This window comes from Pogona vitticeps, chromosome 4 (genome assembly GCF_051106095.1).
Source record: "Pogona vitticeps strain Pit_001003342236 chromosome 4, PviZW2.1, whole genome shotgun sequence".
NCBI classification, from domain to species: Eukaryota; Metazoa; Chordata; class Lepidosauria; order Squamata; family Agamidae; genus Pogona; species Pogona vitticeps.
Window position 1 is genome coordinate 146,498,251 of NC_135786.1, and position 72,089 is coordinate 146,570,339.

Below are 72,089 nucleotides of genomic sequence, written 5' to 3' on the forward strand. Positions count from 1 at the left end.
CTTATGAAATGCCCTGAGTCTTTGATGTAGGATGAGGTTTGTCCAATGTGGGTCTGTAGAAGGGTTGCTAGGTGTTTGGCTAATTCATATGTTGGGGAGCCAATGGCACTTACAATGGGCCTGAGTGGGGTAGAATCCTTGTGGATTTTGGGGAGTCCGTCTAGTCTAGGTGGGAGAGCTTCTGTCTTGCAAATTTGTTGGAGGACGTTGTGGTGCAGGGAGGAACTCCTGATCAGCATGTTGTTGTTTTTATCGTGATTTTGTTAGTTGGGTCTCGTTTCAGTTTTTTGTAGGTGATGGGCTCTAGATGTTCTCTGTTTTTGTTCCTGTATTATTCTGTTTCCATGATTACTGTAGCATTGCCTTTGTCTGCTGGTAGGATGATGATGTTCGGGTCTGAGTTCTACCCAACCACAAGGTCAAGGGGATCACTACCATCAACCACAGGGACAGATAATCTCCTTATCACAACAATACACCCACAACAAAACACACTAATCACCCATCCACAGAAAACAATATACCCACAACAATACACACTAATCACCCCATCTCACAGCCATAAATACTCCACGCCCTAGCCAAACTACACCAGAGCACAGTTTGCTGTCCTCTGAAGATGCCGGCCACAGAGACTGGTGAAACGTTAGGAAAAACCACCTTCAGAACATGGCCAAGAAACCCGAAAAACCCACAACAACCATTAACTGTTTTCATGTTGCTTTCTTTTCTAGTTAATTGACTGATATGTATATGTGATTTTTATATTGTGGTTATATTTTGTGGTTACTTTTTCATATGTTATTGTGGTTTATTTTTTTGTGTGAACCACCTAGAGTGGCCTTAGAAGCCAGCTGGGCAGTAAGTAAGTAAGTAAGTAAGTAAGTAAGTAAGTAAGTAAGTAAGTAAGTAAGTAAGTAAGTAAGTAAGTAAGTGAGTGAGTGAGTGAGTGAGTGAGTGAGTGAGTGAGTGAGTGAGTGAGTGAGTGAGTGAGTGAGTGAGTGAGTGAGGTGCAAATTTTTGGCGAAATTGCACAGTCGGTGCAATTTGAACAGAAACAGATAGGTGAAATTCTCATCAGTTGCTGGCAGAAAGTATCTCACCACTTTGTAAGCAGGGAGAAAAAGGTATGTGCAGTTTCTTGTTCCCACACATGACACAAATGAGAATTTACATCTCTAACAGATTCTTAGCAATACTAAAGTAGTCCAGCTTATAGTGATGCTTAATGTTAGTTCTTGCATTCAGTATGTGTCCAAGAGAATTTAAAGATATAGCCAGAACGTGCCTTATCCAAGACTGTTTTTTTTGTAAAAGGCCTGCTTGACTGTTCTGCTAGAGTTTACTCTTAAATAATGGATCACTCAAGGATTCTGATTGATTAAGATACAAAGAAAGATTTTAAAGCTTCCCTAAGGAGCCTTCAAATTAAAATTGATTAGCATATTAGAATGGGTTCTTCACCTTCAGAAGGTGTTCTTGCAAACAATATGAGCCAGTGGCCATTTCCCCTGTGTTCTCCTTACAGCTAATAACCAAGAGAAAGGAACGTTTTCAACTTGTTATTTTGACATTATCCTGCTTTGCAGGATACAAAAGGGCATAATAAAATTAAGGGGTAATCATGTATGGAATGTATTTTAACGAAGAGTAGAATTATCTCTTGTTGCATGAATGATAACGAAGGCCTTTTATTTTAGTCTTAAAACTGGATCTGTCTTAATGTGGTTGGACCGAAAATATCTTTTGAAGGTCACCAGTACCATCATGCACAGTCCCTAACCAGACTGATGGAAAATCCATCTCTGGCACTGGTCTGAGGCACTTGGAAATAAGGAAGTGCAGCTGTCCTCAAGAAATTTGAAACCTAAGTCTGGTAGCTCAAGGGCAATGCTCTGGAGAACATTAGTCTGAATCTCTTTCTGAAGAATGAGCCAAATAGTACAAATATGTACCAAATAGTACAAATATGGTGAGTTTAAGATATCCAGTGTGGTGTGGCAGACAAAATAACAGACTAGGACTCAAGAAATGGAGGTTCAAATCCCCGTTTGGCCATGGAAATTCATGGGGTGTGAGGACTGGTAGAAACACTATTTAAGTACTGTATATCACTTACCTTGAAAGCCCTCTTAGCATTGCTACATCTGTTCTGACTTGATGGCATATAATACAGAGATCACGAGAGAAACAATGAATGAATGAATAAATGAATAGGAGGGGACACTTGGAGTTAAAGATATCAGAATATGTACTTTAAACAACTAACCTGTTCTCATTTCCGGAAAGCGATTGCCTCAGAAGTATGTGACTCAGCAATCAAACATGCAAATTTAGCCCCCTGATTACTTTCTAATGATCAATTACAAAAGAAAGCACCTAAATTCAAGATAAAGAAGTGAGGGATATAATGTGGTATGACATCTTACACACTTGAGGGATCACCTTGGCAAAAAATGTGAACATTTCCATAGGCATGGAACTTTTTGATTATTTGAGCGATATATCCCACAATTATCCATTGTTTCGACCTGACAGACCCACAGCTATAGACACCTAAATGTGGCTTATTTTTTGCAGGGGGGGGGGAGGCCTAGCTGGGAAAGCTTTGAGGCTTAGCATAGGCCTAGTGCTACCCTAGCGTCTTGTGCAGAAAAGAAGCTGCTACCTACCCATTTTTGGTTCACACATTTGTGATCCCCTTTGTGAAAGAAAAAGAAAAGAAAAGAAAAGAAAAGAAGAGAAGCTTAGCCTATGGGTGAGCAGAAGGGATAAAGGTACTCCAGGTGGCTTGTTCACACATTTGTGATCTCCTTTGTGAAAGAAAAAGAAAAGAAAAGAAAAGAAGCTTAGCCTATGGGTGAGCAGAAGGGATAAAGGTACTCCAGGTGGCTTGCATAAAAGGCTGGAATCCAATTGATAATGTCTGCTTGTGTCACTGAAATTGTATAAGTCATGATGGCAACCTAATGCTAATTAACAAGGTGTTTGTTACATATCTGGGACTGAGCTTAATTGTGCAACTGAGTGCACAACTGGAACACAAAAAGTACCTTACTAATTAGCTGCAATTGGACAGCATATCTTTTACTATTTCACTTACAGAAGAGTAAAGTGCCCATTGCATTCTGGCTTTAGATTTTCTTTTCCTGAGATCTAGGATCTTCCCCCCCCCTCTCTTTTTCCTTGTGATGTTTCTGCTCCTCTTGAGAGGAACTTAACATGCAGAAATTCAGAAGGTGAAAATTGCATTAGCAAGACCGCAAATAGATGGGAAGAGCTTCCTGTCTGCTGTCAAACATGCGGGACCAGTAGAAAAGGCAAGACCTTAGGATGGCAACCTAAGGGTTATGAAGTAAGTTCAACAGGCCCTGGCATATCTTTGTCCTACCCATACTTTCATTCGAATTGACCATCTGCTTAAGTGACCATTTAATTAATACTTGCCAAGGAGATTGCTTGGTGCTGTTGGGTTTTGAGATTTTCTTCCAATGTCCAGAGGAGAAATGATTAAACGGCCTCTTTCCTTCCTCCTTTTATTCCTCTTGGTATACTTGCAGCCTCCCACTAATAGTTTCTGTTTGGAAAATAGGATCTATGGAATGAGTGTCACATGTAGTTAGGCCTGGTCTCAGCAACACACAGCATACCTAGGCAGCTACAGAGCTGGACTCTTCAGTGCCTAGCATAAACTCTGGTCTGTGTGCCACTGTTCAATTCTATGTTGGAATTATTGTAAGGACTTTCAAAATGGTTCTTATAACTGGCTGCAGACATTGCTGAGTCCTGCATATAGTTTGGATTGATTATTTATTTTGTTGTTTCACAATTGGGGAAACCTGGATTCAAATCCTCTCTCTGTCATGAACCTAGGACCAGCCACTATGGGGTGTGCTATTCTTTTTTTAAAAAAAATTCCAAATCCCAGAATTCTCCAAGAATTCCCCAGGCATTCTAGGAATTCTAGCCTACAAACACATCTTTATTGGCACCTTCATCCCACTCTGCTGGACAAGACTGAGGCTTTCTTCTAGCCTCTCGTCTTGTTGCAGAGTATTGATTTAAAACAACAACAAATATCTCTAACTGCACAGTTGAAATGCAAGGGCTTACATCACAAAATAAGCTTCAAGTCTCTCCATAGTAGGCCATCATTTATTGTCTCATCAACTGTCACTTACAGTCTCAATAACTCACTCTGAGACATTGGTAAGAGAAAGAATACAAAATTTTCATTTAATTAGAGTACTGAAGAAATAAAAAAGCATACTGTACAAAAATGGTTGCTTACAGACTTTCAGCAACAGACCACAACAGATACACAATCTGCTTCGAGCAGACTATATTATAACATCACTCTAATAGCACTAAGTGCATACTAACTACATACTAACTTGCAGCAGACCAAAAGGAGAGGGGGGAAGATACTAGAGCGGAGAGGTGTGACTCTTCAAAATAAGAGGCAGAAAAGGAATAATTGGTTACTGCTAGATTAATTGACAGTTACCTTGGGCCAGAAAGTTCCCTTACAGCCAAACCTACTGAAACCAACATACTCAAGCCAAAGGCTGAAATAACTCCAATACATCTAAACTTTCATTTCCTGTTGCAATGCTTCCTGAAGTTTATGCTCTAGAGAGAGCTCCTTCTGAAGAAACACACCACTCCCAGGAACCATAGGATAGCTCCCCTCCTAGGAAGCACTGCAGCAAAGAAGGAAGTCTTGGAAGAAAGCTTAGAAGGGGGCTTCAGCCTTGGCCAGTTGAGTGGAATGAAAGCACCAGGAAGCTGTGTTTCTGGACTGAAACTCCCAGAAATCTACCTGGGGAATTCTTGGAGAATTCTGGAATTCAGAATCCTCTCAAACCCCACCCACCCACAAAACTGAGCAGTACACCAGCCATTTCCAGCCACTGTCTCTTGCCCTAAACCTATCGGATTGAACCTATCCCTATTCTCTCAAGCTTCTCCTGATGGAACAATGGAGGAAACAGAGAGACGGACCACATAAACTAACAATGCAGATCTTTGTTCACTTCTTTCTCAGAAATGAGAATGAAAATATCCAAATCTTTTCTCCTTGGTACATGAGATAATAGGAGTTTTGTTTTAAATGCTTCAGTTCTTTATGGAGGTGCAATTGTTTCAGGACAAATGAATTATTGAACAAAATCACCTTCAGTCGTGAAACATACAGGTTTTTTAAATGCAAAGTATATCGTTGTGGTTAATATTAGTTTTTCATGTACCTCCGTTTTCTTTCCATTTACTTTTTTAAAAAACAATCTCACATGCAGGAATGAAAACTCTCACAACAGTTGAAACTTTTTTGATGGTGTTCTTGATTTGCTGAGACATCTTTTTCAATCAAGGGCAAGAAAATCTATGAGTATTTATTACATCCCTTATAATGGCAAGTATAATGGTAATAACTGCTTAACCAACTAACTAATTCACACACTTAGAGACAAATGATGCATGGTGAATAATATATGTAGCCTAGGGCGACATCTCTGCCTTTTCTGCAATTAAATATAAGCACAGAGAGTAGAACAAGTCATCTTAGGTGGGGTGGTTCATTGCTTTCCTCCCTAGTCACAATCCATCATGCAAAATGAGCCTTGAAAAGTTAGAGATGTCAGGGACCCTACCCTCTACTGTTAATAATCAAGTGGAAGGTTTATCCAAAATTCACTAGCCATGCGAATGGGGAATGTACTTGAGGAGAAGCCCAAATGGGATGGGGTAGATCTAAAACCTCTGCTTCTTCATGTTCTGCAATCTTGATTTTGAGAAGAATTAAAGAGGATGTATAGAATACTTCCAATTTCTGTTGTCCTTTCTTTATTCATATTAGAGCATTGCACAATTCAAAATCATGGACACCCATGAAATATCAGCAAAATCAAATACCAATTAAAATATCAAGACAGTCATACTATTTTTGACCAGAAGCCATCAACTTTTCTTTGACTTTAGTGACCATCCAGGGCATCATCCATGAATTACGTGGGTTTGATGCTGTTCCAGTACAATGCTTCTGGAAGCGAAGTATTCCTGGGCTGCATGCTGTTGTCCAGGGGATGCCCAGTTGTACTCACAATGCTTTTCTACTCTTTGGGGAGTCTGCCTCTATACCCCTCAATTTGTGTCCTAAGTCTCCTCTGTTGTTCATCCCTTAAGCAAAGTACTTTCCTTCTTATTTAATTTGCTTTACTTTGCTGATGTCTCTGGCAGATACATTTAGGGCTTTTGTCTTTCTTTTTAATGGCACTATCATCTTTTTCCAACTGCTGAAGGTTTCGACAGAGATTGGTACTCTAAGTCTCTGTTGTTATCTTCAGAACAATTTCCCAAATTCATGCATTTATATTATGTGCATTTTTTTGCTTGTTGAATAATTGGAGGCTTTATACTGCACCTCCAGAAGCCTTGAATTTATCTAAATTAGGGCTGTTCCATATCCTTGAATATCAAATATATGTGTGGCATTCAAAAAAACAGATTAAATCTTCAAAACCTGAAAGCTGGTAATAATACTAGGTGTTCTGTAGACGTTCAAAAGCTTGTCCAAAACTTATTTTACTGAGTGTTAATTTAAAAGACAGGTTGTGCAACCTACTTTTTATCCCCTTTCAAGTATCCAACATTATTTTCCAGTGTGACTTTCTAGTCATTATTCAGGCATTTTCTGCTGATCCTTAACTTACAAAAGCATGCAGAGTAGAAAAGCATGCATGTTGACATTTGGATACAAAAGAGAACCACTCCGTGTCATCACAATATACAATTGGGTATTCTATGAATTTCTTCTATGGTGTGGTATTGCTGTTTATTCTTGAAAGGGGTGGACATCTGAGCTGAAATGTCTTAGAAAAACATTCTCTGATTAATTTTTTTCTTTCAGATTTCTCTTGGGCTATTAGACATTGTCAATCAATGTTTAGAGCAGGAATCAGTAACATGTGTCCTGATTCAAGCCTCTGTTGTCCCCTAGACTAGAAATTGAGCATCTGGTAAAACACACACACACACACACACACACACGTGCACGCATGCAGGCACGCACGCACGCATGCACGCACGTGCACACACACACACACGGATGCACGCACGCACGCGCACACACACACACACACACACACACACACACACACACACACACACACACACACACACTGAGAGAGAGAGAGAGAGAGAGAAGAGGAGGCAGCTTAAAAGCCTCCAGTAGTGGCAATTCTGTTCCAAAGCAAGGCACGAGAGCTTTTTTTAAAAAAAAACACTGCATATTTTTCATCACTTGAAGACATAAAGTTGTAGATATTTTGAACATTCTGAACAAATAAAGCATTTACCCATGTAGTATGCACACACTTTGGATTTTTTTAAAAAACAGTTATCAAGCAATTGAATAGTGACAAAGTTGGGTAGGATGGTTCAGGTACCCAACTACCAACAGGAGACTGTGACAGGATATACTGTATTTGCTGGCTTACAAGACAACTGGGCTTATAAGATGACCCCCCAACATTTCCACTCAAAATATAGAGTGGACGGTTCTGCTGTGGTGCCAGCGGCAGCTGCCCGGGGCTCTGCCCAAGCCCTCCCTGGAAGTTCATGGCCAGTGATGAGGAGGGCGAGGAGGAGGGCGGCCGGTGGCAGTGGAGGAGGAGGAGGAAGGGAAGCGTTTGCGGCAGGCAAGCAGGCAGCTGGCTCAGCGGCACAGGGCGGTGGGCAGCCTGGCGGCAGGCTCTGGCCACTCAGGCATGGCTGGCTCTGCTTCCTTCCCTCCGTCTGGACCGACCGCCTGCCTCCTGTCTGCCTGCCTGCCCGCCTGCCTTCCTCCCCAGCCAGCGTGGCCCTGCGTCACTCACTCAACAGCGGCGGCAGCAGTGGCGGCTCCTTCCTGGCCCAACTGAAGTGCACCCGGCGTATAAGATGACCCCCCCCACTTGGAGGCATGTTTTGGGGCCAAAAAAGTCATCTTATACACAGGCAAATATGGTAGGCATCAGCACTAAGACCATATGCAGCAAAAAAAACCCAAAACAGTAATTTAACAGTTCAGCGGGTGAGTTTATGCATATTAGTTCTCTATTTTTTAATATTTTAAGAAAATTTTAATAAAAAAACAGACGTGGAACTGATTTTCCCTTTAAAAACTTGTCAGGAGATTGTTTGGTCTCAGAAATTCTGAGGGAGCATTTACTGAATAACTATAACAAAACAGAAATTCAATCTGCTTTTGTAACATATGGAGAAATACTTTGATGAGACCTTTAAAATGTATGCTAATTCCTTGAAGATGCATGACAAAATGTTCCCCTTTCTGGAGGATTGTCACTCCATTATTTTTCCTTAAAACAAATCTCTTTGCCTCTTTTAAGAAAATCTGTCATTTGACTCTGTTCCTGTGACCTTTAGTTGCTTTGCAGCCCTCCATATATCTTCTTCCTCCATACACAAAGATATCCAAAAATGCACAATGTATTGTTTCTGTAACTCTTTCTGGCAAGCCTGCACCATGTATGCTAAGTACTTTAAGAAACTGTTCATTCCTCCATTTGAAAGGAACACTATTTCAGCCCCCACAACCTGGATTTTTTCCAAATAAAGAAAAGCAGATGTAGCCAACAATTCACTTTCAAGATAAGCAAGACTGGTATTTTCAATTTATGTGTCTTATTTTAAATCTAGGGTAGCTGGGAGTTGTCTCTAAATGGTAGGGAATAGTTTTGCATTTTAAAAAAACATAACATGAAATCTCTTTGCCCAAACCTTTCCAATTTTGGTTTAGATAAAAGACTGCCAGCTACAACTGTGCCAAATTTAGCATTTATCTGAAGCCCAGTTTCAAACCTATAATATTTTGTTTTGGCTGACCCCATTTTTAGAATTGCTATGTGGAATGTTAATTTGCTCTAGCACACATTGTTGCAGTGTTTTCTTACTTTCTACTCATGTTATTCACCGGATGCTTTTTTACTAGTGGGTTACAGAAAGGCTCTATCCATATACAATCACTTGAGAATAGAGGAAAGATCTTGCAGAAGGAGCTGGAATGAGAGTTGGAAGAAAAAAATAAAATCCAAGAATGCTTGTGCTAAATCACATACCTGCTATGTTGGTTAGTAGCTATGATTCGCTTTGCTTGGCCCTCAAGACATTAACATTTTGGAGCACAATCCTAAAGGAAATTAATCTAGTTCAGGACCATTGTCCTGATGTGTAACTTGTATTGCGGACAAGAAGCTACAATTTGGACAGAATATAGAGACGAAGAATGGTTTCCTGTAGGCAAAGGTGTTAGACAAGGGTGTATTTTATCTCCTTATCTGTTCAGTATGTATGTAGAATATGTCACATGGAAAGCCAGACTAGATTAAGATGAAGAAGGAATGAAAATTGGTGGAAGAAGCATCAATAATTTAGGTAAACGTGAAGGTTCCCCTTGACATTTAGTCCAGTCGTGTCCGACTCTAGGGCGCGGTGCTCATCCCCATTTCCAAGCCGTAGAGCCAGCATTTGTCCAAAGACAGTTTCTGTGGTCATGTGGCCAGTGTGACTAGACACAGAATGCTGTTACCTTCCCACCGAGGTGGTACCTATTTATCTACTTGCATTTGCATGCTTTCAAACTGCTAGGTTGGTGAGGAGCTGGGACAAGTGATGGGAGCTCACTCCATTGCGTGGATTCGATCTTACGATGGCTGTTCTTCTGACCTTGCAGCACAGAGGCTTCTGCGGTTCAACCCGCAGCACCACCACGTCCCCTATCCTGCAAGGCAAATTTTATAAATCCAATTGTTTATTTTTTAAAAATTTTTTTAAAGTACAACATAAACATAAATATAAAATTCATAAACCAAAATACAAATCAACTGTGTTCTCCCACTACCATAGTTAGGAACTCTTGCAGTAATCCTCTTCTTCCTCTATCTTTATTCTTCTTCTTCTTCCTTTATTGTCCTCTTCTCCAGAACTGCATTGATTCTTGATTTGGAGCTTCCCTTTTCCTCTTGCTAGCACATATTCAAGAAATTAGCACACATTCATAAAACTTTATGATATATGATATATCATAATATCATAATATATCATATATCATAAAATTTATTATTTTTCATCTCTCTTTTCTTAACCTGTAAGTTACAAGTTAACTTATTTATAGCAATATTCCATATTTCATTGTACCATTGAGAGTTTGATTTCCAATTCCTAGCTATTATTAATCTGGCTGCTGCTAATAAATTGGAAATCAACTCTCTAGTCATCATGTCATATTCCACATTCTCAAATATTGATAATAGAGCTATTGCAGGATTAAATTCTTTATCTTTTTCATATATAATATTTAATTCTTTAGAAATTAGTTTCAAAAATCGTTGTACTTTTTCACATTCCCACCACATATGAAAGTATGTACCAATTTCCTTCTCGCGTCTCGTATTATACCGGGGAGGTATAATATTTATTTATTCTCTTTGTACCCCGCCTATCTGGTCAATACGACCACTCTAGGTGGCAAGATCCGTTCACGAAGCTTAACAGATCAGCGAATATGAATATATAAATATTCCTTGACGGATCGATCTGCCGATTTGTCTGCAATTTAAATGGCTATAACATTGGCCCTCAACCACCTGGAGACAACAAATTTGCAGGGAAGCTTCCTCGGATACATTACTACAACTCCTGAAAGTTTAGTGAACATTGGATCATGGACTCCTGAGATATATGGTCAAAAATAGGACCCCTGAGGAAACTCCCCCCAGGTACTTAGAGCCTCCAGAATCACAACAGAGTTTCTTGTGTCTTTCCCCAGCATGCCTGCCAACTTTGGTGAAGATTGAATATCAGACATCTCAGTTATTCACCCACAAATTGGGTCCCCCCAGGAGAGTTTACCACACAGTGTTAGCGACAATGTTAAATTGGCTGATTTATCGTTTCTTCTTTTGCCAGCTGCTGATGACTTGCAAGCAAGCTAATTCAGCTGCTTTTTTCCACCTGCTGGTTGACTGGGGAGTTTCTGGATCAAACATAGGTAACCGCCATCCCCACCATGATCAACAGGCTTCTCCCCCATTTCACCACCTCTTTGGAGTGGTTTTAACCCTCTGGGGGGTCCCAAACAGGTCAGAATTCAGCCCAAGAGATGGAGCTCCATCCTTCTGCTGATGTCTCATCACAGTGTCAAGCCGGAAGTCTCAAAAGCAATCCTGTTCACTGCTTAGATGTCCCTCCATAGGCAAAAGAAGTCATGTAGCATCTGTGACTTTGGGACCTTGGCAATAATCAACTGGAGTAGGGAAGGTTGGGTATTTACCCTCTAGCACAAAGATTAAAAAAACTTTTTAAGACTCCAGCTCCTAGGATATCTCACTCATATTCCTGGAATACCCAAGTAGCCGTGCTGGCTAGGACTTTCTTGGAGGTGAAGTCCCGAAAAGAAATTGTCCATATCTCTGCTTTAGTAACTCTCCCCCCTCCTCAAATAAATTCACATTAGAACACCATGTCATTTCAAATACTGGAGGACAGCCTTTGTGAAACAAGATAATGGATTTTTAAATATTGCCTTCCTTATGTAGTTTGTGCTCCATACTCCTGGGTTTTGTCTATAGCTCTCTTTTCTTTTTAGTCAACACTTGTACATCCTAACACACACAGCTATACAACCTCCTGTCTAGACGGTGGAGTTCATTTGCAGAGAAACAGATTTTTAAACATGTACCTGTCAGTGCAATGCTGTAAGATAAAACCATGGGAATACCCGGGGGGCTTCTCGTGCGAAAGTCTCACAGTTCTGACTAAAGTATTTTGTTTACTTCTTTTCAAAAGCCATCTCTTTAGTTCTGAAGATGTGAGGCTGACAGCATGACATGGTGCATTAATTTAAACTTCTGTGTGCTACTGAGAAGAGTGCTGTGCTTGCCTATTTTTTTTTTTAAAAAACACCATTTCATTTCAACAGATTCCCCTGATGAAGGTTTCTAAAGTAAGCAAATATTTCCCTTATGTTTTTGAAGCCTGGGGAAACCACACACAATTTGAGGAAATAACATGGCGGCGGGAGGGGGGATTGTATGGGATGTGCAGTCTGACACTTTGTGTTGCTGTGAAATACGACAGAGTCACATAAATGTCTAAAGGAACTTATCAGATTGATTCATTGTTAAGCTGAGGATAGGTCAGCACTACAAATTTCAAACATGCTGATCCACCATGGCTCCCAATAAAAGAGGATGCAATTGTGCAAAGGTATAATGAAAAACTTAACACCGTGCCGCCTTCACCATAAAAGAAATTTACTGAGGACTTTTGACTTTTATAAGTCAAAGAAGTTCCAGTCACTTTGACATATATAGTATGAATGGCCCTAACGCTGTAGCCCGACATAACTGGGCCCAAAGCAAGGACATTTTGAATAGCCACCTACTTATGCTTCCCCTTTCCTATCTATAGTTTTGGAAGAGGTAGCCATGTTAGTCTGTGCAAGCATATCAGGCCAAATCCAAAGAAACAAAACAAAACAAAAGAAGACAAAAACATGTGGCACCTTAAAGACTAACTATTATATTTTAATGTAAGCTTTCCACATGTCTGATGAAGTGGACATGTCCAGGAAAGCTTACATTAAAATATAATAGTTACATAGTCACTAAGGTGCCACATGTTTTTGCCTTGTTTTGTTCCTTTGGATTTGACCTGATATCCTTCCTATTTATGTGATTAATGACATTACTTATGTTCACAGTGTCTGCTCCAAACACACTCTTAGGACTCATGGTGGCGATTTTTGCACAATTCACAATGAAGTAGTTTGGGGGTATACCATGCTGGGAAGGGAGGAGTGTATCGACCTTTGAATGGCAAAGCAGAAGGAGACTGACAGGTGAAGCTCCATTGAAAGGTAAAACCTCTCCTGAAATTCCTAATCTCCCAGTTCCTGGTGAGAGTTCAGATCAACTTCACTGTCCCCGATGTATTTATTCCCCATCCACCTGTTTAAGCTGTCTTGCAACCAAGCATGACAAGGGAAGGGGAGGATGTCTAGGCTGCATTCTAGAAGGTCCTCACTTTCTCTTTTAGGCAGCTGCTTTGCCTGTCCACCCCAGAAATAAAGAGACAAGATACAGGTGATGGGTTTAACTAGGGCCACACTTCATTAACTCATCAAAAATTTAAATTCTCCCAATTCTGCAGAGGGGCCAACTGTGATGCGGATCCCTGAGGCAGGCACCAGGCCTGTCCCATCTGGTGAGTTCCAAGCCCCATGCTTGTGCTGTTATGATGACAGTCAGTTCCTGGACAGCTAACACTAGGAAGACCATCACCACCACCAGCCACTGAGTTTTGTGACTTTAGGATGCCTAGTTTACAGGCCGTCTCTGTCTTGAGCAGACAGGACAAATTGCCTTGATTATAAAATGAACAGAATTCAAAACCTTGTAGTAGTAGAAATAATTCCTGAAGTAAGATATTTGCTTTAAATATGGATTCACTTTCATGGTTCTGCAATGTTCAAAAGGAACACGTTTAGCAAGAAAAAGCTGTGATATGAACTGCTGGATAGCTCAGTAGCTTAGGTCTCTAGCTGCAGGGCCAGAGGTTGGGAGTTCAATTCCCCACTGTTCCTCCTTGACAGGGGCTGGACTCATTAATTCATAAGGGTCACTGCAAGCTCTGCAGTTCTAAGATGACGGTGGTGATGATGATGATTATATGACTGAGAACATTCTGAAGCAATTTTCTAAATTCTGGCCTATCTGCATAGGCCCTCCGGCACAGGGCGGAGCTGCTGGAGCAGGGGTTCTTTGCCTGCCCAATCAGTAGAGACGTCAGCAGGGAGAGTCAGAGGACGTCAGGCAGGCAGGGCTAAAGGCAAGCCTTTAAGAAGGCTGCCCATGCCTGCTCCATCCTCTCCCCTGCTTGTAAAGCGGCCCGCCCACCCTTGTGGTCAGAATGAGAGTAGCTGGATGCTTTGGGGCCGGATGGAATTTTTTGACCTGCACCCACATTGGCCTTAGGGTGCAGCTGTTTTTTTGCCCATCCCATCCTTACTCACCAGGGTGTTCTTGGGGTTAAAATAGTAGATTGCCACTATTAAATAGGTCACAGCACTGGGTAGTGCAAAACAGGATAGGATCGTGGGCATATTAGGGGAGACACCCAGCGGGTGCTAGAAACCCCTTCTCTCAGAATTTCAGTAAAGAAGTTTATCTGAGGAGAGGGAAAAACAGGTGACCCCAGGGGACGCTGTGCACTAGGGGTCTCGAGGCTCACCTTGAGGGGAGCCTCCGGTGCGGAGGACCAAGAGGGTGCTGTGCTGGAAGACAGCGCCCTTTCGGCACAGGAACTTGCTGAGAATAGGTCTGGACCAGTCAGGTAGGATTTACGTTGGTTCCAGATTTGTTACACTATGGCAGCCCCCCTTGTAATAGGGGAAGTTAAAGCCTTAATAAATTTGTGGTCCTAGTTTAACCCATACATATTGCATCTTGTCTCATTATTTCAGGCTGGGCGGGCAATTAGATTAGGCATCCTTCAGTCTCGAGAGACTATGGTAACGTGCTCTGTATGGAGGACTTGGAACATTGTCTATTGTGGCTGAGGAGGCCAATTCGAGAGTGATAGTACCTTCCACACTGAAGACAAATACAATCTGTCCCCTGTCCAGCTGCCTGATTTTGCTGATTTTGGGTCTGCTTCTTTGCCTTGGCCTGCTGGACAAGGGTTTCTTCAAACTGGGAGAGGCCATTATGCACTGCCTGTCTCCAGGCTGAACGCAGGCAATGGCATTATTGAAATCACTATGTTTGTGCTGGAGAAGACAATAAATCATGAGAGAAGTTGAAGGCAGCAGAAAAAGCGGAAGACCAAATATGAGATGGAATTAATCCATAAAGTAAGCTACAACCTTGAGTTAATAAGAGCTGAGTAGGACCTTTTGGAGGTAACTCACTTATAGGGCAGCTCATTTATAATGCAACTTGACAATACATAGTGTAATAACATTTGTGCTACAGACTTAAATGTCTGTACATACAAACTAATAAGGAAAAAAGCATCCTAAAATACTCATTTCATACCAGGTGTAGTTAGCTTCCCTTTGTTTTTGTTCCTCAGTAACATCTCCCCCATGGTTTTATTTTCTGCTTCCCTCTTTAGAGTTTTTTTTTTTTACAAATTTCAAAAGATCTCCTCCCATTCTGTCTTGACTCACCCTACATCAAGCTGAACAATAGTGAGGAGAGCAAAAATTTCTGGGTAGGAGGTAACTGAAGATGGTGCTTAGTCAGTGCGGTGGGGATAAATGAGAAAGTGGAGTGGGGAGACTCAGCTTTACAATTCCTGTTGAGGGAATGGTGGGCCTTTTTCTTGGCAATTTGTTTAAATGGCAAGATTTTGTGCTTTGTATGCGAAGGCTCAGCAAAAACCTTCCCCCTCTTTTTTCTTTTCCATTTTTATTACCTGTCAAATGTTGATCATTTTTTTCTGTTAAATTTATGTCTCATGGAATAAACAGCAGCACATATTCAATTACCTAAGAACATTTTCAGTTTAATATTTGATATTAAGGTGGCAATAGGGAACTTATCTTAGGAGGGGGGCTACAGTTCGCAGTTCTAGGACAACAGCCCAAGGGGTGTGGGTTTTCCTGCAATCTGTCAACCTTATTGGAGGTAGTGGTGAAAATCTCTAGGGCCAGAGAACAATTTCTAAGTGCTTGGGAGATTGTTGAGTACAGGCTATACATTTGATTTCCCCCTCAGGAGGGAGATTGATAGGATTCACCTCATGAGAGGGTTGCTACAAATTCATTACTGCTGGCCAAATGGTTATAAAAGCTGGCACCAGGGATAGCTCAGTAGTTTAGGCATCTGGATGCTGGCCAGAGGTTTGATTCCCTATTCTCCCTCCTTAATAGGGGCTGGAGTCCCAGATCCATAGGATTCTTTCCAGCTCTGCAATTGTTGTTGATGATGATAACTATGCCCTCTCTTTTACTATTGTCCAATCCAGCTATCCAGACCTTGTGGTCATTGCATGCTATTGTAGGTCGTTTGAGGACTAGATCGGAAAGTTTGCTTTCTTATGTGGCTCCTCCTTGAAGAATTGGTCTTTTCACCTATTCTGCAATGAATCATAAGTGGAATTCATTATGTTGGTTCTAGGTGACTTTTTGGTGTTGTTGTTTCAATAGACCTTCACTTAGCATAGGGAACAACAGATCAATAAATATTAGCGAAAATCTATAGGAAAGGGTTGCCCTAACTTGCCCTTCAAATTTCAATCCAGAGGTTGGATTTGGGTCCAAAGGCCTTTGAGATTGCCCCACAGCATCTCCTTAGAGTGCTTCGTGTGGAGTGTTCTAGGTAAGGTTTTGGCACGGCTGGCCAATTAGAAATGGCTTGTAGCTGAAGACAGAGCCCTCCACCCATCAAACAGTGTAGATTTCACCATCAGGTAAAGCTTACATAGCATTAAGCCCTTCTGCAGATCATATATAGATAATTAAATAAAGACCCTAGTTTTACTCAACCATTGTGTTTGACTTCTTTCTTCCAAGTTGGTGAAGAATTATTAGTCATGCACAGCCAAAAGGAATAAATGTTTATTTAAAAACACATATATTTAAGTCTTGCAATTTGTTTCCGGGGGGGGGGGGGTATTTTGAAAGTATGCACACAGTTTGGTGAACGATGTGTGTAAAAAGCATATGAAGGGAAAAATTGCTTTCAAAAATGTATATAGTTTGAAGAAAAGAACACAAAAATACACACAAGCTTCTATGCATAAAGAAAGTATGTCCAGAATGGAACTACTATCAGTGTCCATTGGAATAATGAAAAATGCAGGGAGAAACAGACAGATTTTCATTGCAAGTGTAACACATGTATTTGGGCTGTGCACTGGATATAGACAAATCCCCATGTCCAAACAGAATCAGTTGATTCATTCTGATTTGTATGAGGATAAAAGTGGAATGCCCAAATTCAGATCCAGGGTGATAAAAGTACTAATAAATTGTCTTGATTTGCCATGGACTATTGGCACAAACCAAGAGAAAAGCTAGCACTACAGTAGTAAATAGATGTTATTGGGATTACTCTTGGGACCAGCTTTCTCTCTGGAGGTGCAAATATCTGCTGTGGCCAAGCATGTCTTGGCAATCAATTTCAGTTCATTGTCAAGGTGCACCCCTACCTGGATAGGAAATGCCTAACAAGAGCGGTCCATCCATCAGTAATCTCTAAAACAGACTAATGTAACACTCTCTACATAGGGCTGCTTTTGAAATCAGAATAGAAACTTCAGCAGGCCCAAAATGTGATTACCTGATTACAGGTACCAGCAGATATGGACCCATAGCTGCAATCTTGTCACACCTTCATTGGTTCCCTGTTGGTTTTAGTCCTAAATTTAAAGTGCTGGTCATAACCTATAAGGACTTTGATATTTGACAGAACATCTCTCCCACAAAATATCTACCTGGCCCACGTGCTCCTTGATTTTAAGAATGTTAACAGACAAGAAGGTCAAAAAAGCCAAACCTAGAAACAAAGTTTCCTTGTTTGTGGCTCTTTCCCTCTGGAATGAGTTTTCTACAAAGTTTCATGAGGTGCCATCCCTCTCTGTTTTTAGGAAGCTAATTAAGACCAACTTATATAAAGCTGCCTTCTACAAGTGTGAATATTGTCCTGAGATGTTCAAATGAGTTTTAATTTGTGTATTTTTATTTAACAGTCATTTTAGTTACCAACACTGTTCAGTTTATTTTATTGTGTTTATTACATGGTGCTTTTAGTGTATGATTTTCTTGTATATTGTGAACTGCCTAGAGAGTGATCACACTAATGGGGTGGCATAGAAATGGGAACAAACAAGCAAGCAAGTAAACAAACAAACAAACAAATTTTGAGATAAAATTGAGGTGGGGAAAAGAAAACACAGGCATCCATGTTCCCATCATATATTTACTATGATATAATGTTCTCTCTAATTTGCAGTTGTACCTTCACCTGAAGGCACTTTCAGGGACATCCTTCCCATCACTCATTTAATTCATTCCCCACAGCTATCTCCTGTTTGTACAGTTTTCCTCCATTTTCTCAATTCTATTATTTAAGGATTGTCATTATAACTGGAAATATCTAGCACACATGTCAAGCTATTCAATTCTATTTCAGTTGACTAATGTACAAGCTGGCATGTTCCAGCAATCTCTCTAACTGCTTTATGTAATCATTTAACTGGACCAGAGAGAACAATGTATAGAAATCTGGAGCTAGAAAGGACACCAGAAGGCAAGTAGTCTACTCCTTTTCTGATGTAGGGAATCCACTGTTATAGCATCCCTGAAATGTGACCATCTGTTCTTTACCTGAAAACCTTTTCTAAAAAGGAGGATCCACTGTTTTCCTGAGCACTGTATTCCACTGTTGTTCTTTGTTAGAAGATCCCTCTGAAATATTTCATTTTATATGAAGAATAATTGGTTATGAGTTGGGTACTTGTGATGTTGAATGACAGTTCCAGTTTCACAATACCGTGGTTGACTAAAAATCATGTGGCTGTTCCAGTGAACAGGCAAATCTGGGACTGAGGTCCACCTCTCTGTCACAAACAACCAATGGTTGACAAAGCAGTGATAAGTCAGGAACCAGCTACAGCACAAAATATTACACAATGGACATGTTTCCTAAATAGCATGTATGTTAAGATCATTGTCCTTAATAGTCATGATTTGCAGATTAATTAAGCAAGAGAAGTCCTTAACACAGAGCCTCGGAGAAGAGCCTCAGCTGAATAGAGATAAATCTCTGGTACTCTAAGGAGACTAACCCAGCTCTGCTAATTAGAACATGTAGTTTTAGAGAGTTAAAATAAAAAGGGGAGTACGACATAGCTAAGTAAGGATAGAATAAGATTTCAGATTTCTTTGTGATTAGGGAAGATGAGGGAGAAAATCAAAGGTGAAGATGACCGGGGGCAGTGTGAGGAAACCTATCTGCAGGAAACTTTTCCAAATGAGATAATAAATGTCAGACGTGTTGTATTTTAATTATTTGCAGTTTCATATTGCCTTTTTGTGGCCCTCTCTGTGTGTTACTGAACCTCTCCTGGTTACTACACATTTCTAGAAAAGGCAATAATGTTGATTTAGATGATAAATGTTTCAACTGGTGTAGAGCAGCAATATTGTAAAGCTGCATTTTCATGTAGATGGAAGAATTTCTCATTTCATTGTTTCAATAAAGTTTTGTGGTTATTGTTTATATCCATTCCTCTCTCAAAATCCTAGTGTGGTTACTGTCATTTTTAATTTCCTAATCATATTCTAGTATTATTGAACTTACAGCTGGTAATTTAATTTTGAATTGTATATAATAATTTTAGGCAGAGTGTAAGGATGCCTGCTTCATCCTTATACATGCTTAAGGATGCCTTAAATCTTTCTAATGATATCCTTTAGTTAATTGAAATCAGTAGCCAATATACAAGAAGTGATTCACAATTTGCAGTGTTTACTTCCCCAGTGTACTGGTAGACGTTATGTAGCTACAGCTTCACAGCCAGCAGTTTTTATTGGTAGTACAGATGGCAATTGACAAAGTCAGAGGCATAGATAATTTCAGTTTTATTGGGTCCAGTCCCCATACCACTGAAATCAATATAATAACCCCCATTGGTTTTAATGAGGCTGGTTTCTGTCCTGCCTGACCAACCTTGTGGAAAAGAAAAGAAAGGAAAAAGAAAAAGGAAATAAGTATTTGAAGTCTTTAATTCATTCATGCTATTGGTAATGTGATGATTGGAAAGGGAGCATAATCTTAAACAATTAAACATTCTTCCATGTAATATTAACCACAGTACATGTGTTTTTTATCCCCTCTATCTTCTTAGTAACTGCAAATTGAAGGAAAAAAATAAAAGTAGCAAGACCTTATAGATTGACTAGAAGTTGACATTCTAGAACTCATCTGCAAAATAGAACATTAGGGATGTCTATGAACTAATGAAGATTAGCCATAACAGAAGGAGGAAGCAGACTGACTCAGCAAGTAGGGCCAAACTGTGGTGATCACCCCACCTTCCTCTGCCCTGTGTATGGTGCCACCACAGCTAAGTTTGAGATTGTGTTTTAACTTGAAATAGGGACTCCTGGATAACTCAGTGAGTTAGATATCTGGCAGTGGAACCAAACATTGGGAGTTCATTTCCTCTTCGCGCATCCCAGAAGAGCCAGCCTTTTTGGCCTTGGGCAAGCTGCACAGCCGCAGGATGCCCCCAGAAGAAGGGAATGGTGCAGTGGTGCCTCACTTAACGAGGATAATCTGTTCCAGCGAAATTGCTGTAGAACGAAATCCTTGTTTAGCGAAATAAAAAAGCCCATTGAAATACATTGAAAACCCTTCAATGCGTTCCAATGGGCTGAAAACTCAAGGTCTAGCGAAGATCCTCCATAGGGGTGGCCATTTTCGCTGCCTGTAAAGTGAGGAATCCATCCTAGAAAACAGCAGGGGGCCATTTTGTACACCCGGTGGCCATTTTGAAACCCGACGATCAGCTGTTTTTAGATCGTCATAATGTGAAAATCTGTTCCCAAAGCGGGGAACCGATCTTCAGGAAGCGAAAAAAAGCCCATTTAAAACATTGTTTTGTGACTGCAAAAACCTAATCGTCAAGCGATTTCCTCGTTAAGTGAGGCAATCGTTAAGCGAGGCACCACTGTACTTCTCAGTACTCGCTATTTAAAAAACTCAGAAAAGTGTTGCCGTAAATCATAATTGACTTGACAGCACACAGTTATTATTTAATTCCTCAGAATGTCCCTTTTACTAAACCCCTCAAAAAACTACTGCTCCCTTTCCAACACTGCTTAACTATTGTCACAGATAAGGGCTGAATTGACATTGCCCTTATGTGTTTATGGAAAACACATAGTCTATATTATTTTGGTGTTGCAACTTTGGCTACGTGTCCCGACAGTATGTGTGGAATACTTTTGTGACTGCAGTGTTTTTAAAAAATGAGGAGCATGATTTGTAAACAAAAAAGAACATTGCATTAAAGAAGAAGAAGAGTCAGTCTTACAAACTGTTAAATTCTTATCATACAGCCTAAATCCAATTGTTAGTTCCATCTAGGGTTGGCCGATTGAATCAATTATTGAATGGCAAAGCAACACTTATACAAATCCCATTCATTCAATGGGTCTACGCTGATTGGGATTAGTTTAGTAACTATCTTTAGGTCCGTCTGTGAAAGCCTTTTGTATTAGAGTATTATATTGCTGTCTATGATCTGTATGATCAGACCACGTGATCAAGCAGTCTAATGTATGATGGATATGTTTAATAGACAAGAAAAAAAAATTCTAGAGAATAGCTTCCAGAAACTCACAACTTGCATGATGACATGGCTGTGGGACTGTGGTCATTTTTTCTCATTCTTTTTAGCTTTAAAAAATTTAAAAAAAATAAAAAATTTCAAGCTTCTTGTGGCTATGCCCAGTACTAATAACTACTTTGTGCTAGACAGTGGCATAAGAACACCCACAATGTGCATGTTTAACACTGCTATTGCATACTGCATATTTAAAAATACAAAATGCAGGTCAGATTTTCTCCAGTACACAGAGTTCTTAAATACTGAGGCAATTGGAAATCCAGCAGAGGACAGTTCACCCATTACTAATTTTATTTTCCATTTAATATTATAGTAGAGGCCTGGAGCTAAAGATGTGACTGGTTACTTCAGGTCACCGTTGGGCTTTTGATCTCCCATGTCTTTTTATTTTTTGAAACCAAACATGTCCCTTTATTCTGAGGCATTATTTCTTCCAGTTTAGTTTCTCCTATTAAACGTCTCCCTTTGGCTTTCCTCTTTTACCTCTGGCTGACTTGAGTTAACCCTTCTGTGGTGATGAAATGACACCTAGCTGGCACTAATTGACACAATCAATTGGGCAAACAATATAGAGGATGTGAAGATGATAGTATTTGGATGTCTTCAAACCATTGTTGGAAAGCCATGCTTTGTAGCTTGTCTCTATCTCTGCCTCTGCCTGTCTTGCTTCCATAAAGAAACAGCACTGGGCTATCTCTCATCATACCCTGCAATGGAGCATGTGCCCCTGCTACATTGTTCTCCTTTGACTTCCTTTTCAACATAGCGGCTTCCACATAATTTGCTATTGTGCAAGGTGCTGTTTTCTTATTAAAATTGATTAACAATGCAACAAGGCACTGTTTTGCCCTTTTCTACAAACTCAGAGTAGGTGTTCTGAGATCTGTGACTATACTTGGATAACAGAGATGTGACCCGAAAGGGCGTGTAGCCTTTCTCCTCATAGTTTTCATCAAAAGCTGTTTTGGTAGGCTGTGAGTTTTAGCAGAGGAACAGCAGGGACAGAACTATTTAGCCCCTTCTCCTTTGGCTATTCTTTCACCTAAAGAGTGAAAAGAGTGTTTTCTTCATATACTGGTTCTCCGTCTGGTTATTTTCATAGGGAAATAGCTTGAACATACAGTGGTGCCTCGCTAGACAGTTACCCCGCATGACAGTTTTTTTTGCTAGACATTGACTTTTTGTGATCGCTATAACAATTCACAAAACAGTGATTCCTATGGGGGAATTTCGCTGGACAATGTTTGGTCCCTGCTTCGCAAACCGATTTTCACTAGACTACGATTTTGACAGCTCCCTCCGTGCTCACAAAACAGGTGTTTTCGGGACCTAAGCTTCACAAGACAGCAATTTAAACAGCTGATCAGCAGTTTGTAAAGCAGCTTTCCTATGGCCGATCTTTGCTAGCCAGTGACAATTCTTCCCCATTGGAATGCATTAAACAGGTTTCAATGCATTCCAATGGGGAAATGCTTTTCGCTAGACAATGATTTCGCTAAACAGTGGAATGGATTATCATCGTCTAGCGAGGCACCACTGTATGTGGGAGTGTGTCTCAAAAAGAAAGCTACATCCGCTTTCCACAGTTCTTGTGTTCAGATTTGTATCATAGGGGTGGTTGTGATAATATTGACTTGGATCCAAACAACTGCTGAATTCAAAGGAAGGAGTTTGTCTGCAATAGAAGGAGTTTGTCTTACATGCAAAGGTTCCTTCTATCAAAGGAAGGGACTCTTTCAGTTTTGTGAATTAGGGAAAAGGTACACAAAGCTGGAGGGCCTGCCGTGCTCTGGTCCATGGGGTCACGAAGAGTCGGACATGACTTAATGACTAAACAAAAACACAAAGCTGCTCATTCATTTTGCTTTGCACTTGGATGGGTGTATCTGTGAATTTTATTTTTCTGTCCCATTCATTCCTCCCCATGTCCAGTTCTTTCCATGAAATGTATGAAGAAACTGGCAAATTTTGGAAAGCTCTTATCAAAATAAACCTTAGCAACAATCTCAAACATCTACACTGACCAAATTCAACAGGTACATATATTCCCAATATGGAGAGGATCATGTTGCATCTGCTTTCCCATGGAGCTGTTGAAAATAAGGAGTCTTTGAAGAGAGAGGCACCGTAATTGAAACTCCAAAATGTCACTGAATAGGCAAGTGTTCCAAGTCATAATTTAAAAAAGCTATGAACTCAAAGCCCTCTGCTCAGTCTTTCAATTATGCTTTCTTTCCACATGCTGAGGTTGTCTTAATCTCTGAATCCCCACCCACCCCCTTGAATCTATAAAGAAATTTACAAAGGTAGAAGTCTCCTTGGACAGAAAGGAGACTTTACAAAACATATGTGTCTTCTTCTTCTAGGTGTTGCACCTAAGATGCGTTGTCAAAATAACATGACAAGATATCATTTGTTTGGTTGTTGTGTGTTTTTCGGGCTCTTAGGCCATGTTCTGAAGGTTGTTCTTCCTAACGTTCCACTAGTCTCTGTGGCCGGCACAGAGTGCTGTCCTCTGAAGATGCTGGCCACAGAGACTGGCGAAACGTCGGGAAGAACAACCTTCAGAACATGGCCTAAGAGCCTGAAAAACCCACAACAACCATTAGATCCCAGCCGTGAAAGCCTCTGTGAATATATAATTTGTTTGTTTTATTTATATGCCACCTTTCTGAAATTAATGAAGTTCAGTGGAAGAGGGTAAAACTCGGCAAAATAGTAAGCCATAACTTACATTTTCTTATGGTAGATATTCAAGGACAAAGAAAAACCAAGTATAGGATAATCACTTTAAGCATACCTGCTACATTTCAGCATTAAGCACATCTGCTACAAAATCCCCAATGCTTATTTAGAAATCTGTATATTATTATCATTGCTGTGGTAGTGGTTTATATTCGAAGTAAAGAAATCATTTTAGAGGTTTTTTTTCCTTGGTGCTAGAATCAAGCGTGGCTCTTTTTTTTTTTAAAGGTTAATATTTGTACTTTCTGTGCGTAAGGGGATTGTTCCTGATTACTATAATCATTTTGGGTAGTCAAAGCACTTGTGAAGAACTTCAGAGATGTGGAACATCCATTCGTCCAGATGCTGCTGGACTGCATTTGCAATATCCCACATCCATGCATTTGCTGGTTAGGGCTCATGGGAGTTTTAATCACGCGGCATTTTGAGGGCCATATGTTCTCCACCTCACCTAAATTAATATTCTTCTCCTTCTCAGTAAATACAATATTTCGTCAAAGTCCTATAAGCCAGCAGACTGTTCTTCTAGATAAAGACAGATAACTACAAATCCAGCACAATTATCGTAATACTTGTAGAGTGACAGTGGCATATCATCAGAAAGAGGTCCTATTGACAAACATCCTCAGACCTTGTCGAAGTGATCAGATAAAATTTGTGAATTGATGCATAGAGCACTTTATACGAAAGTTACATTCGAAGTATTGGCACTGGAAGTCACCATGGATTCCAACGAAGTTTGGTGTGTATTTTCCTTAAATGCGAGTCGTTACTTAAGGTACACTTCTCAGATTAGGCCATGGTGTAAGCATTTTCTGAGACCTCTTTTTGTTTGTTTGTTTAAAGACAATTTAAAAGGCAAATGTTTCATAGAATCCAAAACAAGTTTTATTATAAGAGTATAGTTCAAAAAAGATATTGAAAAAACTCTTTTGTTAAATAGTGAATGTAATTTTATTTAACATCTCCATGTAGCCTTTGGAAAATATGTAGGTATGTCTTAAGGTTCTGGTTATATATTTATAAATAAAGATATCCATTTTACTATGCCATTAAAATATATTGAAAAATATTTTTAAAATTATTTAATAAAAATAATAATAATTTAAAAGCATGTCCTTTGTAACTTATTCTTGTAGGCTGTTCCATTTTCCCAGGACATCCTTCTCACTCCTCGCTATAATGAAAGTGGAATGCTACCATCATCCCCTCACAGGGGTGATGTGTGCTCATTGGCTCCTCTATAGAGCTGTCAGGAGCTTCTGATTAATTGATTGGGAGCTGGAGTGTCTGGACCACAAGACTGAGCCAATGAAATGTTCACAGCCATGTGAATAAATAAAATGCCAAACATTAGCTGGCAGTCACTGATAAAAGTTGACAGTGATGTCACAAAACTTGAAGAAAAAAACATTAAAAAAATAACCTACCAGCAGTGAAGCAACATGAATGTAGACGTTACGAATGGACACCAAAGTAAGTATGATTCCCAAGGCTAAAAAACAAAACAAAACAAAACAAAAACAAATTGGATATTTTATTTCTCAAAAATGAACCAGAATCACATTGGAAAGAAACTAAAAAAAGTAATATTGTCCAATCTCCTATTATTGAAGGAAATCAAGTGCTGAAGCATCATTAGTAGGTGGTCACCCAGCATCTAATTAAATTTCATTACCTTCCAGGGCAGTTTGTTCCACTATTAAATGGCTCATATAATCATGATGTTCTTTCCAACCCTGGAAAGTCCCCTTTGAAATGTAATTCATTCCCATTACTTGTTACTGTATTTGGGCACAATCCTAACTATCTAGGCTGGCTGAGCCAGCCTTAGACCAGCTGAGACTATGTTGTATCCAAACCCATCTCAACTCAGGAGGAAAGGGACTTCAGCTGACCTAAGGAGAAAATAGCAAGAGAGGAAAAACAGGTTTGAAAACTACAAATTACATGCAATCACCATGGAAACTGTGCTGACAGCTACCAATAAGCGGCTGGCAGCCAGCACAGCCCTAAACACCGCCCAGCAGCACAGCTAGTCAATGAGACCCAGTCATCCAGTACAGGAGGCAAGCAGAGCTGCACAATTTAAACGGGAAAGGGCAGTTAGAAGCACAATGTTGTATTTCACCCAAGCACAAGCCCCCTTCTGCAGATGATGTGAAATGCTGTGCAGCAGCAGTTTGTGCTCTTAGTACCCAGAAGGACGGTGCATCTCATGTGGTCAGAGTGCCCCCCAACTATCTCTCTATTTATTGTATTCACACACAGAGCACAGTCTGAGAGAACCACAGCAAATGGCTAAAGAAGACCTCTGTGGATCAGCAGACAAAAAAGTACAAGAAACCCAGAAAAGGATCGACATTGATTAGGATGCCAAAGATAGTACCATAGTGAAAACCCACCTATCCCCAGAAACTAAGAAGGAAACACACATTGCCAGTGTCACTACAGAAAAGCTGAGATGGCCCTAGAGGAAGGAGGGGAAGGCACCTTTCAAGAAGGCGAAGGAGCTGCTGCATGGTGGCAAGATGAAAGAAGCAGAGGTAAAGTGAACAAGCAAGGAGGAGAGGTATAGTAAGCATTCATGCACACCCAATATGGTTTTCATAAACCAAAGGAAGGTGGGAAGGAGGGCACCATGCCAGCCGAAGATCATACATCCAACAGCAGCCAAAGCAGCAACAGCTCATGATGGGGAAGCAGGTGCATAATCTACCTTAACCCAATGCTTCTCTTCTCCTGTCCACACCCATCAAGCACTGCAGCCAAAGAGCCAGTAGCCACCACAGATGCCCTGTCAGCTGAGCACATCATAAAGTAGTGAGAGAAGCTGTGCCCTGTTCTCATCTCATCTCTCATATCATTTTCCTCACATAGAAGTAGATTCTGTGTGTGCCTCTACGGTAATGTGCAGCCACTGCACAGTACTTGCTGGGTTCAGAATCTGCTCTGGCAGTGCCTCCAAACTCCTGCTGAGAGTGGTAAGAGTCTCCTGGGAAGAAACCATTGCATTCTGCCATATCCTGTCCCCTTCTTGCTACCCACATTCCACTTGAGCCCAAAGGGAAGCCACATACTGAGGCAATGGCTGTACAGTCTGTGGACCACAGCCCGTGGGCAGAGCACCAAACCATCCCTACCCTGGGTCCCTCCCACTGTCAACTCATTCTCCGCCTCATAAGGCCTACTGCGTTTGTCTTCACTCCCCAATCCTGCTACTTGGAGGAAAGTCATGGGTTCTTTCTGTCTCGTTCCTTCTCACCCTTCCTCTGAGACTATGAATGAAAACAGGGGTTAGGTCCCTTCCTTTTTCCTACAATGTCCTTCCCTAGGACATTGTAATAATAATTCTTATTATTACACTGGCCTTGAACTTCCCAGTGTAATAATAAGAATAAACAAACACGACTCAAAGCTGTTGTACCTGGCATTTTATTGAGCAGGTTCAGAAGGAAGGCGCTTGGAAAAATTTGTGGCTGGGCATTGGCATCTCCCCTCAGAAGCAGTCTTGTACCTTAGACAATGAGTGGGCAGACAACGGGGGACATGCATAGAGTGCCTTTGTTGAACACTGCTGCACCTGACATGTAGCAATCTGACCGGACCATTGCCAGGGTACAGGTGCAAGTCTCAGGCAGGAGCTGTCGCTGCAGTTCTACACATGGCTGAGTGGTTTGGAAGCTGTACATGTAGCATAGCTGCCTGTGGAAAGAAGAGAAAGACGGGTGAGTCAAAGCATTAGCACAGTGTGGAAAGCAAAGGACAGGAGGCCTTTGTTTCTTTTGAACTGGTAACGGTAAAAGTAAAGGTTCCCCTTGACAATTTTTGTCCAGTCGTGTTCGACTCTAGGGGGCGGTGCTCATCCCCGTTTCCAAGCCATAGAGCCAGCGTTTTGTCCGAAGACAATCTTCCGTGGTCACATGGCCAGTGTGACTTAGACACGGAACGCTGTTACCTTCCCACCAAGGTGGTCCCTATGTATCTACTTGCATTTGCATGCTTTCGAACCACTAGGTTGGCAAGAGTAGTGCACTGCAAGTGCACTGGTAGTGCACTGCAGTTGAACTGGTAGTGCACTGCAAGTAATGCTGCTGTGGGGAGGCAGCTGTAGGGGGTGTCTTGGGTTAAATATATACATGTTTTTCAACATTAAGGGCCCCCTTCCTATTTTTCCCTTTTGCATCTTTCTAAGTAATTCCCTCTCTTAGTTCTCTTTTTTCACGTTTCGTTTCTGTCTCTCTAAGCATTCTGCCATCTTTCATGCCCTCTGAGACCATTTTGTGCATCTCATTTATCTCCACTAGATCTTTATGCACTTGATTTATCTTCAATAGATCTTCCAGGCTTTTAAAAATTAATTTTGATGATTTTCTCCCCTTGTCTTCCCTTAATACTCTCCTCGGATCCAAGATTGAAGTTGTTTCTCTTAGGTTTTCACCATTAATTTCCTCCAGCTCCTCTTTTGATTGGCGTACATCATCCGGCACACTCTCATTTCCTTCTTCGTTATTCCCTGTCTTGTGTTGACTATAATTCTTCAAATGTTCATTGAATAATTTTGCCTCTTGGTAATGGGATCTCACTATTTCTAGTATTGTTTGAAGGGTAGATTTTGTTTCATCCCAAAATTGTCCTTGTTGTGCCATATTGTTCCAGCTGCCCAAGAGCTTAAGCCAAGATTTGAAACCCCCAAGTCTCACAGTTCAGTTCGATGATTGTATCTGTGGCCTAATTGATCCCCGGCAAATTGATGCCAGCTAAACAAATATTCCAAGTCTCCAGAGTCAGTTCAAAGAGTCTGCTTTGGCTAAATAGGTCTGAACCAAGATTTAAACTCCCAAAGTACCAAGATACAATGCAATAGTTGTATCCGCGGCCTGATGGCCTAATTCCCACAGGTTTACGCCAGCTAGTCAAACACAAACACTTCCAGCTCCCGGGGCAGTTTCAGAGGATCTACTTTGGCCAAATAGGCCTGAACCGAGGTTCAAAACCCCCAAATATCACAGTCCAATTCAGTGTTTGTATCCATGTCCTGGTAGCCTAGTTCCTGCAATTCTGCATCAGCCAAAACTGAAATTCCAAGTCCCTGGAGGTGGTTCCAAAAAGTTCACTTTGTCCCAATATACTGCTTCCCAAAGTACAGTTTAAAAAGATCCACTTTAGAGTTAATTTATCTATGTTCCAGCCAGGCATGAAAAAATCAAAAAGAAATAAAAAACAGGTTTCCAAGCTTTAAACAGCAATAGAGTGCTCAAGGTCACTGTTCTGGGCATTATGCCAAAAGACTTCAAGTAGTCAAAACATAAGATAACTCCAGACTTAACTAGTAATAACTTACAAGAAAATTTCTTAAGATTTATAACACCAAATTATAATATTCTTAAAGTATATTTTAAATGTATTTAGATTAGTAGTTAATGTCCCATTATTCTTTAAATTAGTTTCTTTGCATCAACTATCCCTCTCTCCAGATTTTCTGCCGCTCTATGATTGATGAGATTGATAGGAGATTCTTTTTTCTGTATATAGGAATTGTCTTCTCCAGGGGTAATCATAAGCAATTAGTTGTAAAAATATATCTCACCTGATAGTGACACTGATGTTGAATAGCTGATTGTTGCTTCTCTTATTGCCGGCTGCCAACGACTTGCAAGCAAGCTTCCTAGCTGCTTGTATCTGCCCATTGGCTGATTAGGGAGTTTCCTAGATCAAATGGGGATGACCGCTGTCCCCCCCCATGATCAACAGGCTCCCCCCCCAGTTCACCACCTCTTCGTGGTGGTTTCGACACCCTGGGGTGTCCCAAACAGGTCAGAATTCAGCCCAAGGGGACAGAGCTCCGTCCTCCTGCTGCTGTCTCGTTGCGGCGTCGAGCCGGTCTCCTATTTTGGGAGGTCTTATTGGGCTCCATGTGCTGCAAATTACCTAAGACTACCCTGACCCTGGCTTAACTTGTGCAGGCGTAAAGGGTGTTGGGTCTGAGCTGAGTGGGGTTTGAATTTGGTTTAACTTGGCTCCTCTCCTGCCCCTTCCTTTCTCTTTTAGCTCTTAGGCCAACACAAATTTGTGCTGACAGGTCTGAGTTTATGCCAGCACCAGGCTAGTTGTGTCAGTATAAGGACAGCTGTGTTGGCAGAAGGCAGTTGTGTCCATTCAAAACCCACAACAGCCACCTATCTTGTAGTTTCAATTATGCCCTAATGGAGGTTGCTATGCGTTCAAAATCCATGAAAAATTACAATATTTTTAAGGTGTATATTTGCACATCTATGTTGATGCTAAACTTGACCAACACAAAGTATACCCCCAAGTGGTACTCAGGTAGTAGCCATGCGAGATTCGTCATATGGTGTTTATGTGATTTTAGTACAATTCCTTTGGGTTGACAACAGGAGTGTTTCAGAATTTTTGACCTGAAATACTTCTTTACCATGTTTGTAGCTTATTCAAGTCACACAGAAATACAGCTAACATGTTGCAGCCTTTTTCAGTGCTCGGCCACAGAGATGCAATGCTATAAAACATCAGTCCAACAGTCACAGGAACAGACTCTATAAAACAACAAAAGTTAATGCCCTGTTACTGAAAGCAATCTTGTATGAGCTTGTAACTCTTTGCAATGGTGTTTCACCAGTCTATTAGGAACCATCTGGATGCCATGTGGAATTTTTTCCCCTCCCATTTTCTAAATCAAAGCATTTGTTCACACTGGCCCAAACTGACATTCTTATTGTGCAGTACCAAACAGGTTTACTCACAAACAAATACATCTTATTTTCATCATACTTGCGTCCTTATAAATCTATTTCTGATTGCAGCTTAAATAACTTGAGTCTTTATGCCTCTGTTTGGGCACATAAAACTGCACACATATAAGACTTCTGGGCAAAATATTTATTACTTTCATTACTTTAGTGTGAAGGGATGAAGGATTTGAGGCCCTTGGGTATAGAGGGCTACTTCAAATAGATTATATATGTGCAAAATTTGGTTATGGCACTCGTGGAATACGGATATGAGCTTTACATATGACTGTTAACTCCCCACTGCCTCTGTTTCATTGCATTTCTTTGAATCCCACCAATATTCCTTCCCAATCTTGGCTCCTCTTGAGTTGTGAGACTTTGTTTCTTTCTTCTTGCAAGGAATGTACAAAATCTCTCTCTCCTCTTTACATCATACACCCCTTTATATATTCCAGCTCCTCCCCCCTCTGCACCACCTTCCGTCCCCTCATTGGCTGATGTTCCACTGCCCAGCTGTAACGGACAGGTGAGGGCAGGGCTGAATGCTACACATTTGCACCTTACTTACTTACTTACTTACTTACTTACTTACTTACTTACTTACTTACTTACTTACTTACTTACTTACTTACTTACTTACTTACTTACTGAGTACAATTTCCCACTGTGTCTCCAGGGAGAAGAGCCAGACTGTGTCACCTTGGGCAAGCTGCCCAGTCCCAAGGCACCCCCAGAAGAAGGGAAAAATCACTTCTGACTACTCTCAATCTAGAAAACCCTGGAAAAGGTAGTCATACAGAATTGATGGGATAGAACAGAAATTATTATTAACTCACCAAATATTTTTTCCAGAGTTCAGACTTTAGAGTAACGTGACCATTGCTTCTGTCATCGTTTCTATCACTCTCTGACACGTGGAGTTCGAGAAATCTGAAGAGGGAAAGCTTATTTGTCAGTGGCAGCTCTCTGTGTGAGTCAGTATGGTAGAAAATTAGGGTCCCTGGATTTTCATGCATCTCTGCTTCAGATGTATTGCCCTCTACAAGGCAGAGGGTAATAAACACACAGAGGGGTAGCTCTATATATACTGTAGGTACAAATGGTTGAACAGGTCTCATCACACCATATCATTAGCCAAAAATTAAAAAACCGCCTAGTAAGTATCATCCTTTTTCTTCACTAAAGTCTCCATATCAGGGAAGTATTCCCTTCCTCTGCCCCTTTATTCTCATTTTAATAGCTCATACATTAGTTTTCTGATACAACATAGATTGCTACCTCCCAACCACAAGCGAACCAATCCTTCCTTTTAATATTCCAATTTTCTTCTTGACAAGATTTTTCATAACAATCTATTCCAGCAGTGGTACATAATGTATCAAAGGATATTGCAATTAAAACATAAAGATCTTCTAGTGCATTCATTATTTCTAGTCTGCATTTGCATTGACTAGTATTCAGCTTAATGTTTTATAAAGCAATTCTTTGCTTAATGGAAGAGCAGAACACAACATCAATTTTCTCTCCCTTCCCCATAAATGCTTCTAAAAACAGGATCCATGATACTTATATGGTTTATAGATCAGAGGAAGTGAAACATTATTGAGGCAAATGAATTTTATTTTTTAAACACAAAGTTTGTGTGAATTTATTATCCAGTGCACCCAGAGTTTCAGGGTCAGTGTACTGAAATAAATGTCTTTCAACTAACCATCTACAAACATAGGGACGTGGTGGCGCTGCGGGCTAAACTGCAGAAGCCTGTGCTGGAGGGTCAGAAGACCAGCAGTCGTAAGATCGAATCCACGTGACGGAGTGAGCTCCTGTCACTTTGTCCCAGCTCCTTGCCAACCTAGCAGTTCGAAAGCATGTAAATGCGAGTAGATAAATAGGTACCATCTCAGTAGGAAGGTAGAAACGGCGCTCCCTAGTCATGCTGGCCACATGACAACGGAAACTGTCTTTGGACAAGCGCTGGCTCTACGGCTTGAAAAACAGGATGAGCACCGCCCCCTATAGTCAGACATGACTGGACTAAAAATGTCAAGGGGAACCTTTACCTTTTTATACTGAAATAAATGTCTTTCAACTAACCATCTACAAACATAGTAAGTAGCTATTTTCCTACATATGTCTTGGCTTTAGATGTGGCCTGCACTTATTAAATGTCATAGAATCATAGAGTTGGATATGTCCTATAAGACCAATAAGTCCAACTCCCTCCTCAATGCAGGAATCCAAATCAAAGCAGAACTGACAGATGGTGGTGCATTTTTTTTAACGCCTCCAGCATTGGAGCGCTCATCACCTCCTGAGGTAATCGGTTCCATTGTCGTACTTTTCTAAGAGTTAAGAGATTTTCTGATATTCATCCTAAATCTGGTTTCTTGTAACTTCTTCATAAGGTTTGGTTTCCAGTCCCCTGATCATCCTTGTTGCCCTTCTCTGAACTTGCTTCAGTTTCTTAGCATCTTTCTTAAAGTGTGGTGTCCAGAACCACAAATGTAAAATTTCTGAAAATTTCCCATTTGTCCAGAAAAAAAAACAATAATTTTTGGTATTTTTTAAAGGGGAAAAATTGGAAATTTACAGAAATTTTACATCTCTTTCCAAAACTGGACACAGCATTCTAGTTGAGGTGCTGAATAGGGAACTACTCACAGATTTGGACTCTATACTTCTGTTAATGCATCGTAAAATAGTGTTAGCCTTTTTGTTGCAGCTAAATTGCACTGTTGGCTCATATTTAGCTTTTGATCTACAACAATTCCAAGATCCTTCTCACTCATAATATTATTATTTGACTCAATTATATAAATCTAGATGCTCTTGGGATAATCAGGCTCATCCTCCTATATATCTGTGCAGGAACATATATTTTAACTCCTCCTCCCTTTCTATTTGTTCTTTTCATTTTGAACTATTTATATCCTTTAACCACTGCATTTTAGTCATGGGAGTCATCACACCAAGTTTCAGTTTCCCTATTAAGTTATATTTACCCTCTTAAAGTAAGATTTCCAGTTCTTCTTTGTTTCCCATACTCCTGGCATGTTTATATAGATACTGAAAACTGTGTGATTTTTAGCCTGCTTTCTTTTCACATTTTTATGATGTTTTTTATTTGTTCCAATTACAGTGCCTTGGTCTGTTCCACTTTTTGTGCATAAGCCTTAATCTATCTTTGCCTCTGACCTTTTGTCTCCCTCCCCATTCCAATTCAGTTTACAGCCTTCCTGATGAAGTTTATGCTGTGGCCAAACACATTCTTCCCAGTCTTTATAAGGTACAACCCATCCCTTGCCAGCAGTCCATCTTCAAGGAAGCATAGCTCATGATCCCAAAATCCAAATCGCTCATGTTGGCACCATCTTCATACTTGGTTGTTCACTCAGAGTATTTCCCTTACCCTTTCTATTCCTCTTGTAAGTAGTGGTAGGATGGATAAGAAGCCTGTCTGGTACCCAAAATCCTTGTGCTTCCATCCCAGCGCTTCAAAATCAGATGTGCTTTCATCATAGTTCCTCTTGGGTATCTCATTTGTTCTCACATGGATGAGAAGAAAGGAATATGCATATGTGGATTTTATGAGCAATGGCAATCCTTCTGTCACATCACTAATCCATCTTCCAAGGGGACAGCATACTTGGAAGATCCAAGAATCTTTCAGTTTCAACCCCATGCAGTAGGAAGTCTCCTACTACAACTACTGTTTTCTTCTTTTTGTAGAATGTGGGTTCAGTGACTCTACTTGGCTGAGTTTCACCCTCTCTCATGTCCTCCCATGGGGTCTCCTGTATGTCTTCCTCTGCATGCTATCTGCCATGTCTTTCCATTTTAGTCCTCAAGCAAATATTTCTGGTATTCCAGCTAAACTGGCTTCTTCTGGAAAGTATTAAGAAAAATCCCTCCTTTAGCATTCACACTGAGCATAAGAAGGGTGAATGGATTAGCTTTCTTGTAACATTTATTTCTTTGCTTATTTAAAATATTTTTGCACTGCCTTTCTCCTTTAAAAAGACCCAAGGCATCATTGAAATACAACATTTAAAGCTAAAAGCAATGGATATACAAATGTGGCTTATGTCAGTAAAAGAAAATATTTGAAGTTAAAACAATAAATATAAAAAGGTGGCTCACATCATTAAAAGACAATATTCAGAGAATAAGAATACAAATATCAAAAAGGAACAAACAAAATACCACTCTGAGAAGCAAGCAATACAAGCAATACTAAAAACACAAAGCAGTAATGCATAACAATCCATCTAACAGTCAAACTCAGGCAGTTTGACTCTAGATGGAGAAAAAGGACATTGCCTGCTTGTGAAAAGATAGCAAAGATGGGGCCAATCTGGCCTCCTGTAAGAGGGAGTCTGGGAGCAGCAGGCCCTCTCCCATGTCCCCACCAAATGCATCTGTGAGGGTGATGGGACTGAGACAAAGGCTTCTCCTGATGATCTTGAGCATGCTCATAATATAAGACATGGTCTTTGAAATAATAGCTCAGACACGATCCGTTTACGGCTTTATAGGTTAAAACCAGCACTATGAATAGTGCACAGAAATGGACTGGCAAACAATGGAGCTGCTGTAACAGGGGGGTTATGTGATCCTTGTAACTAGCCCCTGGCTGCTGAATGTTGGATTTGCGGAAGTTTCCTGACACTTTCCCTGATTGTAAGAACAGTTCTTCTGCCCTTGTAGATCTATGCAATTCTTGTAATTCCTCTTCTTGAAGCTTTTCATCTGTCACTATTGCGAGGCAAATCTTTGTGCTTCAAATGGTGTGTTGTTGATAAATCAATCCCTAAGCATGTTCCTGAGCTCATTTCCAAGAAAGCTATTTAAAGCAGAAGTGAGAAGAGTATGGTCGAGATGTTCATAGCCATGATATTTTGCATTGATTTAGCATGATTAGAATTAGCTGAATATTAACAGTAAAACGAAATAATAAGCATAGCATGGGGCCAAAGCACACTGTCTCTTCCTGCTTTGGGTTTTATTCTGTTTTGCTTTTGCTCCCCATGTCTCTGCTTGCCTTTTCAGCATTTCATTTAGTGGTATCTACATTCATAAAGAAGAGGAGAGAAAGCTGGAAAGGATTTATTTAGATTCCAGTTTCCTCAAGAACTAAACAACGCTCCTTTAGGAGGTGAGTGAATGAGCACGATGGGTAATGTATTGGTCTTTACCCTGCACCCAGCCACTCTTTAGAGTGTCAAGATTTGGGATTTGAGAGATGGCTCTGAGACAAATCAGTCTTCCAGGCTGACAGCGAAGAGACTCACAGAGACAGTAGGTTCCTTCACCAGCAGTGTATTTACAGACTATGTACAACAGAACTATGTACATTAGTCAACAGACTCAATAATACACTTTCACCAAATAAATGGACAGCACTTTGTGCAGCAACACTCCAACACAACGCTCCACACACCACCAGGGTGTGTAGCACCTGTATAGTTTGAACAACCAATCGCTGAGCACATCACCTGATGTCTTCTCCTGGACATTGCCTCATGTCCAATACACATTTCATGTGTCACCCCATGGATTGTATCAGCTTCATGTGCTGACTCTGTGGCTGCACATCTGTTTTAAGATAGATGCCTGTTTGCAAACTTTGGTTCATGTTCTACAGAGTAAATTCTATATTGTGGGTCATAATATCCTGACATAGAGTTTAGGAGAAAGAAAGAGGGGAGAGGGAGCACAATTCATCTATTCCTCTTCCTTTATCAATCCCGTCTTTGCCTCTGGACAGGCAAAAACAAAACAAAATGCATGACATATACAAAATTTTAAAAATCCACAAGTATAAACAAAATACTGAAAACGTCCAACTTTGGCTCTGACCTCAGCTATGAATGTCTGCTTTGCCCATTCCTGAAGTAAATACACCTTACAAGGAAAGACAACAAGTTATCAAGGATATGTTTAAATAAATAAAAACAGTTTTGAGAGGAAGCAATTTTGAACAGAAAAGCACCAGTGAGGAAGAGGTGTTTAATACTTTCACTGCCTGCTGTTTATGGTCCCACATGCTGATTTCTCCCCATGAAGTTTTGATCATCACAAACCCGTCAGTAATCTATGGAGGAAATACATTTGTGAAACATGTTGGGGCAGAAAAATAGCAGTCTGTGCTTCTGTTTTTTGTTTTATTTTTTCACTTTTTAATTTTAAAAAGTCACTGTTGGATCTTTGTTGGATACATTTGAGAACAAGAATCAATTCCCACCAAAATTCTCTCACCTAGTAGTGATTTAAGCAACCCAGAAGCTTGTTTGCTGCTCCGAAATCAATTTTTACCAGAGCAAACACAATTTTAAATCTTAGAAAGTTTAGTTGTTGAAGTCAGTACAGCTCCTATTGATTAATTTGAATAGGACCTCCTAATGCTTTGTTCCACTCAATGATGAGTTTGTTAACATCAGATTTATTTCCCAACAAACACTTATAAACTACAATTGTTGGTTACCCTTCTTCTGAAAATGTAATTACTATTCTCAACGAAGTTTGGGTAGCTGAAGCAATCAATGACAATGGCCCATATCTGGAGAGTAACCAGTGCTATATTAGCAAGTATTGCCACATGCCACTGGAAACTAAGCAATAGAAGGGTTGCAATGTCAAAAATTTTATGGATTCTTCTTGCAGTGCTGTAGACCATCTTTTCCCATACAAGGTTCCAGCCGCAGGAAGGATGTGGCAACGCCCTTGAACTGTGGAGCCGGCCTTTGCCTTCTCTGGTGCCAGAGGACGCAAGATAGCTATGGCCACGTGACAAAGAGGGAGGGGGCTGGTGTTCAGTTAAAAGGGGGCACTAGCCCCTGAAGTGTCCTCTTCCTCTTTTGGGCACCCCCCCGCCCACCCTCTTTCTAGTGTGTTTTGGTCACCTTATGGGGCCAGATAGGAATTTTTGACCTCTATCCTGATTGGCTAATGGATGGAGGGATTTTCCGCCTATCCCACACTGGAGATGGGTTGTTGGCATTTGATGGTGGTTATTCTCGGTCACACTGGTGGGTAGTGTGGGGAAAAACTGGTTGTCTCAGTGTGTCCCTCTGATAATTATGCTAAGCCAACAGCGCATCAGACCTCCTGGCTCTGCAGATCATGCGATTACAGGGCCGGCGGTGGGAGATGCACTAGGCCACTTTTGGGTCGAGAGTCATCAAATAAAGATGGCTCGAGGTCTGGGGTGTTTAATAGAGGCCGCCTGGGTTGCTGATGTTGTCAAGACTCGCCCATTGACTGATAACAGTATTGTGGGTGCCCTGCGTTTCTTTCTCCGCACTACCGCAGGCCCCCTCATTTTATGAGGACTATGATATCTATAATCAGAATTGAATTAATAAAGTGTGGCCCATATTTAATCCATATCACTGTCTTGCTTCTTCATTTCGGGGCCTGGGGGGGCAAAGGATTGTCCCACTTGGCATTAGAGTAGGGATAAAATTGTAGTTGAGAAGAAATCATATAACAGATTTTCCTGGGAGCCAAAATGCACAGGAGCCATTCCTTTTTCTTAAATAGAAAAAGGCCTTGCTATTGAGGATGCTTATCCTAAGGGTAACAAAGAAAAAAAATCTACCAGGAATCTGGCATTTTCAATAGTTGCACCGTCTTTGTGGTATAGACTCACTTTATGGTAACGTTCACTACCATTCACATTTGTTGAAAAAACAGCCCTGACAATTGCTTTGTATTTGGATGAGAAGTGGTTAACTGATGAAAATAAAGGAATCAGCTCCTGGGATTTTCCCTTGTATGGTATCACTTTGTGAATGGTACTGAGCAAAAGAGGGGATCCTGTTGATCAGCTTGATTGCTGCCACTAGAATTGTCAACATTCAGGCTGCCCTTTGCTTTGTAAAGCTTGCCATGCTTTTCCCTGCTTGCAACGCAGGCACAATATTGTGCAGCAGCCTCAGGCCATTTCCTGGCTTTTTGAAACATGGGTACCAAAGCACAATATACCACATCGATTAGCTGGAGGCTTTTTGAAGAATTGAATGTTGTTACATTGTATTTACTTATTTTATATGGTTTACTGGTTTATTGTAATTTTGTTAGGGTTCTGTTTTCATTTCAGGTGACCTCAGGTGCACACCTTTTTAGTATACTGTACTTAACATTCAATTAATTTCATTGGGGATTATATTCTTGTTTGGTTCCATATACAGTGGGGTCTCGACTTACGAACGGCTCGACATACGAACGTTTCGACTTACGAACCGCTCTCATAGGAATATATGGACTCGACTTACGAACTTAGATTCGAGTTACGAACTCTTTTTTTCCTTTTTTTTAAAGCTAAGTCATCTTAGGTTAAAAGGAAAAAAGAAAAAAATATCCCCCTCTAGTGGCAGAAGGCGGAATAGCAGCTTCCCATTAGTTTCTATGGACGAAAAGAGCAGATACGGATTAAATGGTTTTCAATGCATTCCTATGGGAAATGCAGATTCGACTTAAGAACTTTTCGACCTGAGAACTGCCTTCCAATACGGATTAAGTTCGTAAGTAGAGACCCCACTGTAATTTGGGTTTGTATCATGTAAATCAGTGGTTCTTAACCTTGGGTTACTCAGGTGTTTTAGAATTACAACTCCCAGAAACCCCAGCCAGCACAGCTGGTGGTGAAGGCTTCTGGGAGTTGCAGTCCAAAAGCACCTGAGTAACCCAAGGTTAAGAACCACTGATCTAAATCACCCCTAGTAGTGATCTCTCTAAGTTGGATGGTATATAAATTCATAAATAAAATGAATGAATAAATAAAAGGATCTAAAAGTAATCTAGTCAAAAAGAGATATGAAATATGATGATTCTGAATTTGCCAATGGAGGGGCCTTTGGTTTAGATAACAGTTCCGAAATATCTGTTTAAGTCAATGTATGTCATGATATAGATTTAATTCTTGGGAATAGGTGCTTCTAAGAGTGTTCACAGCACCAGGTTGAGTAACACCTCAACAGGGCTTATATCTGCCTCCAAAAGGTGATCATTGTGAAAACATGAGGCCCATCATTCTGTTTATCTCATTGCTAATTTCCTGATTACTGCTGTTAGTAGGCAGACTGCCAAGGTTTACTGTAAACATGATATTCTGATGTCACTCAACAAAGTAAAATGCAGTTTGCTAGGTATCCAGAATTTGTGAAAAGGAGGAGGGACCTTTTCTCTAATTGATGCTGAGATAGGACATTGTGCCCAGTGACAAAGGGAAGTCAGAACAATGCAGAGCACAGAACAGGGGATTTCCCTCCTCCTCTCCAGTTTTGTTTACTGAATATACATGAAATGAAATATATGTTGTGAGGATATGGGTTATATTTGTCTCTGAATGTTTTGGGGAAATTGGTGGGATTCCCGTTCGGGTGCTGCTGTGTTTCATGCTGTTGCTGAATAGAATTTCTGTGGAGCTTTTAAATTCCTTTCTAATGTCATAGACATACATGGGATTTCTAGAAGTTTCTACAGCAATGCTCTTTCTTGAAGTAAAATATTTTAAAACACCTTTGAATTTCCAGCAGTTTCAACTGCAAATGTAACATTTTGTCTCTCCAACGGGTTTCAGCTTCTTTGGTTTTTCTCAGATCATCTAACCTGAAGAGGACCTATGAAGATTGAGAAGAATTTTGGATCCCTATGGTGAGGATGTATGTTAGCAGCCAGTACCTCCTGGCTAAGGGCTGGAGTGAGGCATTCAAGGGTTCCTTTTCCAGTCTACCAGCAATCTTTGCCAGGGCATGACCTCCATTTCAGTTTACTCAAAGTTTTATTCATTTCAGCAGTATAAATTAAGGTTGGGAAATGTGGAAACCACTTGGTGTTGTTATTTTTCAATAGCTGACGGTCAGAAATCCTTACCAATCTGTGATAAATCACCCAGAGACCTATCAGTAAATCCAAACACTCTCTCCACCCATTCTTGCTTTAAACTGTAAGCCTGGGCTCAGGGAATATCATATTATTGATCTTGGTAAGCTGCTTTTCACTGAAAAGCTAAGTAAAAATCCTTTAGATAAATGCATAAATGATGGGCACATTTTTTTTCACTATAGCATATGAAAGCCTCTGTGAGAAACACCATAAACGTAGCCAACTCAGAATACTTCTTAACAGTACACTGAATGGGCTCACATACTCCTTTCTATGAGAGGTAATGTACACTTTATGGTCTTTCACTGACGTGGAGGCATGGAAGTCCTTATAGCAGTTTTTTCTTCCAGTCTCTTTTGTTTTCATTTGCTTTCTTACCTAGAGCTTGGCCTGTTTGTTGAATGCAAAATATAGTGGGACACTGCTGACAAAAATTGCATAAATCACAGTGGAAAATGAGCACATGTATGAGCCCCCGATATTCTGAATTAAGTTGTTTGGTCCCCTGATAGTGTTTCCTGTGTAAACATGTGGCCATAGCTGACATATGGGTTTGCACAAGATCTAGTTCCTATATCAGTGTCTCTGGTGGTCATCTATCATTATTGGTTAAAATTCTCTGCAGGTTAGGTGGCTGTCCTACCTAGGCTTGCCCACCTGGTCCTACCAGATAACTGCCACTAAAATAGGCTGAAGGTGTTTGATGATGTACTTCAGTAGATTTGGGCCTGTATGTCACTAGCAGTGTTATCCTATTGTTGTCTAGTTTGACTTATTTTCCAAAAGCCCATTCTGGGAATCTGCTTAGCCCTGTTGATCTGTTGGGTAACTATATTTCTCGACGTTTGTCTACAATTTTTCTGCACATCAGTGCCAGTTGTCTTCTGCTACAATGTTCCTCTCAAAGTTCCTAGAAGTGTTACACTCTGTGCAAAACATTGCTAGACTTGTATGCTGTTCATTCACTCACTTTTTTGGGGGAGCAAATTTCATTGCCTTTCTTGTAAATCACTTTGAAACGCAGAGCATATGAAGAGCCAACACAAAGTTTCCGTAGTGTCATCATTTTAAAGTGCCATTCTGTTCAGGGCTTTTAATCTGAAGAGGCATTTCATAATGCACTTTTGTTCCCATTCATGACAAATTGATGGAAGAGGGGTGTAGGGGGGATGGATGGGTTACCAAGAGGTGAGTAGTGCAGATAAGTATGTATGTTTTGCTGCAGTTTTGTTATTTCATGGCAAACACAATTATATTGAATATTTCAACTTCATAGCTTAGGGGAAAGGCTGACTGCTGCGCGAAAGAGATTGAATTAATGGTTCAGTTAACATGATACATTCAAGCATTTATAGTGCTACTCAACAGCAAATAATAAGCTTGTCTTCCAGTACAAAGTCAAACTCATAAGGTCAGAGGGGTTATAAACAGGTTTATGTTCCCCAAGTTCCAGCAGTATTCAGTAATCATCCTGGCCCACTATCTTGAAATCTCGGAAATTTTTCAAGGGATTTCACAACAAAATGAAAGGCAGACAGGAATTCCACAGAAAACTGGCCAGAAAAATTACACCAGAAGATTGCCCTTCTCCACAACATATCCATCATCAGCAAGAAAATCTATGCAAAATGTGGTACCAGTTTGCTACAAATAAGCTATACAATTTCTTAGGAAATGTAATTATTACACATAAATATTTTAAATAAATAAATTTGGTGTTACCTTCTCCTTTTGCATCAACAACTGGTGCCATTTTTAACCCAAAAGTCAGCATTTTGAACTTCCAAAATGTTGAGGAAAATCTTAGTAATAATGTTAGTAAAAATGTTAGCTGAAACCAAGGTGTGGGCAACTGGAGGCTTGAACTATCCTACAGCAGATCTCCAAATCCATCAATATCTCTACTGTGCCCTATTTAGACATTTTTCTCCAAAGCTGATGGACGTGCCTTTTTATTACAAATATATCTTCCTTTTCACTCTGTAATATGTCTACCAGAAATTGTTGTCTGACAACATCTGGAAAGTGGTAAATTGCCCACCTCATTTTAATTTCTGTAATGACTTGCCTCTTCTGCAGCCTAACTCATTTTAACTTATACAATGGCTTGCTTCTTCAGCAGCAGAACTGTACGCTGAACATGTGTGCCACTAGCAACTAAGAATTTGTATATCAAGTACAAAAATGGAATACTTTATATATAATAACACAATAGACTGAGGGCCACACTGTGCAAGATTCTTTGTTTTGTATTATGTGGTACTTCCAGAAAATATGCCAGCTGGATTATTGAACTTGTTTTGTTTTGTTTTTCCCAGTATTAGTACTTTCATATAACACAGTTTCTCAGAGACTTGAAAAATGCATCATCCTCAAGGCGATTGACTGCATGACAATTTGAATATAGGTCTAAATACAACACTATTTTTATTTCTATTGACAACACACGGGCTGTACAATATGAAATCAAGCTTCTCTTCTGACTCTCTAACCATTTTGTTCCTGGCTGCCATTCAGAGGCTGTTTAGATAAGACCACTTTTGTAAGCTGCCCCCTGTCCTATTTTTGTGGGGGTCAAAATGATGCAAAATCATTATTTTGTCATGCTTCTGCCCTTTCTGCTCTGCCCTTGAAATGTCAGACCACTTTCTTTTGATCATGCACACACTGCATCTTGGCTCACTTATCCAGAGGTAAATCAGTGAGAGATCTTTTTATGGTTCGAACCCTCCGTTTACTAATTATGTTATATCCATTATTTAGCTTTTTCTTACACCAACAGAGAACCTGGTTTAGCCAGTGTTAGCATATTTTTCTTCTGATGTCAAGTAAAAGTGACAGAAATGCAGAAGGGGAGGGAAAGTAAAGTTTGCGGTCTTGAGCAGAAAACTCACTCTAATACACTTACACGTACATTGATGTCTCACCAGAACCAAACACACATGTATGCACACACATACACACAAAGATTAAGAAAAGGAAAAAGGACAAAGAGAAAGAATGAAATATCCATGCAACACCTAAGCTGTTACAATGCAAAGAAACCCAAGAATCCTGGAAACTAATTCTACAGTTATGAGAAATCATCCAAATGTTTGTATTCTATAACTATGTATGATGTGGACAAAGTTGTTTGGAAATCCAACAACTGCCCTGAACATCATGGGAATAATGCTAGTTCTTTAGACCCTGACCCTTGAACAGTGTGGGTCCAGAAGCTGATCCTAATCAAAAATGGAGAGCTCATATGAATATGATTCAGCACTAACTGGATAGACTTGTTACACAAGGGTATCACTTTTGTGTTCAAAAGCAAACTGTGGACAAACAAAGATTCTCTACACTTTAGTTCCTGAACTAGCCAAATTGTGGCAATTCCCCAACCATGGTGTGATAGTAAAGGTCTCAGGCAGACAACTTTGGCCAGTTTTCACTGGAAGTTGACCATCGTACCTATTCACTGCAGATTCTAATGCAGCACACACCTCAGTTACTTTCTGGTCCATAATATGTATCTCCATACCACATGCCCTGCCTCATTCAGGGCAGTACACAATACTTTTGCTGCTGAATACCATCTGGTTCATGTGGGGAAAAAAAACAGAATTTGGGTGTTCAGTCCCTGCTATCTCCAAGTACCAGAAGCAGGAAAGACCCACATACTAGTCAGAGAACGGAGTAGACGGTACTCAAAAGAACAATGACTTTTCAGTCTTCTATGAATGGCTAGGCCATCGTTGTCATGGGTGATATGAAAGAAAGCTGTGTTGTTGTGTATATCATCTTGAAAGGAAGATTACTGCAAGTAATTCTTTGAGGGACAGTGACAGCATGAAATGTATATGGAGAACAATTTTCTCAAATACCATTTTGGTTCAGTAATTTCCTCTGTAATTGGATCAGGCAAATTGTTTAGGAGGCACCTAGAAAACAGCTTGTTTAGCTTAAGATTGCTAAAGAAGAATGACACAATGTCAGTTTAATTTCTCCCTTCAACAGTGTATTATGTTTGAGCAGTACATCTGCAATAGGATGAATCATGGGATTTATTGCAACGCCTTGCTTCAGAGTCCATTTGCTGTGTCAGTTGTAATTAGCTTTCATGCCATATAGACTTCAAAAGGTTTTTATCCCCTGGCTTTACACCCCCGCCCCTATTTCTACTCCCCTGCAGATCTGTATGTCTTTATTATCATTATAAGGGCACATAAAGGCTTACAGCAGGGGCAGACCCCACACCCAATATTTTGACCTACAGGTCCCATCAGCCTCATCCAACATGTGCAAGGATAAAGGGAGGTGGGAGCTGCAGTCTTGAATATATGAAGTAGATGGGCACAAACTGCCAGTTCAGTGGTTCATAATGGTTTGTTCTTTGGATGCATAAGTATTCTGGAGGTGCCCTGGCTTCCCTCCCCCACTTCCTCTGGCAGGTGCCCACTCAGAGGCAACATCCCAGGCCTCCCTGCCTCACCTCCTCTTCTGAATGGGTGTTCAACAGAGAAGGTGGGAGAGGGAAGCTGGGGCTACTGAGGAGCACCTGTGCATCTGAAGAACAAACCATTATGAATCAGTGAATCGGTGGTTCGTGCCCATCTCTAATCTCAAGTGCCACATGGTCATAGGGAATGTTTTGGCATATGATCTTCATCACTTGCTCACAACAAATTCCAACTGATGCTCTTTCTTTCGGAGACTAAGGAACTTTCATTGTTTATGTACTCATGCAATAGAATCCTCTCACTAGGAAAAACTCATGGGCTCCCATCACAGAGCGACTTTCCCTTATATCAACAATGGATATCATTCTATTGTGCTTGGGAAGGCCAGCTGATTTTTTTCCTTGACCCACAATTTTTTAAAAAACATTCTCTTTCATCTATATTTTGTTCCTGTTCATAAGAGTACTGGCTGGTTTGTGATCTTTTAATTTTAATATTTCTGGGCATCATTTTAATTCCTGGTCATGATTTTAAACACCCTACACTATATGGGGTCAGATTATCTGAAATATTATTTTCTCCTGTATGCACTCATCCAGGTTTTAGAATTCTCTTGATGGACTTTCCCTTTAATCCTTCCACCAACTAAAGTATATTGGGCAGGAAAGCAAGGAAGGGCCTTCCTACTGGCCACTTGCCATCTCTGGAACTCCTTGCTAAGGGAGATATGACTATTGGGGGTGTGCCATTTGTGGAGGAGGGTTGGGGGGGGGTGCTGAATGCCAAATTCCAAAATTCTTCAAGAATTCCTCCGGCAGAGTTTCAGACCACAAATACATACGCCTTCATCTCAATCACTTGGACAAGCCTGAAACTTCCTTTAAGGCCTTGTTCTGAGCCTTCATTTCCTCCAGCAATGTTTCCTGGAGGGAATAGTTTCATTGCTCTTGATGCTTTATTCTAATTGTTTCTTAAAGTTCCACCAGCACCAGGAATCATTGGGAGCAGCTTCCTCCCAGTAACCACTGCAGGAAGTGAAAGTCTAGAAGAAGGCTTGTCCAAGTGGTTGAATTGAAAGAAGTCCCTGAAATAGAAAGGAAGGAAGGAAGGAAGGAAGGAAGGAAGGAAGGAAGGAAGGAAGGAAGGAAGGAAGGAAGGAAGGAAGGAAGGAAGGAAGGAAGGAAGGAAGGAAGGAAGGAAGGAAGGAAGGAAGGAAGGAAGGAAGGAAGAAAGAAAGAAAGAAAGAAAGAAAGAAAGAAAGAAAGAAAGAAAGAAAGAAAGAAAGAAAGAAAGAAAGAAAGAAAGAAAGAAACCCAACCAGCTGTCCCCATCTATGCTGACTTCCCAAGGCTAACAAATACTTTTTTTATTTTAGGAGCTAAAAGATTCACTAAAACACCTTAATAATCATCTGAGAACACATAACTGAATTAGGAAACTCTGCCCTCTTTCTTTCTTTCTTTCTTTCTTTCTTTCTTTCTTTCTTTCTTTCTTTCTTTCTTTCTTTCTTTCTTTCTTTCTTTCTTTCTTTCTTTCTTTCTTTCTTTCTTTCTTTCTTTCTTTCTTGTATGCCACCTCTGCCTGGCCTTTTCTTTTACTATTCTTCCTACATATGTAATAAGACAACCTTACTACAGAATATGTTTTGTATCTTAGGATATACATATAAGTCAGCTAAGAGTAACCTCTTTGTGTTTGTGTTTATTCGTTTTTATGTATGTCTTTGTTTCTTTCCATGGGCTTTCTCTTCTTGTCACACAGTTTTCATTGCACAAAGCTTCTCTTCTACATTCTCAATGTTTTGGGATTTTCCCATCCAAGGCTTCACACAGTGCTGTCATCTGCACTTCATGTAATACATGTTCATCTGTTTTGATGGATCAGTATGCTGAATGGAAAAGCTTGTTTCTATTTTATGTCACCTTTTCATAATACTGCAGTGAAGGAATTCAATCTTTCTCATTCCTTGAGTTTTTCCAAAGATGATTATTTTTCTTTCTTTAAATATAAGGTTATTTACTTTTTTTAAAAAGTTACCTCAGACCTGACACTTTTTTTCCCTATCTGTATCATGTCCCTGCTGTAGTACTGATTTCTTGTAGTCTTATTTGTAGTTTTAGAAGAAGTAATCGTGTTAGTCTGTGCAAAAATATCAGGCAAAATCCAAAGAAACAAAACAATACAAAAAATGGACAAAATCATGTGGCACCTTAAGATGGATTTTGTCTGATATCCTTGTGCTTTTATGTTCAGCAAGTTGAAAGTTTGGGCACTGATTTATCCATTGCTCCAGGAATACAGAGACAATGCATCCCTCTTCTTCCTCTGGGAATCCATAAAATCTTACATTCTGTCTTCTGCTTCCACTCTTTGCTTCCTCTGCTTTGCTTCATTCAGTGTTTTTTCCACTTTAATCATTGACTTAAATTTTGAACATCTTGTAGCGATGCAGCTGCTTCTGAACTCTATTTGCAATTATCAATTTTCAAAGCCATTGGTGCCAGTTTTTTTCAATTTTCATCATTGCTGCTGTTTCAACAGTTTGTGTGAAAATAAGATTTGAAGTCTCTTTCTGAGCAGGTTTCTACAGGATGCCTCAATCCAGACTCACTATATTGTATTGATATAGTATTTTTATAAGGTGCCTTTGTCAGTAAAAACTTAATAGGCTAGGGTAGGAACCAGTTTACGCTGCTGCAGCCACTAACAGCTAACCCCAGCCCCTTAGTATTGTGCATTCATGTATAAAAAATATTTAGCATTGATTTTGTGGGTTTCATTGATGGAAGGTAGAAATGAAACAGTGCTGATATTTTGATATACCCTGCCTGGCTGGTTCATCTATAACACCAACCATTATACTGGGCACTTCCAATAATTGAAAAATAATGATAAATCAAAGCTGCATCTAGTATCATCATCTTTTATCTGTGCTGAAATTGTGGGGTCAAAATACATAAATCTGGGAAATGAAAAGGGGAGGAAAAGCAAACACGCAATGTGACATAAAATAGCAATTACTGTACTTCAAGTGCATTTGCAGGCAGAGAAGCTCTTTGAATAATAGTTCAAATTACAGCAATTTTTTTCTGTACTGTGCAGCTGGAATTTCACTGTTTATTTAATAATCTGTCCATCCATATTTTTTAGCCATGTGCCCATGCTGGATTCATATATTTGTCTATTGGCATAAACGTACGTTTAGGCTCATTTCATATAAATTGTAACAAAAGAGAAAGGTTTTATTGTCCAGCAAGCACCACTGAGGAAAAATAGAGAGAAAAAAACACCAGGTTATTTCAAAAGGCTCTTTCCAGATCCTTCCTTATTGCCAGGAAGATGTTGTCTTAAAAAGACATTTCTATGCACTTCTGCATTCTTTAACATAATTTTAAATTTTTGTTTTAATACAACTTTGTGCCAAATATGAAGATGGGCTACTGAATATTTTTTTAAAAAGTCCCTTAAATTGCTTGTCTGTTTGTTTCCCCCTTTTAAGGGATGTTTATGATTAGCTCAGAGATACATGTAATATGAAGATAATAGAAACCCAGAGGTAGTCCATAACCTTGTGAATTGCTTGAATGGAGAGGCATGTCCTATAAATTTTCTCACTGAATAGATTCTGGAAACCCTGTTTTCTTTTTCTTCCTTTTTAAAATCTATGTGAGATAATGACATTTCCAGTTGACATCCCATCTCTATCTCCATCCCCATTCCTTGTGAAAGATCATCTCTTGACAATGCACGCCTTCAAAAACTTCACAGTAGCTTTCCTTATATACGTCGCGAGACAGAGAGATTATACCAAGAAGGCTGGTTTATCTGAACCTGGGTGCAAGGATACAGTTCTCCCCATCCACAGCCAACTAGACAAAGTTTGCAAGTTTCCTTTCAGATGGTGGACAACCACGTGCAGGAGCCACAAGGCAAGTCCGGGCAAATAACTAGACAGGTCTTACAAATTGTCGGTGTTAGTAACTGACCCAGAAGCATGCAACTCATAAAGTTAAAAATCAGGATTATGCATGGGATGCATGATTCATCTGCTTTGAGTAATAGTCAAAAACATTTCACATCCATTCAAAATCTCAATGTTTTTCCAGGTGACACTGCATCTGCAGTTGTACAAGGGGTAGCTGTGTTAGTCTGTGCAAGCATGACAGGTAAAAGCAAAATAGAATTAATTAAAAATAAACAATTAAAACATGGCAGTATCTTAAAGGCTAACTTTGTAATTTTTTTAATGTGATCTTTCATGGACATAAGAGTAGAGATTTAACATGGCAAATATTTATATATGGAATCAAAATATAGATATCAAATACAGAGATCATGGTTGGTTGGTTGGTAAGAAATTCAGTGGGGGTTTAACATTGTGGTGATAGCATCTTTGATATGCAGGTCTTTCATTGAAGCTTGTGCTGTAAAGAATGTGAGAACCTCTGTCACAGAATAACAATGGTGGAGTAACATGAATGTTAATTAGATTGGCTATTTACAGCCCCTGATGAATTTTCCACCTACAAGCTTTCCTTTGTAATCAGCTGCAATAGTGTGCAAATTACTCCAGGCAATGGGTGACCACAAGAGCAGAGTGTTTTATCTTTGAGGTTTCTAAGGTAGATCTGTTAAGGGGAGAAAAATATCTGGACAATTCAGTACAATATGGTATTTGTAGTTTATATCTGGTATCTATGAAAATTCTCAGTCATCAAGGTGTGGTTATCTGGAAGTTGAGTTATGAGTGAAGGATTTTCTATATGCATATGTATGGCCAAATTGTACTCATTTTGGACCAAGAAGATAGGTAGTTGAGAAAGGGGCCAGGGAGGCTATACATGTGCATATAGAAAATCCCTCACTCATCAGGGGTGGAGGCCGTATATACAATCTGTCTCCTATTTATCATGCTACCCTTTCATATATCCCCAGAAAGACCAGGACCACACACACCAGAAAGACCACTGTTAACAACTATTAATGGCCCATGACAATGGGTGGAAAAAGACTGCAGAGGTGGGATTTTCACTCACCCTCAGTCCTTTGACCATCTAATGAGCACATTCAGACCAAGGGAAAGTGAAACCAACATGGAGGAGATATCAGAGATCTCCTACCGACTATCCTCAGACTGAAGAAGCTACTTCGATGAGTAGCAAAATATTTTAACCTAACAAGAAAGAAGTCCAGTTGCCATGACTCAACTTTATATCTGACAGTGCCCTAAAAGCCTAGGATGGTCACTTTCAAATCGTCCATGAAATGTCCTGGCAAATTAAATTATGTGAAACAGATTTCGGTGTGTAGCCATTCTTGATGTCTGATTTATGTTCATTAATTCATTTGCGTAGAGATTGCCCCATTTGTCCTATGTAGAGTGGCCATTGTTGGCAAAAGATGGCAACTGTAGTTTCCCTTATAAAAGGTGGTCGTTCTCACCAATCCAGGAGGTGGAAGAGACAACCTTCCTCACACCTGCAAGCAACAAACAAGGAAGCCTTTATGCCTATGTGATAGCATGAACTTTCCTGGTGAAATCAGATTTTCAAGTTCCTTGCAAAACATTGTCTTCCATCAAACCACATCCATGTGGACCTTAGACAAATATGTCAATCTGAACTTGTAGATAAGATACATAAAGAATGGTGAGCCTAAGAACCTATGTGGGCTTCTTGTACATGACCTGGCTTCCAATGGAAAATTTTAACTATTCCATTCAGATGGACTTGCCAATGCAAAATCTAAGGACTCATGTGGAGTGCAATAGACTGGAATCTTCACATCAACAAAACTATGTTGTCCTCTTACCTTTTAAGAACAAAAATACCTCTACCTTTTAGAGGTCAGGGAAGATAATTTTGCAATTCTCCAATCTTGTATGTGGAATTTGTATCTCTCAAGCCTATCAATTTGAGCTTATATAAACTGTATGTACTTTGGCCTCAGAGATTCCAGCAGTTAAAGGAATGAACAGCCTCTCAATGATAATCAGTCTGCACTCAGAAGGGGGTGAGCAGAGAACTGAAAGACTAGATATATCAGTTGAACAGGTGGACAAGGCTCCTCTGTGAAAGGAGTTAGATGAGATTAGGCAGAATCACACTGGGCATGCACCTAACAGCTGTTTGGCAGTGGCCGATTTGGCTGCTTTCCCTCAATGGGGACACAAGCAACTTGGAGCATCATTTGGCTGCCTGGCCTTGCCTGAGTGGGGCAGGAAAAATGCCTATATAAGGCAACCCTGCCCTTGCTCAGGCCTCAGCTAACCCTAACACCCACCCTACCCTCAGGGGTTCACTGTGAGACTAGCTTGTCGCTTTGGGGCCAGACAGGAATTTTAGACCCTTATCAACTGACAGCCATATTGAAAAAAGGTGTGTGGGTAATTTTTGTCTATCCCATACTGGGGGACCTATGGGGCAAGGATAGGCTGATCAGGGTGGTGTTGAAGTTAAATAGGTCACAGTGGTGGGTAATGCAGATGCTGAATGCAATAGCAGTGACTTCCAAAGGTTGCATCTTCTGTATATTGCTACCAACATCTTGGTGTTGTGGATCCTGAGATTCTGTTGTCGAAATGTCCAGCTTTGGTTGCTGGCAGCCTAAAGTGACGAGACAGAGTGGCTGGTGGTGATGAGGGTCATTCAAATGTTAGTTGTCCAGGAACTGGCTGTTAACATAACAGCACAAACCTAGGGCTTGGAACTCACCAGAAGGGGCAGGGTCGGGTTAAAAATGTTGCCTAGAGCCTGCCTTAGGGATCTGCACTACGGTCAGCCCATCTGGAAAATTGGGGGAAGTTAAAAGTTTATTGAGTTAATTAAGTGTGGCCCTAGTTAAGCCCAAAACCTGTGTCTTGTCTCTTTATTTCAAGGATTGGAGGGCAAAGGGCTATTTTGTGGTAGGGATTAAATGAGATTAGGCAGGTTGGGCCAATCTCAGCTTTCCTCATGATGAGAAACTAAATGGGAGCTACGAAATGCTTTTGGATTGAAACAAGCTATTCATCCATTGTAGAAAAGATCACACTCTTAGGATGCATTTATATTGGCACAATTCCTAGTACTGTCAGGAAAACACTGAAACTGTCGCTCCTTTGAATCCACACAACTCCTTTGTTTAAATCTGGTTTCCTGAAACAGGCAAACCATTAAGCTTTTAACCTGCTCTGCATAAAATTTAAATAGAACAATCTCTCCAAATATAGCCATTGCCTCAGGATACAGTTCATCAATCAAATGAAGATATATGCATAGATCTTAAGAATTACAGGAGGGAAGAGCATACTGCAATTGATGAGTGGGCAGTCTCACTGAAGGAAGTGAGCTTTGCCTGGAGAATGGGCAAGTGTGCAGAGAAGGCAGGAGAGGGGAGTGAGTGATAACCACGGAACACCTGTGTGGGCACCGTGCCAAGCTGGGCTGAACTGCCAAACTGCGTTTGTGCCCATTTCTAAATACAACTACTGAGAAATCTCTTTCTTTATCGACTTGAATTTATAGAATGTAGTTTGAAAACCCTCTTATCATATATCAAAGGCACCAGTGAGTTCTTATTCAAAACCACATATTTAAATGGACAGCATCAATTTGATAATGGATACCATCCTTTTTACATTGGATGGCACATCTCTTTATGCCAACATACCACATCATGATTCAAGCTTTAAATGATTTCCTTAACACTACAAAATCTAAAGATCCTCCCACAGAGGTTATTACCAGTTCAGCACAATTAGTCCTCATTTGTAATCATTTTACATTCAATGGGGAGTAGAGATGGATCCTGAAGCTGAGGCTCCAATACTTTGGCCATCTCATGAGAACAGGAGACTCCCTGGAAAAGACCCTGATGTTGGGAAAATGTGAAAGCAAGAGGAGAAGGTGACAATAGAGGATGAGATGGTTGGACAGTGTCATCGAAGTTACCAACATGAATTTGACCAAACTCCAGGAGGCAGTGGAAGACAGGAGGGCCTGGCATGCTCTGGTCCTTGGGGTCACAAAGAGTCGGACACGACTTAATGACTAGACAACAAAGAGATGGGCACGAATCAGAAAAATGGAGATTCATTTTGATTCATGATTCTTCAAGGTTGACAAATCACAAATTACAAATTTAAGATTTTTTTTTCTGACAAATAGATGAATCAATTTGTCTATTTGTTTTTTTTTATTTAAAACCCTATAAAACATTCCCCAAGCACCTAGAGACACTAAATTAGCAGGAAAGCTTCCACTGATACACTGATTAGAGCAACTACAAGCCCTGGAGGCTGGTGAAGTTTGGACCTCCAGGTTATACAGCCACAAGTAGACCCCCCCAGGAAAGTCCCCCCCCCAGGCATGTAGAGACACCAATGTCACAGAGTAGCTTCTACAGATTGTTCTCAACAATCCCTCCACGTTTGGTGAAGATTAGGTTTCAGACATCCAAGTTATACACCCACAAAGTGGGTCCCCCAAGGAAAGTGCCCTTTAGCAGCTGGCTTGGGGGAACCCAATCTTCACTAAAATTGAAGGGTTTGTAGAGGAGAGTCATGGAAAGCTGATCTGTGATTTTGGTGTCTCTGGGTGCCTGGGGGGGATCTTTCCTGGGGAGCTCTCTTTGTGAGTGTAAAACCGGACATCTAAAACCCAATCCTTACCAAACCTGGAGGAACTGTAAAGAGTCAGAGGAAGTTTCCCAGCAGTTTTGGTATCTCTAGGTGCCTGGGGCCATTTTATAGCCAAATGAATCAACAAATAAAAAATCACAAAAAATGTTGATTTGTACTCATCAGGGGCATTCTTTCGTATAAATACAAACTGACAAATTAGTGATTTTTTAAAATGAATTTGATTACTTATTTTTAAATTCATGTCAATCTCTAACGGAAAGCTCAACTTATAACTGCAAGATTCAGCAGTGGCCACTCACATGACTCCTTATGTGACTCTATTAACAGGCAAACAAAACATCATCTGTTTTCACCTTGTCCTTTAAGTTTTGAAATTGACATCTGGGAAATAGCATACTTTTATTAGAGCAACTGAAGAAGGCAGAAGTCAAAGCACTTGCTTAAATACTTCTGGTTGGTAATTCCTCTTATAGTGTTGATATACACATACATATATATGTATATACATTCATACAGATACATATCTGTCAGCAGTAGCAACATGAAGTATTGAGATGTCGTGTCAAGTGTTAAAAGCAGTTGTCCTCTAAAGAATAGTTCCTTCACTAACCAAAGTAAATTGTTTTGTGTTTTTTTTTTAAAAAAGTAAATTCCACTTAAGTAGCTGTTTGGTTTTAAAATGGTAAAATTTTAATGCTGATGCCATGAACCCTCTTCATAATGAATGCGATTTGAATTCCATTTTGAGTCTGTCAAATACACTATTAAAAAATAATGAATCACACACAATATTTTTCATGCATTTTTAGTTGCAGGAAGACCAATAAATAATATGAACCACAGACCGAGAGGCATGACTAACTTTAGAATAATGAGGCAGATTACAATTTTTGGTAAGCAATTTCTTACCCACCATGCTGGCAGTTTGTTACAGATCTGCCACCTCCTAGAGTGATAAGAATTTCTTCATAAAGTCATTGTAGAATGTATCTCAGACATGCAGGGGTAAAAATACACTTTGTATTAACAAAAAACCCAGCTAATGATACAATTTGGTACTGATAAATTCCAAGTTTTACAAGTAAAAGCAACTTCTGCTCACTGTAACACTACACTACAAAGTGTGTCTTAGATTAAAGGATCCCAGTACTTACGTGTGCATGTTTTTTAAAAAGATGCAAACTATTGTTTGTTTAATCTGTAGAATCTACAATGCAAATTAATGAACTGGTAGCCCAATCCTATATGGATCTCCTCAAAATTAAGGCATGCTTAATTCAAGAAGAAATACTCCCAGATAAATGAGTACAGTTTAAAGCCTCACTCTCAGACAATTATAAACAGGTCTGAAACTTAATTGCAGCTTTAATTTTAGTTGATTGTTGTGATCCTATTTAAATTAATGAGACACATTGTCAGGGAGGACACCGTGACTGAAGCGTAGATTTGATTACCTGGCACATCCTGTATTGTGCTGGATATTTATCTACTTCAAATACATATTCATAGTCCAGATTTGAAGAGGAATTATGGCAATCAGGCTTTAAAGATGGGAATCTGAGGTGGAACATATATCCTTTCAGCCTTTAATAAGAATGTAAACCCTTGCTTGTCTAGTTTGCATGGACAATATTTTCTCTTCAGCATATGTAATATTAGCATTGACAAGAGAATGAGATTTTTATGCAACTGTACAAAATTGCAATGGCTGGCATTGAGCTGAATGGACTACAGTATTAAGAATTAGAAGCATTTGATGGATTCTTTGCATTCCGGGTGTGCAAAGGCCTTCTGAATAGCTCTATGCTGAATAAAAGACACACATATCAGGGCCGATTTGCCCGGTTCCTTTTTCAAGACACTCCAATCCAATCTTTGACCTGGTTCATGGTAATGTTCATGTGTTTGTGGTAGTCCATGAAGGCCCAGTTCTTGCAAATGGATAAATGGAAGGGGCAAGGCTGAGGTGTAGACAGAATGGGGCAGATATCAGCAGCAATCTGCAGGTTCCATAAAATTACAGAAGTGTAGAGCTGGAAGGGACCCCAGTCAGTAAGCCCAACCCTCCACCAAAGGAGGAAATCTACAACTAAAGCATCCCTGACAGGTAGCCATCTAATCTCTGTTTTAAAAATTCAATTGATAGAGAATATATCACAATCTGAGACAGGGCACTCCACCTCCAACTGTCAAATAATTATTCATAAAGTGCAGGGAAATTTTTGTGTTATGTAATCTGAATATATTACTTCATATCCTACCCTCAGGAGCTACACAAGACAAGTTTGCTTCATCTTCAATCTGACAGCCCTTCAAATATTTGAAGATGGCTATCATGTCACCTCTCAGTCTTCTCTTCTGCAGGCCAAACATACCCAGATATTTCAACTATCCCTCACAGAGCTTGTTTTCCAGAGCTTTTACCATTCTGGTCATCCTCCTTTGGACTCATTCTAGTTTGTGGCTATCCACCTTAAACTGTGGTATAAGCAGCACATTTTATCCAAAACTGAACAGATAATTTCAAGTGACATCTGACAAAAGCTGTAGGAGGGCAATCAGAATGATAAAAGTTTGGGAAAACAAGCCCTGTGAGAAATGGTTGGAATATCTGGTTATGTTTCACCTGAGAGATAATACGATAGCCACCTAGTGAATGGGGAATGCAGTTTCTATAGTCTAGTTTGAGGCATCACAATTATCTTAATCTGCACAGAAGAGTTGTCCTCTTGTTAGTATGAAACCATAAACAGATAGATGGGAACACTTTGGCCTGAGACACTATTGATGGCAGGAGATATGGATATAATAAAAGTCAGGACTGAGTTATGAATTCAAAAGGGAAAAAGACTATTTTTATTTTCACCCAATTTGTGAAACCAAGAGGTGATTCAGCCAATGCACCTGTGATCTCCACACTGAGATTCCAAAACTGAGCTATGCTGCTAGGGATTTTTTTTTAAACTCTACTGACCATCTGTCACAGGTGCTGGAACCAGAGCACATATTATTCATTCTATAGATTAAAACTTCACTCATACCAGAACCCTGGCTCATTACTTGGACTGCTCGAGCCAGCTTTGAATCCCTAACAGATTTTTAAAAATGAATTATTTAGATCTCAGTGGCAGGTCTCTCAAGAAGGAAAGTGTTCCAACAGGTTTCCATTGATTTACAATGCAAACAACTTGGCTGAAATCATAAACACTTTGTTGAGCTTGACAGCCAGCTGCCCTACAATTCAATTTTTTCCTCTTTTCTATTTTCTGTGTTTCAGTCTCAGAATTATTTTATTTGCAATTTTTTGCAGCTACATTTTCCTCAGCCCTTTATGCTCCCCTTCACACATTTTTCAGATTATCATTGATAATCTAGTTTTTTATTATTATTGATATTGATTTTACTTGTTTCATTGCAGAACACATCATAGGCCATCATCACATGTACATTATAGATTTGTTTGTTTCTTTATTCAGTTTTTATACTGCCCATCTTATAAACCAGCTACTCTGGACTGTTTACAACAGTATAACTAGACAAATATAAATTCAATCAGCTGCAAACATGCTGTATATAACTATAACAACTAAGCAAGCAGCGATATAAGGTATTCTAACTATTATTCTTCGTTTTTCTTCTCTCTTCCCCTATCTCATCAACTTAAGAGGTTAGAGATGCATCTATATTGGATACACAATGCACCTTTGTGCATATTAGAGAATCAACACAACTTTGTGGATGACACTGCCACCCCAGTCTTTGCCATGAAACATGTCACTAGTTTAGAAATCCCAAATTGCATACACATGAATAAAATTTTATAGTTGTTTAATAGTCATATTTAAAATGCTCAGCTTAAAAAAACCTCTTGATCTAGTTGTCTGGAATGTGACAGAAACACTTCTCTCTGAGGTGGCTACCATGTCTCCAAATGCCATGCATAATTGTGGAAAAAAAATAGACACTTTAATTTTCTCATGCAAATCAATGGGAGATGCAAAGATTTATTTATTTTTTATAAAAAAAAAATTGCTTTGGATTTTGATCCAAATCAGATCATGTCCAAATCAGCCCTAAGGAAATTGGGCTGGAAGGTCATCAGACTAAAGTAAACATCTCAGCTAAATCAGAAGACTTGTGCACAGCCCTAGTTTTGGATGACCATTAAGAGAAACATTTTGATGGTTTGCCGAAGGAATGAATTACTTCCAAGGCTGGGGCTCCCTTTGCTCAAGTATTTCTGGGAGACATAGAAGGACATCCATTTGGAGAGGATCTCTCTAACTAAAAGATCTTCCAAGAACTGGTAAATATTAGAAATGAAATGTAAAGAAACAAACATATCAGGGCTGTCACAGATGATCTGCATAAACTCTTGTTTTCAGGACATTAGTTCTTTCCTTAGCATAGGTAGAGGCATGAAGGAAGTAAACCTCTCCCTTATAAACTACTACCAGGTATGGAATATAAACTGCTATTCTGCACCAAGGCCTTAACTGGTACAAAGTAAACTTAAGCCAAACCCCCATCTTCTCTTCTTAGCTACCGTCTATCAATTTCTAAATCAAATTTTGCTAATCTGGATGCCCACTATTTGAATTGCTTTCTTTGACATTTATAAAGAATAGTACCAGATGCCGAGGGTATGCCTTCTTGCTCACCAGAGTGTCCTGGAGAGGACTGAAAGATTGATGCATGTTTAGATGGAGAAACCAACCTTCCTGATTGTCAAAAAAGCACCAGTAAGCCTGGTGGGTAACAATAGATAGTCCAAGGAGGACTCAGCTACCTTGTTATCTTGGTTATCAGAAACCTCTTGAGCCTTTCTCCAGAGGTCCTAATGGCCCTTTCTAGAAACAAAACCAGCACTACAAGAGAAGCTTAACAGTCATGGCATAGTTTAGCATCACTTACAAAACTTGGTAGAGTACATTCTGCCTTGCTAAATGCAAAATATCTGTCTTCATCACAAGGACAAAAAGCACAATTAATAAGAACTCAATAGTTTTATTGGTAAGTTCTGCATGTGTCCCCTTTCTTGTAACCTGAGATATCCATAATGACTTGTCTTTGGCCAGTCTGAGGAGTAAATGAGGTTGGATTGTTTAACTAATATTTGGGAGGAACAAAGATCAAACAAACAATTCAAAACAGGATATTCAAAGAATATTAGAAAAGCCTTTTCCTCTTAGAGCTCAAGCGTTCATTAACACTGCCATCTGCTTGGTAATAAGCGGTGGAGAAAATGGAAGTGTTCACTCCATATGTTCTTGATACTGGAGTGAAAGAATACAATAAAACTTCATTAGCAGTGAATAACTCCAGTTGTTTTCCAATGGTCTGTGCCACTGTGGAACACTTTATGTGTTTTAAGGTTTTCACTTTGGATTGTTAATAATTTCATAACAGGGAGGGAGATGGAGAGGGAGAGAAAGAGAAATGAAACTGTACATTTTTGCTTGTGTAATCTACAATTTATTAAAGGCATTTGCAGCCTGGGCTGGGTCATCTGGACCTCCCAAACCTGTTCAAATATACTGTTTATCTGCCCATGATAGGGAGGTCCTAGCAACATGAGCTGATTTCTGCTAGGCAGCTGAGAGGGAAAACATTGTAGGGGAAATAATTGAATAGACACTTCCACCAGCCATTTCTCAGTCTGTGCTGGCAACCTTTCATTAATGCTTACCTTTGAGATCAAAACTCTATCAGGAAACTTTCTAACTTGGTTCTTACTTTAAAGGGGAAAAATCAACTGTTCAAATAAGTTGCCTAATTATTTTTTTCTGGATCAGATCAAATCCTATCAATTCTAGAATTCTGCTTTTACCAGCAATAAGCCAGGTGTTCCTTATAACTCCCAAGCTATGCAACACAACAATGGCTGCTGTGTCCTAACATAGAATCATAGAATCATAGAAAAGTGAAGGGGCCTACTGTACAAGGCCATCAAGTCCAACCTCCTGCTCAATGTAGGAATACAATCAAATGTGTTATATTTATACAAAGGGCCATTAGGCCGAAGGACACAACCATCTCTGGCAGTTGATTGTAGGGCCAAGACTAGCAAATTTTTAGATATTCCTTTTGTGCCATTTGCTGGAGGAAAAGGACTATTGTTACTGCATAATATTTCCTGGATCACCCAAATGCATTCTGCTGTTTGAGGTGTTCTGAAGGACCCTGTCCTATTTCCAGTGTTGAAAGAAATTTTAACATCCAGTCTAGGCAATCTCTGTAAATGGACTGGGGAAGAAGCCCATCTTATCTTTTACCTCATGTAGCAGAATATTTCAACTCAGTCCTTCTTGGAAATATTGTCCCTTCAGGCGCAGAGACCCCATCTAATCACCATGAATTAACTTCTAAGAAATAAATCTTTTATAAATTTGTATCCATTTAAAGCTGTTTAAGTGAGTTGTCACCATTAGAAACAATGACATTAGAAATAATTAGCTGTGTGCTCCACAAATAAACACTGCAGTTTAGAAGTAGTGTGAATGAAGAAATTAATTACAGGTATGGGAGTTTCTTTGTTGATCACCTTAACAATACAACTTATTTTGTATTATATACAAAGAACCCCCATCTTCACTACTTTTATCTAGGCTACCTGTTTAAGTTTGTCAGAGGTGTAGCATTTTATTTGCATAATCAAAGACCAATGCCAAGAAAACTATCAAATAGTAGGCCACTTCTTATGTGCTAGAGAGATTTTTCATGAAAGACTTTAATATCTTGTTTTTCTCATCTTCCACTTACTTTTGCCAAATCTAATTAAACCATTCTAGGCACTGGATCAAATTATGGCTAACAGCAGACCTAATTCTTCCCTCTGGCAAAAAAAAAAATAAAAAAAAAAATTCTGTCCTCTTGAGCCAAGCATGTGGTACTGAATTGTTATTAAAGCTCTTTGGGATCTGATCTGTTCTGCAAAAGGTCAATAGACCATCTCTTACTGACCTCCTTTCCTCTCAGGTAAGTGATATCAACTTACTGAAAGCAGCAACCCTTCTCCACCTTCATCCTATTTAAATCCAATTGGTACTGTGGAGAATAGAAAGGTTGATGCTTCTTCTTAGAGATGTGGGAGATCAAGCCTCCTCAAACAAGAAGTCTTGATTAATCTTTATTTTTGTTAAAGTGTTTTGCCCATGCTGATAGAGTACATAGAAGAGGTGATGTATGCTCTCTAAATCAACCTATATGTTGAAGAATGGGGTATTAAGAATTCACCTTATATTGCTTTGCAGTAGTTCTTGCCCTTAGAAACAGCAATCATTCTGTACAAAGCACTTGTTACATTGATAAATCTCCCCCATGGTCCCTGATTAAAATGTTTCTTCTGAGATCTGCAATCCTTCACTTTCCAGTAATAGCAGAGTATGGACATGGAGAGGGATGGAGTGTGTAAAGCGAACATGCTCTCTGGGAGGGGGTGCAATCAAATTGGTCATTGCAGGGCATTTGGCTTGCATGTGCTACACATGTTACGAATGAAGTATTTACTGTATTACTATCCTCAGCAAAGGATGGAACAAAACCTTTACAAGTCTTCCGGATGGTGATATTTCAGCTGTTGACTGTTGTGCCAAATGAATTTGTTTCTTTGATTTGTGTGTGTGTGTGTGTGTTTGTGTGTTTGTTTGTTTGTGGCATCAAGGTCTGTGGAAGCTGTTCATGCTTGGCCTAAGAAGAAAAGCATTAGGTACTGAGTTTTGATGTGTTACATAGCCATGTTGTAGACAGGAGAGGGGAAAGTATAGACTGATATACGTAGAATAAAACTGAACATATTTTTAGTCAATCCAAACTCTCAGCTCTTCCACTTGAGGGAAACTCCCCAAATTTATTTAAAATTACATGTGGGAGTTCAGTGAGTTAGCTACCTGGCTGCAAAGTCAGAGGTTGGGAGTTCGATTCCCAACTGTGCACCCCAGAAGAGTCAGCCTGTGTGGCCATGGGCTAGCTGCACAGCCCCAGGATGCCCCCAGAAGAAGAGTATGGTAAATCATTTCTGAGTACTCTCTGCCTTCCAAACTCTGAAAAGGGTTTTGACCATAAGTCAGAATTGCCTTGACGACACACAATTGTATAAAATTTCATTGATAGAGCAAAGTCTTTCCAAGCTAATATTTCTATGATCTTTTGAGTTTGCATCTTTCTTTAACTTCCTTTTACAATGCAAATATTGTACTGGCAGATGGTGTCTTTTTCCTTTACTTCTAAATAATTGTAGGGTCACAGTTTGAATATTAAGCTAGCAGTGTGTGGTTTGAGAAGGGATGGATGGTACTTTTTCCCCTTCCTTCTTATGTCTCAACCCTATTTTTCTACACACGCATTGACACAGATGAATATGCCTTCTTGTTGGGTTCTGAGCAGCTAGGTTAGGACAGTGTGCTGTTAGTTGAGTCACACAGTTTTTAACATTCTCAAGTTCTTTCTATAAAATTTATGACGAAATTTCCAAAATCTGGGCAGTTCTCAGTTAAAAAATAATGAACTGAAGGGACTCCCCATCAATGCCTAATATAATCTATCAATTTGTTTCAGTAGTGTTCCCCCCCCCCCCGCAGGGAGCAGGGACCTATTTCTATGGTCCGCCCTTGAAGGCTAATGGATCCTGTTGGATTCCAGGAGGCCATGAGAGGTGTTATGGCTGACCTGGCTGGTGCTCCTGTCGAGGCCCTGGTTGACAGCTGGTCCACTGCTGCCACTAGGGCTATAAACATGATCGCGCCTAAACGCCCTCTCCAGCTCAGAGCTCAGCCTGCGCTCTGGTTTAACCGGGAGCTTCGAGCGATGAAGTGACATAGGAGAAGGCTAGAGCATAGGTGGAGGAAGAACCCGACGGATTATAATTGGATAGCTGTTAGGGTCGCAATTAACCTTTACCAAACTAAGGTAAAGGCTGCATCTTGATCATTCTTCACTAACTGTATAAGCGAAGCGTCAAATCAGCAGGCGGAGTTGTTCTGTATAGTGCGCGACCTATCCGGAACTGGTTCAGGTGACAGGCCTCCCCCTAGTTTTTCACCTGACCAGTTTGCAGCCTTTTTAAAATCTAAAGTGGAGGCTATCCGCCGGGAGCTCTCTCCTTTTTTGAACACAGTGAGTCAAGCAGAGATGTCCAGCACTCCGCCTTGCCTGGTAACCTTCGACTCTTTTCAGCCTGTAACGGCTGACTCTGTGGACAAGGTGCTTGATCGCTGCCGGGCCACCACCTCCCCCCTTGACCCTTGCCCGGCCTGGCTAATCAAAGCAGCCAGGCCGATAACAACTGATCGGGCCACAGCAATAATAAATGGGTCTTTCCTTGAGGGCAGATTTCCATCTGCCTTTAAGGAGACACTCATTAGGCCCATAAGAAGGAAACTTAATATGGCGGCGGATGAAATTGGCAATTATTGGCCCATTGCCAATGTTTCTTTCATGAGCAAAGTGGTGGAGAGGGTGGTGGCTGACCAGCTTCAGGCATTTTTGGATGAAACAGATGCCCTGGATCTGTTTCAGTCGGGCTTCAGGCCACGCCATGGTACAGAGACGGCATTGGTCGCCCTGTACAATGACCTGTTGAGGAAGGCAGACAGGGGCAAAATGTCTCTGTTGGTCCTCCTCGACATCTCAGCAGCCTTTGATACCGTCGACCATGGTATCCTCCTGGGGAGGATCTCCAAGTTGGAAATTGGTGGCTCGGCACTTGCCTGGCTCTGTTCCTTCTTGGGGAACCATCCTCAGAGAGTGCAGCTTGGGGAGAGTGTCTCGGCCCTGTGGAGTCTCAACTGTGGGGTTCCACAGGGGTTGATCATCTCCCCAATGCTGTTCAATATCTTTATGAGGCCACTGGGAGGGGTCATCAGGGGGTGTGGGGCTTTGTGTCATCAATATGCCGATGACACCCAGCTCTACATCTCCTTTTCACCAACTGCAGGTAATGCCGTCTTGTCCCTCCAGCGCTGCCTGGGGGCCCTACTGCAATGGATGCAGGAGAACAGGCTGAGGCTGAACCCGAACAAGACAGAAGTTCTGAGGGTGGGTGGCACCGTGGTTGGTGGCTTGGGTGATTCTCTCATGTTTTGGGGGGTGACCCTGGTTACGAAGAGTGGGGTCCGCAGCTTGGGCATATACTTGGATCCAACACTCACCATGGAAACGCAGGTAGCGTCGGTAGTCCGCACTGCCTTTTTCCATCTCTGGCGGATTACCCGGCTGCGGCCCTACCTCGACATGGGGGCACTCACTACCTTGGTGCATGCACTCGTAATCTCAAGATTAGACCACTGTAACACGCTCTGTGGGGATGCCTTTGAAGCTGATGCAGAAACTTCAGGTGGTGGAGAATGCCGTGGCCAGACTCCTCACTGGAGTGAGAAAATACCAACACGTTTCTTCAACATTGGCCACACTGTATTGGCTGCCCATTCGTTTCCACGTTGACTTCAAAGTCTTAATGCTTACTTACAAGACCCTAAATGGTTTAGGACCTCGATATTTGGCAGAATGTCTGCTTCCACCAAGGTCTACCTGGATTACCCGTGCGAGTCAGGAGGTGAGGCTGAGGAGCCTGACGCCGAGAGAGGCCCGGAAGGAGAAGACACAAAATCTGGCCTTCTTGGCAGTGGCTCCTCACCTCTGGAATAACCTCCCTTTGGATCTGTGGCAGTGCCACTTTGCCTCTGACTTCTTTGGCCCACCCTGTGGTTGCTGCAGAAATGGGCAAATTAGCCTTGATCCAGTTATTTATTTCAGTGTTCAGCCAACTAGGGTGCTTAGCATTTACCTGTAGCCCAAATAGATAGTATCTGTGTGACAAGCAACTATCACTCCCAGTTTTTTGGTGTTTTCAGTCATATCTAGAGGGAATCTAATATTTGTGGAGTGAAAACTAGCTTTATGACCAAACCTGACAAATGATTTTGTTTCTTAAACACGATCATGGTTAAGCTTGTTGAATAACCTTTAGGGCAAGAGTTCTCAAGCTTGGTTCCCTAGATGTCATAGAACTACAACTCCCAGAAATCCTGGGCAGCACAGCTAGTGGTGAAGGCTTCTGGGAGTTGTACTCTAAAAAAACACTTAGGTTACCCAAGGTTGGGAACCACTGCTTTAGTGAATGTGAAGATGAGAGAATGGAGAATTGGACGTGAAGCCATTATACAAGAAGAAGATTCTGTCATCAACACTGAACATGGAAAAACCAAGAAAGAAAACAGCAACCTCAACAAGTTTCAGATTTGCATAATTTCTTGGATCTTACTGTTGCACTTCTTGTCTGTTCTCTGTATCTGGCTGCAAAAGCCTCTCTTTGGAGATAGAAATGTAAAACGAAGGAATAAATCTTGCCTTTAGGGAGGGCAAAATTGGTAGTAAAATGAAACAGCAGTTAGAATAAGAAAAATGAATCACATTCCCTCATTAATGTTTTTTTTTTCCTATAGCCATTTTCCCCTATGGGTGAAATTTAAAATTTCTGAACTCTATGTGTTAAGTAAACGTTCTAATATTTCATGTAAAGCAACATTCTACCCATTTTTATCATATGTAAACTAGCTTTCCTACTTTATTTGACTTTCTTTTGTTTCTTATGAAGTAGCTTTCCATTCCACAGCAGCAACTTCTAGAGGATCTCAGCAGGCCTGTAACTAATTACTTTAAAAATGAGATCCACACATTTCATCCACTACCTCCCATCATATAGGCTATTAGTGAGGTTATTAATGTAATAAAAGAAGGGTTTTTGGGGGGGGAAGTCACCTTGTTAATTGGTTTTAACCACTGCATTTTATATAGACATTGTAATGCTGATATTTTTATCACAAAAACCATTGGGGATTTGCATTTGAATCAGTTTTGCTATTAAGTAGAAGAATTTTTAAAAATACAGTGGCGAGGAAGAGTCTTTTTTCACGAGGATTAAGAGCAAAAAAAAAGGACAGGTAATTTATAAAGAGCTAAAGGAAAGTGATCCTGCTCTTTAAAAATGCCTAGTCTAAAGTGAAGGTTTTGAGTAATTAACTCTGAATTCATACCTTTACACAACAGGAAACCTACTGGGAATATTTGAAAACTTGCTAATTTGAGCTTTCATAAAAACCCAGGTTAAGATCCTGTTGCTTAGCACAGTAAATTGCACTAAAGTAGGTCCATAGATTCAATGATTTGGTGAGTCAACTCCACTGTAAGTTCCATTGATTCAAATGGGCATCATCTAACTGTGACTTACTGTAGTATAGCAAGTCAAAGTTAGAGTAGGATCATTTGAGTTAATACATCTTATGGAACAATCAACTCATCAAATACCCATTGAATCACTGGGCCTACTCTAGTGTGATTTACATGCTAAGCAACAGAATTTTGGCCTCTGTTTAAGTTAAAGTGGGTTCAGTAGGGGCTTTTTGATTGCTTGCAATTAAATTTGTTGGTCTGGAATAAGACAAGTATGTATGTGTTCATTTATTTAATGCATGTATTACCTGATTTCACGATTGCCATATTTCATTGTTGAGACACATGGATAGTTCTCAATGGTAGCACAAGCTCAGCTACTCTGAAAGTCCTTGATTAATTCTGATTTATTTGGATTTCTCCCCCTTATTTCTTGGAATTTTCAATGTATGTTTTCATCTCCTATTTCCCTTCAGACAATTTTAATGAATAGGATCATTTTATTGTTGTGTTGTGTTTCTATTTATTGGCCTTGGTCAATCCACTCTGGAGCATTTGCACCCCACCCTTGCTATACTATTGGCTGAGAGAACTTTACAGCTATTTAGTATAGAGAGCAGAAAGCGTAGGGAGTGAGGAGGCTACAGTTACAGTTATCTACAGTGTATAAAAGTATGGGAAGGAAGGAAGGAAGGAAGGAAGGAAGGAAGGAAGGAAGGAAGGAAGGAAGGAAGGAAGGAAGGAAGGAAGACAAAATATATATGTGCACTGTTCACCTGAGTCACCCAAATAGCTATGACTTGTTGATTTGCTGCCATTGAAAGAACCAGTTAGTGAGCTCTCTGTTTTCACCTTCCCAAATAGTTAGAAGGTCCTGAAAAAAGAACTAGATATCCAATCAACTCTAAGCTATTATGCTATCAGGTCCAGAGAGTTCACCTAGACAACAGCACCATTTAGCACCTATTTCAGGAGACCACTGCCTCCTCACTGATGAAACTGTAGTAGTTAGAGATGGGCAAGAATTAAAAACAAATCACCAGATTGATTCAAAAATCATATGAATCAATGAATTGTATTGATTTTTTAATTTGTTGATTGATTTGGCTATAAAAAAAAGCCCCCAGGCACCTAGAGACACCAAAATCACAGTGAAGCTTCTATTCCTATGATCAGTTCAAGTTTGATGAAGATTGGATTTCCCTATGTCAACTGTTAAAGGGCACTTTCCTGGGAGGACTCAATTTGTGGGTGTACAACATGGGTGTCCAAAACCCAATCCTCACCAAACTTGGAGGCATTGTAGAAGATAGTAAGTAGAAGCTTCTCTATAATGTTGGTATCTCTAGGTTGCTGGAGGAACCTTTCCCAGGGGGCCCTCCTTGTGGCTGTATAACTCAGACGTTCAAAACCCAATCCTCATCAAACTTGTAAGCCTTATAGAGGAGAGGCAAAGGAAGCATCTCTGTGAATTTGGTGTTTCTAAGTGCTTGAGGGCATTTTATATGGTTTTAATGTCAAAAATGTATTTTATCTATTAGAAAAAATGTGAATTTGTAATTCATGATTGATGAATCACAAATCAAAACAAATCACAATTTTTCTGATTCATGCCTGTCTGTAGTGGTGGCTATTTCTGAATAGCTTGTTCACATCTTTATTAAGCAGAATGTGCTTAGACAAGACTTTGACTCTTCAAATCAGAATTCTCTAATCTCTTTGAACACACAGAAAAATACTACTACTAATGATACCAGCAATTCCAAGTTGTCCCATCCAAAGTCTCCACTCTTGGTGGTGGTGGGAGGAGTGTCAGGAGGAGTGATGTGGCTGGAAGTGCACGCCGGCTATTAAACAAGCACAGTACACTTCGTTTTACACTTCATGATCTGAACTGTAGCCAGTGGACAAATAGGCAGGACATTCTTTATTCAATTAGTCAGCTGCTTTCATCTGTAACGCATCATATAGATGTTGATAGGTCTGAGAAGCTCTCCAGCACACCACAGGAGATAAAAGTTGTTCTGTCTTCTGAGCAACCAACAATTCCTTTAATGTTGCTTAAGATGCAGACAAATATTACATTATTTGAGACAGTTACCACAAGAGTCTTTTCAGGTGAGATTATTTCACTACTAATCCAATGTAACAGAAGCAGAGCACTTGCTCTCGTTCTCCTTGTAGAAACAGCTATAGTGGGCATTAGCAATGGGCACAAATCAGAAAAATTGTGATTTGTTTTGATTCAACCTTGATGAATCACAAATTATGAATTTATGATTTTTTTTCTGATCAATCAATATGGCCAAATAGCCCGAAAAACCCACACCAAACATCGGAACCTGGCTATGAAAGCCTTTGAGAACACAAGCAACAAGTCAATTAGTGAATTAATTTTTTACTTTAAAACCCTATGAAATAGCCCCATAAGCACCTAGAGACACTAGATTCACTAGGAAGCTTTCCCCGACTCCTCTCTACAAGTCCTGTAAGTTTGGGTTTCAGACATCTGAGTTACAAGGAAGGCCCCTGTGAGGAAGATTTTCTCCAGGCACCTAGAGACACCAACATTAGAGAAGCTTCTAATGGCTCTTCTGTACAATCCCTCCATGTGTGGTGATTATTGGGTTTCAGACTTCTAAGTTATATACCTACAAATTGGGTACCCCCAGGAAAGTGTCCTTTAGCAGCTGACTTGGGGAAACCCAATCTTCACCCGAATTGGAAGGATTGTAGAAGAGAGTCAGTAGAAGCTTCTCTGTGATTTTGGTATCTCTAGTTGCCTGGAGCACACTTTTCTGGGGGACCCTTTGTGGGTACATATCTAAGACATTTGAAATCCACCAAACTAGGAGGGTTTATAGAGGACAATCAGAGGAAGCTTCCCTGTGATTTTAGTGTCTCTAGGTGCCGGGGAGGGGGGAATTTATAGTCAGATGAATCAATGAATCAAAAATTGCTAAATATTCATTGATTTGTGATTCGTCATGGACATTGATTTGTATGAATACAAATCAACAAATTAGCAACTTCTTAAATGAATGTGGTGATTCATGTTTTAATTTGTTCCCATCTCTAGTTGACATCAATAGCCAAACACAGTTCTTCTCATGAACTACTGACAAAGCAATGGCTGAATCATAACTCGCTCTGGAGAGATCAAAGAAATTAGACACTGTGTTTTAACCCTCTAGCAGTTCCTTTTAGAGGAACAAATAAGTATAGTTTCCACAACTGAGAGTGTTAAGAGTTTACTCCAGAACATATAGTATGTTGGATGGTTGAGCCCTTTAAGCTATCTCCCTGAGAAGAAAAGTTCCAGGTATATATTAATCCAAAAAAGCAGGGACATAGGAAGATCAAGGTGATGCCAGGATTAATCACAATTTTTACTTGTGAAAGAGCCTAAGACAGATCTTTGACTCCATCATTTGGAACAACAACTGTATTGTGACTAATGTGATTAATGTGCCAGCCTCTGAAGAAACTTTCTCCCTGAACAGAGAAGCCATAGCTAACACTAGAAGCATCTCAATGGATGTGAATAGGATATATCATTCCTTACATGGCAGGCATATCTGAAAAGCTAAAAAAGGATTTTTGGTAAATACCACATACTCATGCACTTCAAACCTACACACATGAAGGCAGAGACTCATCCACCCAAAAGACTGAACACCAAAACACAAAAGGAGCAATATAATATATGCAGTACAATGCAAAGAGGAATGTTTGGAGCTCTACATTGGAGAAACCAAACAGCTACTAAACAGGAGAATGGCCCAGCACAGGAGGGGCAATGGCTCAGGACCACAATCAGCAGTGTTCCTTCATTTGAAGAACAAGGGACACTCATTTGATGACAAAGATGCACTTATTTTGGACTGAGAAGATAGGTGGCTTGAGAGAGGGGTCAGGGAGGCCATACATGTGCATATAGAAAGTTTCTCACTGAACTTAGGATCTTATTCTGCATCCAACTCTGCACAATATGACTTTATAATGCATTAACTAACCACAGAAATGTCAGAAGGAGAAGTCTCTTGCTGCACTGGGAGACTACAAAGTCAGTATTAAACTTATATAGGTCAACCTGTACCCCACAAATCTCAAACTTCTAATTGCACAAACTCCCTGGCCAAATTTATGAGCCCCATGGATTAAATGACACCTGATTACACAAACAGCTATTACACTCCCAGTCATAATGCTTACTCATGCACTGATGACCTCATTATCTCTAATGTGCTAATCAATCAATATATATATATATGCACACATACAAAATCACTAAAGATACTAAAGGCTTCTGTTAATTAAATGAAAAAAGCTTAACAGCATACTTTGGAAATAAGAAAAATACAAAACTTGTTAATCTATATCCAAAGATACTACTGTGAATTCAGTACAGAAGTTCCAGATTACTCTCTAACATAGTTTTTAAAAATTAGCAAAGTCAGCATAGCAAAAATTAAATCAAAAGTGGATCAACAAAGACATCCCCAACTGAAATAAATGGAGAATTCCAACAATATTACACAGCTCCTCAGAATTAACAGGGATTAATTATCAAATAGAAATTACTAAACTTAATCAGTCTATCATTAATGAATATGATTTTAAAATAAATACTACAGAAGTCTGTAACTGAAGATGAAATCAAAGTGGCTATTTTTAAAAATGGAAAACAGATCAATAAGCCCAGAACAGTTGGATTCAATGGGAAATTCAATAAATTGTTAGCTCCCTTATCTTTTACAAGTCTACAATGATGTTTTATCATGAAAGGAAACCCCAGATACCTGGAAAGAATCTAGAATAATAACAATTTCAAAAGCAAATTGGGACTTTGCAATTGTATTAGAATATTGACCACTTTCCATGTTAAGTCAAAATTTCAAATCATTTAACTTTAATATTGGACCACAGAATTTATTCTTTCATCCATAGAATCTGTACAATCTGATAAGGTAAGGTTCACACCACACAGTCCACTTTCAGTGCTTAACATTTTCCTTTATGAGCACAAATTACAATCAATTTTGTTGGTCTCTTTAGACACCATTAAAGCATTTAATAGAGTGGAATGGCCCTACCTTGTCACCTTGCTAGAAATTCTGTCTCCTGATTTGCATTGCTTCTATGGAAATTATAGTTAAATTCTTCATAATTCACACATGTAAATATATTGGATTCTAAGCCCACCCTATACTTCAGAGGGACAAAGCACATTTATCCATCATCTCTCTTTTTTCAATAAACCTTGAGCAAAATTTATTAGGTGAAATCTTCTAATCACTGATCCAAGGATAAATGGGAAATGATATGTAATCAGCAAGTACTAACAACACACTCTTTTAAACAAACCCAGAAATAGCTATTTAAGAGATTTAAATGATCCTGACTAAATTTGAAAATGCTACTGGAATAAAAATAACCTCTATAAATCTGAACTTCTGTACCTAGACTGTGAGTGTTGGGATGATAGGGAGGGCCTCTTCAGCCATGGAAACCAAACTTGCATTGCTTTATTATAGCAGGGCAGTGGGGTACAAGGATTGGTTGGTTGCCTTGTGCACCCAATCCCGATAGAATTAAAAGAAGGTTGTAATCTCCACACATGAGAGAAACAGTCTCCATGACTACATGATGGGAATGGTCAGAGGAAGAGGAAGACAAACAAAGCAAGCAGGCGAAAAAGGAAGAGGAGGAGAAATGCAGGTGTTTGCTTCAAAAGCCAGAGGCAGAAAAAAGAACACTTCTAATTGATAAGTGTCAAAGAGAGGCAATCACCATACCTTATGAAATATCCAGTATTAATAACATAGAAAGTTCATATTATCCAACAAGTCTGTCCTGTCTCTGGTGGAAATGTGCTCCTTTTGCTGCTTCCTCTTCCAGTGTCTCCTCTTGGTCATGATGGGCCCAGGATGTTCAACATTCTCCAGGGGGTTGTTGTTGGACTGAAGAGTGATGTGCTTCCCTTGTGTCCCCATTCCTTAGCAGGTGGAAATGACTCATTCCCTGGTCCAGGGATTCTCAACCACCAGT